The 59,119-nt window shown below is 43.5% G+C and overlaps 2 protein-coding genes across 2 annotated transcripts; one reads left to right on the top strand and one right to left on the bottom strand.

The window, feature by feature from the left end:
* The first annotated feature begins 9,985 nt into the window (after positions 1–9,985).
* On the top strand, positions 9,986–46,985 carry LOC119433946 (dysbindin protein homolog). The gene is made up of 9 exons (XM_037701236.2): positions 9,986–10,235; positions 10,580–10,618; positions 10,708–10,764; positions 10,868–10,928; positions 12,837–12,969; positions 13,778–13,933; positions 24,855–24,995; positions 28,773–28,886; positions 46,675–46,985. Exons 1-9 carry the CDS (start codon positions 10,177–10,179, stop codon positions 46,722–46,724), a joined length of 810 nt encoding a protein of 269 aa, XP_037557164.1. The 5' UTR covers positions 9,986–10,176; the 3' UTR covers positions 46,725–46,985.
* Positions 46,735–51,680, bottom strand: LOC119433934 (transmembrane protein 231-like). The gene is made up of 7 exons (XM_049671739.1): positions 51,532–51,680; positions 51,214–51,371; positions 50,828–50,956; positions 49,182–49,325; positions 48,983–49,064; positions 48,814–48,916; positions 46,735–47,495 (listed from the first exon to the last, which is right to left on the bottom strand). Exons 1-7 carry the CDS (start codon positions 51,668–51,670, stop codon positions 47,354–47,356), a joined length of 897 nt encoding a protein of 298 aa, XP_049527696.1. The 5' UTR covers positions 51,671–51,680; the 3' UTR covers positions 46,735–47,353.
* Positions 51,681–59,119: the final 7,439 nt, after the last annotated feature.

The raw sequence follows: 59,119 nt of genomic DNA, 5'->3' as shown, positions 1-59,119 counted from the left end.
TCCCAGTATTGATGACAAAATTTTCGCTTTACCGTATTGGGACCTGCTAAAATTTGCAATCATGGAAAATTCCGTATTTGTTCATAAACAGATGAAGTCATTTTTTGAAATGAAATAATCTCTGTTTCTCCCATTGAAAGAAATTTTCTGTAGTCAAAATAGAACTTTCCCGGTGTTTCTTTTTACATTTATTTTTTACAGCTTAGAGTGTACAGAATATTCTAGTACACTATAATTTCTATGCCTATGGTACGTCGAGCCGGAAAAAGCTGCTGAAGCTTTCTGACTTTTCTGACCAAAAATAGCACGAAAAAACAAGGGACGAGAAGGAGACACGATACTGCGCTCGTATCGTGTCTCCTTGTTTTTTCGCGCTATTCTTCATCAGTGATGGGCTTTGAGATTGCCGAGGCAATACACAATCTAACTGAAATAGGGCATGGAATAACTTTTCAGTGGCTTCCAAGTCACTGTGGAATTATCGGCAATGAACGGGCCGATCAAGCTGCCCGCACAGCTCATAAAGAAGATCACAAACGGCCCATACCACTTTCTAGGACTGGCGCTGCGCGGAAGCTCCGCGTGCTTGCTCGCCAACGCACAAGGTCACAATGGAATGAGTCGCACTTCAGGCATACTCGCTTATACTCTCTGGACCCAACACTAAGCCTTCGAGTACCGTCAAGGCTTCGCCGAGGAGACGCAACCATTTTGTGCCGATTATGGCTGGGCATTGCGTTTACCAATGCTCATAGGAATGGCCGACAGCGCAGCCTGTGACCACTGCGGCAATGAAGAATCGATTCAACATATTTTGTGCGACTTCCAGCAGTACAGTGCCCAAAGACAATCTCTCAACAACGCGTTCAACCAATTGGACGACCGGCCTCTGTTGGAAGAAAGAATTCTCCACCACAGACTGGACTTAACGTCACAGAAGGCCGTGCAGGCGCTTCTGCGCTTCTTGCGGCCTATCTGAACGACTGTGATTAGAACGCTCTTCCGGCATGTGCGGGTTTTTTTTTTTTTTATGTGTGTGTGCTTTTTTTTCTTTCTCACTCTCTCTCTCTATCCTTTTTCTAACCCCTATTTTCCCTACCCCAGTGCAGGGTAGCAAACCGGATTCTAACATCTGGTTAACCTCCCTGCCTTCCTCACCATCTGTCTCTCTCTCTTCGAGCATATTATTAGCTATTCGCTGCTCACATACCTAACCACCTGGAAGCGAATAATTTTTTGTTGATTTTCAGCATGGCTTTCGTAGAAAGTTTTCAACCTCAACACAGTTGTTGTCTGTTGTTCACGACTTTGCCAGTGCCATAGATGACCGCCTGCAGATTAACACAATATTTCTTGACTTATCAAAGGCATTGACTTATCAAAATCGTGTGCAATTTGTGGACATTGATGGTGTGAGATCTGATAGCTTGCGTGTTTTGTCCGGTGTGCCACAGGGTTCAGTGATGGGACCCCTGTTGTTTCTTATCTATGTAAATGATATTGCTAAAAATCAGGATCCTAATGTCAAGGTGACATTGTTTGCATATGATCATGTCATTTATTCTGTTTTCAGGAGTTCTTCATGCAAGGTTACACTTAACAGTAGAGCAATTGTAGAGCAATGCAACGGTAGAGCAATGCAAATAAACTTTTACAAAACAATGTCAATGACAATAACGATGAAACGAAAACCAATACTTTATACTTTCCACTTTGGCAATCGGAACCTTGAATCTGTTCCCTCTGTTAAATACTTAGACGTGTCGATTAACAGTAACCTCAAATGGGACACCCATATTAACAACATATACAACAAAGTATTAAAAACTTTGCTTTCTACGTAAAAAAGCTAAAGAAGTCGCCTTCATCTGTCAAGCTGCAGGCTTATCGCTCCCTCGTGCGCCCAGTCCTAGAGTATGCTTCCATAGTGTGGGACCCGTGCATTAACAAGTAAATTGCTAAACTTGAGCGAAATCAGCGCCTGGCTGCACGGTTTATTTGCTCAGATTACAAAACGTCATCAGCAGTTTCTGGTATGTTACGCAAACTCAGGCTGGATCCGTTCCACGTGCGTGGTAAAATTGTCAGGCTGATTTTTTTTTTTTTTTTTTTTTTTTTTTTTTTTTTTTTTTACTCGTTGGTTTATAACTAAACAGGATTAGCAGAAGACACATATATTACTCATGCTCCACACATGCCGTTGCGTAATTTTCATTCTAAGTAGTACAATTATAATTTGCCCGCACAAACATTTTTTTAGTAATCATTTTTTCCACTTACGAGCGAAGAATGAAATCATTTACCGGAAAGTGTTGCTGAATGCACATCTTATGTTTCCTTTGAAAAACCGTTGACAAACCATCCTTTTCCTGCTCCTGCTTGGATAGCATTGCTGCCTGCAGCATTGAGTAAATAAATAAATAAACTAAATACAACTACGTCACACGACTGTAGATATAGAAGCTACCGTTGCTTTGCCACACATTTGCTCCGAGTGAACTTCAACACAATCGCCGATTTTTCGCAGAACAACTACGCGCTTATATAAGTCTGCAACTTCTCGTAGAAGGCCGGGAAAAGAACAGTGGACAAACAAACAAAGCCATGTGCCATTGTACTGAACTGGCACAGGAAAATTATAATCGATTGCTTACGTCGTGCCACTGTTACGAGCGACTCAGCTCGGCCCCTTTACGCTAGTCGACTAGCGTTTGTGCCAGAAACACGGAATACAAGTTACTCCGTCGGCTCTTTACGCAGACATTTATCGCCTACCATTGGTAACGTGCACGGGCGAAGTTTGTTAATGATGGGAATAAACGCTATCGTTCCATTCTTCTTAAGCTTGATATAATTTTTTTAGCTTATAGCACAAATCTACTCCCTGAGCTAGCTAGATGACTAAAGGAGGTGAACATTATTTGCATGAAATATCACAGTAAATATTCATATAATTACCAAAATATTATTACTTAGCTTTGAAGAAGAAAGTACACTTTATTGAAAATAATGGGCCGGCAGTCTGATTTTGGTGGCCTCAGGTGGCGGCTTGAAGTCCTTGGACTCGGGCGGCATCTTCGGCTTGCCGGATGGACTAATCTTTTTAGGGCAGATATTGCAGTTCACGAATTGAAGCTGGTGAATTCTCAAATTTGGAACCACCACCAGTTTAGATAAGCGTTGTGAAACGTATGGCAGAATGCAATATTGTTCCGCTTACTTTCTTTAACAAAACGCCTATAAGCAGTGCAAGACAAATTTAACTGAAGTACCAATACATTATTGGCACCAGCCCCAGAATTCCTTGGAATTGGACATGCTTTAACGGTTACAACCTACAACTCACCGGTTAGTTAGTAGGTTATTCAGTAAATTTTCGTTAATTAGTGAATTATGCATTTTGATTTCACGTGCAAGGAATGCCTGCGTCTTCGAATAATCCAACTTATAGCGGAAAATTGTACTATCTGCCTCAGGCGATTTTTAAGAATTCTGGTAAGATGAAATAAAAGCGTCTGAGATTTTTCTGCAAGCACGCATCACATAAATTCTTAACCCAAGTCATTAAAAAGAAGTACACCCCAAATAAACGAGGCTTTTACCCATAACGTAGATTTTTTTTTAAATTCCCCCGCTGAGGATGTGGCGCTTTCCGACTTATTTTTCCAAAAGTGCATGAAACAGAAGCAATCGTTACATCACGCAAACCCAAATTAGCAATCATTTTCACAACGAAAAGTAAATATGAGCAACAATCAATTACTGTGTGAATCTCCCCGTAACAATATATATCTTTTTTGCGCCAGCGATAGCTTTATGTAGCACCAAGTAAGGGGAATTGTATATAATATGGTGTTTAACTATAACATGCCTTAGTCGATGCTCCACTTTTCGACTCACCCGTCGAGGTGACTAAGTGGCTATCGCGTTCCGCTGCTAAGCATGAGTTGAATGATCTAGCAAGAGGTCGCGCGCTCGAATGCCGGCAGTGGCGGCCGCATGTTCGATGGGGGCGAAATGCAAAAACGCTCGTGTACTTTAGGTGAACGTTATAGAACCCCAGGTGGTTCAAATTCATCCGGCGCTGTCCCCTACGGCGTCCCTCATTACCCGCTGTGCAGTTTCGACGCGTTAAACACCACAATTAAAAAAAGAAGTGCGACTTAGTTTAGAAGATTGTGGTTGCAATGCTTTTTGGCCGGGAAGACTGACAAAAAAATATGCCCTTCGTTCATCCAATAAGGCTGAAATTTATTAAATGAATACTTGAGAATATATATACAGTAGAATCTCGTTAAATGGAATCTCAAGGTACAGCAGAAATATATTCCGATAAACAGGAGTTCCTTTGGCGGAGAGCGATGTGCAGCATTGTACATCGTACAGTCTCTTGATACTGTTGTCCGAAACTTTGAGCGTTAAGAAGTGAATGCAGCAACTAGATAAAAAGAAATCAGAAATCGACGAAGTGCTTAGCGCGTAAAACTTTATTCTTGCACCACTACATTCGTCGACCGATAAGTTGGACTCATCAGGAACTGCGAACAAGTCCAAATAAATGGAAATCGAAAATAACGGATTCGCCGGAAATTAAGAGGAAGCTTTAGCTCGCGCCAACTCCGATGCCGCCTATTGAAATGAATGTAAAACCAGGGGATCCGGAAGTATACCAGATGTGTGGGGGCGACGTCTGGGGGCTCATGTCGCATCGTGTAATTCACCTCTCTCTCTCTCTCTTTATCTATCTATCTATCTATATATATATATATATATATATATATAGAGAGAGAGAGAGAGAGAGAGAGAGAATTGCCGCACGACTGGCCGCTCGAGGCACTTAGCGTGTATTCGCGGGCTTCTTTCATGCTCGGAAAAACACTTTTATGTAACACGTATTGAGCAGCGGAAAGCTGTATCGGAAGTTTTTCATATTGCTCTACAACTTTTTCATTGACACTTTGATAATTAGGACAGTACTTCTCGAGTTAGATAATTAATTACAATTAACTAATTAAATCTCAGTAACGAAAAGAATACTGGCGGCTACTCCACTGTACTGGAAACAATACTCACTAGGTTTGCTTCGCCTAACGCCGTTCCTCTTTTTTTAATCGTGCTGCGTGATAGCTGGGACACCCTGTGTGTATATATATATATATATATATATATATATATATATATATATATATATCATAAGAAGCCAACAAACATTGACACCAAGAGTAACATAGGGGAAATTACTTGCACACACCAGTTGAATTAAAGAAAATGATAAATTAATGGAAAATGAAAACGGATGAAAAAACAACCGTCCGCAGGTGGGGAACGAACCCACGTCTTCGCATTACGCGTGCGATGCTTTCTGGGGTATTTATGTTTTGCAACTAGAACTAACTCTGGGAGTGTTAGCCAGCGCCACAACTCACAAGCCTAGGCGCGGAACCTCGGGCCCCTCGGTTCCCTTTATTCTCGTTCATTACATAACGAGGGCTCGAATCCGGCAACATTGATGCCTTCAGGGAGCATATGTGGGTTTATTGACCAGTTGCCATCAACCAAAAAGATCACGTGCTCGTGGCGCCTGCGGCAGAAAGGATGTTCCACCTCCGCCCCTAGGCTTGTGAGTGGTGGCGCTGGCTAACACTCCCAGAGTGTTATGGCTAACGCTGGCTAACACTCCCATACAAGTGGTATGGGAAGGTAGAAAAGGAAATGAAATGGTGGGAATTCACCAAGGATTGAAGCAAGGATGCCCTCTGTCACCATTGTTGTTCACGCTTTATGTCAAGGGTATAGAAAGACGACTGGAAAACAGCGAATTAGGCTCTGATTTATCCTACATGCGTAATGGACAAATGGTGCAACAGAAGGTCCCTGGACTGATGTACGCAGACGACATTGTGCTACTAGCGGACAATAAAAAAGATTTACAGATACTTGCGAATATCTGTGGGAATGCAGCGACAAATCTAGGCCTTAAGTTTAGCACAGAGAAATCATGAATTATGATCTTTAATGAACACACGAGTAACTTCGTGGTGTCAATTCAACAGCAAGTAATACCCATAGTGAAGCAATATAAGTACCTCGGCGTACACATAAACGAAGGAAAGAATTACTCAAACAACCACCAAGATAATCTGAAAATAAAGGGGAAGCGGAATGCAGCAATAATGAAACACAGAGCACTGTGGGGCCACAATAAGTATGAGGTGGTGCGTGGTATCTGAAAAGGAGTAATGGTGCCAGCGCTAACATTCGCAAATGCCATTATTTGCGAATGCCCTGGACTGATGTACGCAGACGACATTGTGCTACTAGCGGACAATAAAAAAGATTTACAGATACTTGCGAATATCTGTGGGAACGCAGCGACAAATCTAGGCCTTAAGTTTAGCACAGAGAAATCAGGAATTATGATATTTAATGAACACACGAGTAACTTCGTGGTGTCAATTCAACAGCAAGTAATACCCATAGTGAAGCAATATAAGTACCTCGGCGTACACATAAACGAAGGAAAGAATTACTCAAACAACCACCAAGATAATCTGAAAATAAAGGGGAAGCGGAATGCAGCAATAATGAAACACAGAGCACTGTGGGGCCACAATAAGTATGAGGTGGTGCGTGGAATCTGGAAAGGAGTAATGGTGCCAGCGCTAACATTCGCAAATGCCATTATATGCTTAAAATCGGATATATTGGCGGGTTTGGAAGTTAACCAAAGATCAGTAGGCCGGTTGGCTTTGGGAGCCCACGGTAATACCACAAATGAGGCAGTGCAGGGTGACATGGGTTGGGCCTCTTTTGAAGTCAGAGAAGCACAGAGCAAAAGTAGTTTTGAAGAAAGGCTCAGGAACATGGATGAAAATAAATGGGCGGCTAAAGTGCACAAGTATCTCTACATGAAAAGCGTGGACACAGAATGGAGGAAGAGGTTAAGGAAGTTGGCAACCAAGTACAGGATAATCGAAACTGCAAATAGACAACCAGGAGTCATCAGAAAGAAAGTGAGAGAAATAGAGACCGTGAATTGGATGCAAAGAGTGGAAACAAAAAGGACAATGGAGATTTACAAGAATGAGAAGAAATAAATTAGAAGGGAAAATCTGTACGATAACGCAAAGGGCAGTGCCTTGCTATTTGAGGCTCGAGCCGGTTGCCTAAAGACGAAAACATATCGGAACAAATATTCGGAACTAGATGAGACATGTGCATGCTGCAGTAAAGATCCAGAAACCATGCACTCAGCACATCCTGATGGAATGCGACGGGATCCACCCAGCGAGAACCGTAGGTAACGTGCAACTCCCAGAAGCGCTTGGTTTCAAAGTGGAAGGAAACATAAACAGATCAGCCGTAGAGATCAGCAAGAGACGATTGGAGTACTGGTGGAAAAAAAGCAGGGAAAAAATGGATACGACCTGATCTCTTAAAATCATAGGCTTACAAGGTAAATTTTTGAAAAAGAAAATTAATAATGAGGAGGTATACAAAAATGCTAGATATATAAAGAACATGTATAGTATACCTGATTAAATCAAGCAGGCTAGGTGACTATTTGTCGCCGCCCCGTTTCAAAGGGGATGCCAATAAATCATCATCATCATCATCATCATCAGAGTTAGTTCTAGTTGCAAAACATAAATACCCCAGAAAGCGGTTTCGCGGTAGCTCAATGGTGAGAGCATCGCACGCGTAATGCGAAGACGTGGGTTCGTTTCCCACCTGCGGACGGTTGTTTTTTCATCTGTGTTCATTTTCCATTAATTTATCATTTTCTTTAATTCAACTAGTGTGTGCAAGTAATTTCCCCTATTTGGTTCTTGGTGTCAATATTTGTTGGCTTCTTATGATACGATTAAGAAAAATAGGGCCCCTCGGTTCCCTTTCTTCTCGTTCATATATATATATATGCTTTTCATGAAAGAAGACTGCATTAATAAAACACAAAAAGCGTGATTTATTTAATGTGCGGTTAATCCTGGTGTCCCGCACTGTTTGGACAATCTGAGGATGGTGGGTTAACTTGCGTACGATGTATCTAAGAAATTTCATACGTTCTTCCAATGATAACAAACTGTCACCTCATTCGAATTTTATGGAAGCCAGAACTGAGCATGCAGGTGAGATGTTCGTAAGGTCTGTTGATATCTCCGAATGCACGCCTACAGCTTTAGGAAAGCGCATCTTAAGGAAATCAAACTTGAGAACCACTTCAGGATGGAAGATGCATTGAACCAGACGAAAACAGGCAGCGCTCTCGACGCAGAAAAAGCACCGACAGCATTGAGTGTGGGGGCCTGCCCCCACTGGTTTAGAACTTGTGGGGGTGACTGCCCCACTGCCCCCCCCCCCCCCCCCCCCCCGGTTTCGGAGCCTCTCTGTGTAAAACGAAGAAAAGCTTTTCTGAGATAACTCCCTGACCGATTTTAAGGAAATCTGTTGCATTTGGGAGATAAAGTTACATTCTAGGGAAGGTTGCAAGCGGAATTTTCATTTGGGGCCTGAATTCTTTTTGAACAATTTTTTTTTAAATTGGTAAGCTTTACAAATATAGAAGCACGAAGTTTCGTAGCTCTGCACCAAGAACAGATATCGAAGTTCTGTAAACTGTATCAGTTAGAGCATCCAAAGCGGACAAATTTGATATCTCAATTTGTATCTTACCTGAATTTCTTACATTTACAAGGATTTTGCGAAAGTTCTACTCACATAATAGCGGTTTATTTGAGAGCTGCCATGTATAATATATCAATTCTGTCCGCTTTAGATGTACTGTTATGTGCAATTTACAGAATTGTGATATCGTTTTTCATTGCTGAGTTACAGAGTTGTAAACTTGATAATTTCGTTTTCAGAAAATTTGCAATTTCTGCAAAAAAAAATAAAAAATTCGCAACCAACAGTCACTATAGATGTTAACTGATTCTTTTAAATGCAACAAACCTCATCAAACTTGATGCACTGGTTACCAATCAAAACAATTTCTCTTTTCCCGTGTATTTAGATAGGATCCTCCGAGCTTACAAGTGGTAAAAAAAAGAACAGAACAAGAAAAAAATGTTGCCAAGCTTGTTGCTGCACGCACATATTCTTATTTAGATGCGACCAGGTCAGTCTACTAGTATTGTCGTATTGTCGTATTGTCGCGTTACAAAAATTCGTAGCAGCATCCGAAGAAGTCGCCCACAATTGAGTCGTAAAACAAGTAAAGGAAAACGCTGGAGGCTCGGCATATGCCGGGCGTCCAGCAAGAATTACGTCCTTCACGGAAGAGAGATTTGCGAACATTTTGGTTTCGATTAACGGAAGTTCATATACAAAAACAACCAATTGTAAGTCTGTTGTTTTTATTTGAGTGATTTCCGCTTACCGAGATTCTACTCGGTAAGAGGAAATTTGAGAGCACCATGCTACGCGTGCGCGCAAATGAGAGCGCAAACTGACTTGAGCAAACGATTGAAAATGCAGTGATTCTAGCCAGAGCGTAGCAGACGACAAAAGCGACAGTCAACGTTCTGACGTCACCAGAGCGCCGCTCGCAGCGCCACTATCGTTCGCTTACGAACCCATACGAACCAAACCATTATAGCATGGAGTTTTTTTCCTTCCTCCATGCATTGTAGGATCAACGCCTCCTAAATATTTATAGGAGGCATTGGTAGGATATGTAGGGCGGCTTGCCACACGGGGATGACCGAGTGAATCTCATGAAAAATCCTTGGGCCATTTAGGCACTACGCTGACTCTTTGCGACTCAGATTGTTGTTTTCAGCAGGTATCTTCATGTGTACCTCCATCTTATTTGCGACAGATTAAGGTTTGTCGCTTACTTTACTGTACCTGTTATTTTTATTGCTTTTTGTTACCTGCGTTTAACGCAAATCTAGTTAAACAACAATAAAAAAGTAGAAAGAAATAAAGACTCGCCAAACATACTGATCGACAACAACAACAATGAAAAGCGGCGCTAGTGTCGGTGTGCGCGTAGGACGCGCGGCCTGGCGCTGTGGCTGCCCAGCTGCAGTACGATTTGGTGGTCTTCGTGCGCTGCGACTGATTGCAGTGACTTTTTTTTTTTTAATCCTCTGAATGTGTGCCAGCGTATGTATTTATATGTCATCCTAAACAGTCACACATTCCAACATTCCTCTGGTTCTCCTATTTATAATGTTGGAGAACTTAAGGGACAAGTTACACAGCGTTCAGCAGCTGGATTTCAGTTTCAGGTTTGTTATGCTTTTTTTGGACGTGGCCTTCTTGTAGTCTCGGAACAGATTATTTGACGCAGAGGCGGTGCGCGATCGTAGGATTGATAACAGTTCTTTCATTTGAGTTATCTATGTTCTACTGCCACGCTCGCACGTTAAACATTTTACTTTAGATTGATGTCGAAGTCTCCATATTCACTCTTCCTGCATTAAAATTAATAAAAAGTTGACGTTGTTTGGTGCATAGATGACAGTACACACTGAAATGCTGTGTTAAAACGAAACATATACTTCTTCTTCACGTGTTTTAGAACTCGGGCGGACGCCTCTTGAAATTTAATTTATTGAATATTCTCTTGCAGTCTCCGAAACCTTAGCCTCGGTGATACCTCACTTCCAAAGTAAGCATTGAACAATATAGACGTTATTTGTCACCTAAGCGCCACGGGCTTGACATAATTTGCCTAAATGCACACATTTATTTGTGCAGATCTCAACAGGAATGCGAAAAACGGCTTCTAAGTGCTGGAGCTGATCTGTTACATTAGTGAGTATGCGCCTTCTGAAGAATGAGGCATCTTGTTCCGCTTTTCTTTGATTGGCAGATCAGAAGCTTAAATAATTTTTTTTTTTTTTTGCTTGCTTTTCAGCTACCAGTCAAAGTGGGAAGAGTTGCACAGCCAAAATGAAGGCAACGCCAAGAGAGCTGAAGTATATACTCATATTTCCGTAATTCTGGCATGCACATTTTGTTAGCTTTGACGTCAACATTACGATGGCACTAGTAACGTGACTAAGCAACAATATATTGCTCAGTGCTGCTGTCAGCACTGAGCAATATTGAAAGTTTCACATTTGAAACTGCACTAGCTTTTGCAGTTTGTTGTTATCATGACACATGAGGTTTTGTAATCGCAAAGTAACTGCTGTCAAAAAAAAAAATATATTAAGATTTTTTTTTATGAGCTGTAACTTATTCTATCAGTTTCTTATTTTCTTGTTTCCATACCAGGTGAAAGTGTTCATTTGGCTTAGCTGCTTTATTGTCCTATTCCCATCTGTTACGAGTTACCACCATCTAGGTCACAGAACTTTGAACCTTGAACTTTTTAGGTGTGTTTGCTAAATTTTTTGCATATTTATTGTTTACAATGGGTCAATGATAACGTCAAGATATTGTGACTGAAGAAATTGACTTTGCAAAGCATTAAATTACTGCTTCCTTTCCATTTATCGGCTCAAAGTTCATAATTTTGTTGTGCTGAAAATTAATGGGAAATGTGCACTACAATCCAAAGGAGCAAGAAGCCGAGTTAAGATAATGTAGAGGTTCTATTCGGATTATTTTTTTTTCTCTCTCTCTCTCTCTCTTCATCAGTGGTTCAAGCAGTGCTGCACCCGAGTTATCACCAGGATCATGAGTGGTGGATGATAGGAAAGGTATTGAATTGAATTGAGCAAAAGGAGTCGCTACACTATGCCAGCCCTAATTTGAATTCTGAATAACTTGCACTGCATTTAGAGATTTGGGGTAAAGCTTAGTTTCTGGATGAATGTATGTACATTTCCCTACTTAGATAGTGCTGAAAGTGTGTGTGTTATGTGCACGAAGGCAAAAAAATTGTAAGGTTTGAGGTGGACAAGTATTGCCTAGTGATATGCTGACCTAAGTAAATGTAATGCGTTTTAAATTATGGGATTTTACGTGCCAAAACCACCATTTAATTATGACACACGCCATAGTGGGGGACTCCGGATTAATTTCGACCACCTGGGGCTCTTTAACGTGCACCTAAATCTAAGTACACGGATGTTTTCTGCAGTTCGCCCCCATCGAAATGCGGCCGCCGTGGCCGATGTAATGTGTTTTATTCATTGCCAACACACTCAACCTAAAAGAAACACATCCAGTGGCTGCTTAATTCAGAAAGGTTGTTGAATAATTGTGGCAAGAATATATATATAGAGAAAGGTTAGGGTCATCCCGTGCCACTGTCTAGTGAAACTAAATGTAACTTAGATACAACATAATCAACTATTTCTAAACATTGAGTGGCATTGTGTTGTGGTGTGCAGCCATGCTTGGCACATTTGGGTCTTTTACTTTCAGGAACACATTAATTGCCATTGCAGCACTTAGCCACATTTGTATATACAGGCTTGCAGGCATTTGTGGCGACAAAGCATGTGCTGCCACCTGGCAGTGCCTATAGCAGTCAAAGTTTGTAGTCACAGCAACATTTTAATAGCTCTGGCAACATTCAAGTCCTGCTAACCCAGATGCTATTGACAGCTCAGCAAGGAGGGGCAAATGCATGTTTTCAGGCATAGGTCAAATGCACCTAGTTCATCTCTGTACTGGGGAGTTGTACACTGGTGGAACTGAAATCAGTTGAGGTGTGAGGCACCAATGCATGACAGCCAGTCTGGACCCAATGTCTTTAGTGGCACTTATATTGAAAATGTATACATAGACCCCTACATCGCAAGGGCCTGTGCCCACCTTTTTAGCATGTTGGGTGGTGAAGCTGGTGCGTTGGCAAGTGGCCTATCAATCACATAGTAGCATACAGTTGCCAAGTGCTGTGCTTTCACTCTTATACTATACGTCTTGTGCAGGAGGTAGATGTCCTGATCACAGGGCTGCAGTCCTACTGCCACCAGCAGTTGGTCAGCATGCAGCAGCTGAACTTACAGTTGACACAGCTGCCCAAGCTACAACAGGGCGTCCAGGACCTCATGAACACCATAGGTACTGTTGAAACTGACAGACACAGCACGCAGCCTTCCACAGTACCTGCTCAGCTCTTGCTCAATAGCAAATACCTGGACCATTTTTCCAAGTTATATTGGCTAGAATGAGCTAAAGGTAACTTGCAGTTGGTGTGCAGTCAGGAGCAGAAGACGGAAGGCTGTGAAGATGAAGACTAGCAGAGTGACTATGGATAGGCATTTGATAACTTTGCAAAGGCAGGCAGATGTGAAGGTGGCCTGACCCCAGTGTTAGATATCCAGCATAATCAAATTTGTAAGATGAATGTAACAACAATACTAGTATCCTCAAAAGTGGCGCATGAAAATATCTTCTTTTGCCAACCTGATGTTCAAGCCGACCAGTGCTCAGACTGTGAACTGAGATGGCCAGTGTATATCAGTGCAATGTGGGCTTAGCTTGCCGTGAAGCTTATTCCATCGTCTTCAACTATACTGCATTGCTCAATCCATGTTATCACAGTTATGCTCAGAAAATAGTCAGCACAGTGAATGCTTAACTGATTTGCACACTGGCACTTTATAATGCAGCTTACTTTGGGGTCTTCAAAGTAAGTGCTGTGAAAGGCAGCATGTAAAGGTGCCAAAATAATCTCACATCAAACTTGTAACATAAGGGATGTTTACCATGTAGATGTTCACCATGTAGATGTTCACCATGTAGTAATCAATAAGGTGATTCCATGAAAGCCAAGAGTAGACTACATCCTTGGAAATAAACTGTTGACCTTGAGATTAACATTGTGTATCATAGACTTCATTGCTCTTCATATTGACCTTCCATGCAGGAGAGTTGGAAGGTATGTTTGAGGAGGTTGAACTTCGCCTGGTAAGCCTGGAGGATGTCATCGAGACACAAGCTCTGCAGGAGAAGCAGCTAGACGAAAGGTTCAAGCTTGCATTGTATGGAGAAAAAAAGAAAGGACACTTTGAGAGCCTCAAAGGTATGGCTGAGCAAGATACTTATATGTATCACAGTTATTGTCTCCACTGTTTTTGACTATGGCAAAGCACAGTGTTGCCCTATTTTTATATTTTATGAGTGGGATGGAACCATGGTTGTCTCAGTGAATATGGAGGCTTACATAAACTATGTTTAATTTCTTTCTGATATATAGGAAGCACTGTTAGCTTGCGTATTGTTCACTCCATCCAACAGGCTTTAATGTGAAAATTGCAGAGGGCCTGTAACGTTGCTTGCTTACAGAAAGAGTCGCGCAAGCATTACGGTGTTCACACTTGTACAAATAATCGCAGGCCTTTCCACCATGTAGAAGCCACAGAAAGGCTGGATTTTCTCGTAGCTTATTCACACTGCCTATCATTCAGAGATGCAGCACTCAGTTCCCCACAGTCAAGTCCACACAGTGCACTGCTTATAGTACTCGCAGTGCTTAAGCTGCACAGAAACTAAGATTTTTTTTTTCCACAGACTTGTCTGATGAGAAGCCCTGAAAGATACTTCATTTTCTTTATCATCATTGACTATGAAACAATTTTCTTTTTCTGTTTTGTAATGTGTCGAGTACAACTTAGTTTTACAAGCGCATTACAGGATAAAAATACACCAACTAGCCCTAATTCTCGCTTTACTCAGTGTAATTTCTTTTTGCAGAAGAAGCGTTATGAAAGTAATTCAGTATGCTTCTGAACATTGCCTTACTATTCGTATCATGTGATACAGCCTAAACAGAGAATTGAAGGCATGGTCAGATTAAACATCTCATGGTGCGATGAAGTCGTTGTAGTCATTCCGGTTGAGACATCCCAGTTGAATGTGTGTTCAGACTCTCAAACGCGTCTCAAGTTGGTCAGAGAGAGTTCGGATGTACCGACACAGTTCCCGGAGCTGATATGCATCGGAGTTTACTCTCCTGCAGTGAAAGTAAGTGAGGTTCCATTCAAGCTCAGCGACACGACACCTGTTAAAAGAAAGCCCTATGGGATGTTACATAAAAAAAAAGAAATGGCTAAGAGTTGCAAGGCTTGCTAGATTCTGAAAGTATTCGACCATCATCTACCTTTGCATCTCCAATTACAATTGTGTCCAAAGATGATGAAACTTTCAGGATGTGCACTGATTATAGTTGTAAACTGTCAGACTGATTTATTCCCATACCCAATGCCAAGGATCGACAATATTATTGACGAGAAAGGTGGATGTACATAGTTTTCCCGCATCGACCTTTGAAAGGGTATTGGCAGATTCCGCTGCAAGAAGACTACAAGCTATTCACGGCGTTTGTTACTCCTTTCGACATTTTTTAATACAACCGACTCCCTTTCGGTTGGAAAAATTCTGGTGCATGGTTTCAGAAGATCATGAACAGCGTGCTTAGCGAATTTACCAGAATCTTCTGCAACATCTATGTGGATGACATCATTTATTCGAAGACTCACGATGACCACTGCTCGCATCTATCCCGGGTAGTAGAAGCACTTAGCAAAGCTGTGCTAACGATTAACATGAAGAGTGAATTCTTTAAGAACATTGTTGGTCTTCCTAGGAAGAATATTTGACAAACAAACAAAAAGCACTAAAGAAGAGTTTGTCAAGTGCATCTCCCAGCTGACAAAACCGTATGATTTGCATTCTGGAGTGTTCCTGGGTCTCGCTGGACATTTTAGGGTTTTTATAAAAGACTACGCCCTAAAGGCCAAATGCCAAACGTTGATGACACAAAAAGATACTCCATTTGTGTGGACTAATGAATGCGGAGAGACATATCAGCAGCTTGTAAAAATTATATCATCTGACCCAGTGCGAACAATACAGGATTTCTCGAAGCCATTCGGGCTAAACACTGATGCTTCCCATTATGGTATTGATGCTGTACTGTACCAGCGGGACGAGAGTAAGCATCCGAAGGGACAGCTCAAAGTGATCAGCTATGTCACCCATATGTTGTAGAACAGCACGGAAGAGATGATTCTCAAAAATGATAGGCTGCACATGCCTACAATGAGTATGGTAAATATTTTAAGACTGTATCATGATGCTCCGGAATCCGGTGGTCATGACAGTTTTTGGAGGACTTACTGGAAGATTAAACAGATATTTCCCTGGAATACGATGAAACAGGATATTTCAAAATATGTGAAGACGTGCCATCAATGCCAGCTCTGTAAAGCGAAGTTCAGGCCCCGTGGAAGCGAAATGGTTATCCCAAAACACTCGGAAAAGCCATTTGAGCCTATACACCTTGACTTCGCAGAGCTCAGAAAAAAAGGGGGAGGGAGTACAAACTACGCAAGCTCTTCTACTGGCCATTGTCATGAGTGCACACGCATGGTGGCGTGCACGCCTGGAAAAGAAGATTCCAACAGTGTTATCTCGCTGCTTAACCGAGATATGTTCAAACATGCCAAAGTAATGATCGCTGACAATGGTCCAGCTTTTAGAAGTGATCGCTTGAAACGTTGGGCTGATGAGAGAAACGTAGAGCTTCGTTTCGCTGCACCATACCATCCAGAAGCAAATGGACTCGCCGAGGGAGCTATATGAGATGTCAAACAGTTCATCACGCTCTATCCGGAATTTCCAGGCGGTTGGAATTGTGCCCTTGGAGCGGCTGTGAACCACTGCAACCACTCACACATGGTTGGCTTGGAGTGCACACCATACTTCGCGTACCATGGCAAATCGGAATGGCTTCCCGCAGACCACCTGTTCGGAATCGCTAACCTGTTGGTGGTGCAAGAACGAAAGAAGTCTGAAGATCATTCTGCTATATACGAGACCACCATGAAAATAAATTACGACCGCCGACATTCAGTCAAATCTCCGGACATACAAGTGGGAGATTACGTGTTTGTTCAGAGGGGTCTGCAAGGATCAAAGGCTCCTTTTACAGGACCCTACAAGGTTGTGGAGACCGCCCACCAGCTAGACATTTTAAAGACTCTGTGCTACAGTGGACCTCAAGATGTTATTGAGACGTCATCTGTGAACAACATGGTACCATATCAACCTGGCAGGGTTGATGACTGAGAGGAGGCCTGTGTAACACTCGTGAAAGAGAAGGAAGAAGCGCACAGGGGAAGGAACCAAGAGAAGAGGTAGAAGAGGCAGCCCAATTAATTATGTCTGATTAAACGGAATGTTACAAGTGTTAAAAGAAATAGTTCAAATATTGTATTGAATACCTTTTCATATAGAAAAATAAGGACAGAAGGGGCCATTTAGGAGACATTACGTGCAATAGTGGTTGTAAGCATATGTAAATCATAACTCATTAATAAGCAATGTGTCACAATTATCATAATAATGAAAATAATGGAATACAGTAACTACACACAACCAGATGCACCAATAAAGTTTGACTTGTCATAATGTTGTTATTTTCATTAGAAAATGAAATGCAGTAAACCCTCATAGGGAAAGCACTTCATTTGAAATATTGCTTCATTCAAAGTTTTTCTTGGTTTTGACTGCTGTGCATTTTAGACCAGAGTAGTATTTGAAGTGAAGCAATGCTGGACTCCACTTATGAAATGTGAAGCAGGAAATACACCAGGAACCACTCGGTGCAGCATATACAGTGGAATCCCGATGATACGATCACGGCTAATTCGAATTTCCGGATGATACGAATTTTTCTGTTGTCCCGGCCGAGCCCCATTACTTTGCGACGTGCTAGAGAACGGTGGTTACGAATCGATTTTCGACCCGCGTTGGTTGATACAAATAAACGCCGCCCCACCGACGGCCGCGAAAGAGAACAGCGCGCAGTCACGCGCTTTCTCCTTTTCTCTTTTGGTGCGGAGGCGCGGACACGGCGCCGGACAGCGCGGAGGCCGCGACGGGACGCGAAGAGTTTGACGCGGTGGCGCTTTTCTGCTTTTGCGCTTTTCCCCACGCAGGCTTAGGGAAGTGCGGTCTATCGCTACAACGGAAACTGAGCGGCGTAAGTGCAGCGCATACAAAGGTCAGAGCTGTGTGGAGATCGCTTTCAAGATACGGTGCGCGCGACAACCCCGACAGCCGGCACAGGCGCAAAGTACAAGAACGCATTTGTTGGCAGAGTAGAAGCCGGCCCCCCCCCCTCCCTCCTTCCCTCCCTCCTTCCCTCCCTCCTGCGCTGCCTTCCTGCTTTGCTCCTTTCGCGTGGGAGATTGCGTCGCCAGTTATCCTTGCGCCCGCTTGCAAGATACGCATTTGGTGCCCCAAAGCACAGCGTTGCCCCCCCCCCCCCCCCCCCCCGGCCTTTCGTGCGACGGAAGCAGGGCCGGACTCGACTGGCGCGCCCGGCCGTGACGGAAGTCGCGTTTGCTCTCCGCTGTGCGTTCGCGCTCCGTGCGTGAAGGCGCGCTTTCACTCGCACATACGGCGCGCGGCGACGATTTTATCGCCGTTGGACTCATGCTCCTCCTCCGCATCACCCTCGTTGATCTCCTCTCCCGTCGGTGGGCGCACCTCGTTGAGAAGCATGCTCACTACCGCCCTTGTCGGCGAGATTTCCAGCGGAAGCCGCATTATAACCGGTATTTCGTCTCGCGCGGCTGCACTGTAAGCGGTATGCGTATACATGGAGTTCTATGGGAAGGTAAACGGGAGTCGGAAAATGCCGCGTTGTAGCCTGTTCTGCACTATAAACAGTTACGTTATAAGTAATCTATACTGTAAATGCTTTTTACGTGCGTGTGCCTGAGTGAGTTCACCTCCGACTCTTTAATTTAGCTAGTTTTAATTGTGTTTCGATGATACTAATTTCGGCTAATACGATTATTTTTCGTGACCCCGTGAGATTCGTACCATCGAGATTCCACTGTATAGTGGTTCATTGCTCTTGTCTTCCTGTCAACCTGGAAATGCAAAGAGAGCTGTGAAGGGTCACTACGCTAAGTGGTGGTAGCCTCTTGACATCAGCAAAATTTGGCAAAAGGTGATTAACGGCTTTCCTCATTCTAGGTTGTGTTGCATATATGTCCTAGAGCGAGCAGGTGAAAGCTGTAGCTGTAGCACGCTGTACAAGCGTGTGTACCAGGTTGTTGACAAAGTGCCAGAGGATGATATCAAGTCATATGTGATTGTGGATGTGGACGTTGCTGTGTTGCTCCTGCCACAGACACAGAAATTGTCGATGTTGTGTCAGTAGTAAAGAAAAAGAGGGTACAAAGAATCATGCAAAACACCTTCAACATCAGAGACTAGAGCCATTCTTCATTTGCTTGGAAACCATGTGGAGCGCATTGGCAGCAGAGGAGGCCTTATTAATGCATAAAAGCTTTTTTGTAAGATGGACTGCAGGTTCCTGGAGGAAATGCTGCCTTGTTATTAATGTTGAGCAAGGCTTTGTTTCAGTATATGTTTTAAGCACGACACTCAACGAACTACTGCTCTGTTGGAAGGCATTTCCCATATCAGCACGGCTGTTTTAAGTTCATTGCACTTTTAGCAAAATACCATTTATAATATAGTCTGTTTCTCATTTCAACTTTGTCAGAACGAGGGTTTCCTAGACATTGCTGTCAATGCTTTAACCCTTTGCGGTCATAAGCCTTTACCCAATTTGCAGTAGTTCCAGTCAGAAGCCATTCTGCGCATTTTGAGCACCATGCATAAAGAATGCTCGTGTACACAAACACATCTTAGGGGATTTATTTGAGAAATATTTCTCGATACCCTTGGCTGTCAGCGGTACTTCACAGTATGGTAATGCTCGAAGCAGTCACCAGGGTGAAGGCCAGGGTTTGCAATGCATGTCTTGCATTAGAAAACAGTCTCCTTGCTGCTGCCTTTCTTCTTTCTATCACTGCACACAGCGCAGTCCTTGCTGTTGCCATTCACATTATTATACAGGGTGTTTCAGCGAACACTTTTAAAAATTTTTAAACATTGCCTGTCGCAAATAGAACAATTCTAGTTCATGAGCTGGTCTACTCGAAGAGGCGTACATTACTTGCACAAAAAATTGAAATGCATAATTGACTAATTAACAATAATTCACTTATTAAGCTTTTAACGAATTACCTTATGGTAATTCGTTATTGCAATTGCAAATTGCAATAACGATTGTAATTTGCAATTGCAATTTACAAATTTTAGCTGTGGAGTCATGCCACATGTGAAGTTCTCACTGAAACATCCGGTTTAGGAAGTGCGGCTTGCAAGGTGGACCGGACCCACTTGGAACGAATTCTCAATATGACACAAGTTTCGAGATATTAATTCCCGAACTTTGCGGAGAAATGCATTGGCATTCCAGTTACTTTTGTGCTTCAATGTCTAAAACGACGTTTTGTTAAGAAAGTAACTGGAACGCCAATGCATTTCTCCGCAAAGTTCGGGAATTAATATCTCGAAACTGGTGTCATCCTGAGAATTCGTTCCAAGTGGATCCACGTGGCGAACTCCACAGCTACAATTTGTAAATTGCAATATGGGCCATAACGTATTTTGTTAAAACTTAATTAGTGAATTTTTGTTAATTAGTCGATTATGCATTTCAATTTTTTGTGCAAGTAATGTCCGCCTCTTCGAGTAGACCAGCTCATGAACTAGAATTATGCTATCTGCCACAGGCAACCTTTAAAAGTTTTTGAAAGTTTTCACTGAAACATCCGGTTTAGGAAGTGTCGCTTGCCATTGCAACGCTCATCCCCTTGGGTATGTGCAGACAGGCACCTTTTCTTTGGTTTTGATCGCATGTCACCAATAAGCTTTCGTCGGTAAGAGAGGTGTCTCGGTTCCTTGATGCCTTCAGCAGCGAACTGCATTTTCATCAAAAGGTAGCTGTTTACAATAGAGCCTTCAATCAGCCAGAACAGCTTCCTCCACCATTTCACTGATTGTAGGAGATCACCACACGAACCATCGCCTCCTGGGTCATTGCAGTCAGTGTCTTCTGACATGCTGTCATCCAAGGACGTTTGATGACCATCTGAAGGCGGCACATAGTGCTCCTCGGCACTAAAATCATCATCGGGCTCGCTAAACTCACGCGAGTTTCGTCCATAAAATGCGTGGGTAGAAAACGTCACCATCAGGTCACCAGCAGGTCACCAGCACGAACCAGAAATTGCACGCAAAAATCCCTTTAAGTGCATTTGAAATAGTGCTGCCCTCATCTGGAGACAATAAAAACTGCAATTCATAGTTCAAAAACGCTGCCGAGAGATGGAGCAACGAACTCAAATAACCAGAGAATGTGAGCAAGCGTGCGTGTCGGGCACTTCCCGACACGTGACTGGAGCCGATATTTTCACATGGCGGCATGGCCCCGACACGTCCACAAAGGCTTAAGGATGCATATTCAACACGTCGCCCAAATACTTTTTCGCCATCTTGCCTGCTTGCCAAAAGTGAGCTTGTGTACAAGTTCTAGTGATATCCTTGCTGCTCACCAAGCTTCCCTGCCATCGTACTATGCCTGCAGTATGACAGCTGTCACCATTGTAGTACCTGCATTCCCCTCAAGTGTGTCCTCACATTCTAGGCATCAAGAAAAAAGTGCAAGTTTCATTGGCAGCACTGAAACGGGCACTATTATTTCTTTTACATGATGTCCACAGCAGCTGCCCTAACATTTCCAGTGATCGTTCACTCACTCTACATCAATGGTTGCAGCAATCATCCCAGCTAAATTCACCAAGATTACACTGAAAACATCACACTTGAAATCCACAATAGCCACCAAGCTTGCAGTCTGGCATGTGGAACTTCAGTTCATCTATCCGGAAGCTGGCTTGTCACTAACAGTCCATCTTCTGCGACTGCAATGCAGCCATCCAGAGCTTACTTTCAGCACTAAGCTTTGGATCCATTGAACCTGTAGCAACATACAGGAAATTCATTGTTGGGACCCATAATTTTTTAGTGACTGCCAAGTCACTGGAGTGTAATTGGAAATGACCAAAGAGAGATGCAGCCACCCAGATTGCTCATTATGTTGTCAACTGTGTTGCTATCCCATTTTCTAGAGTAGATGCAGCGGGTAAGCTTTGCATGGTTGAATGTGATCTTTCATGGCCCAATGGAATTCATTAGATTTCACGAACCAGTACCTTTGTTACCTGGTTCACCATTTGCAGCTTACTCCGCCTTCTATTCAGCTTACCACAGCAAGACTTGACTCTTCTATGCCGCCTATGGCTTGTAGTGGCATTCACAAATACGTACTTTCTCATTTGGAAGTTTGTGGGTGCAGAGAGATAATTGTGCTCCTTCTCTGAGTATTCCCTTTTTGATGCAGAAACAACAGTCATTGCACATGAAATACTTCACAACCATCGCTTCATGGAAAACTGATTTCTTAGACCCTGGTCCCAAACAACTTCAGCCTGAGCGGCAGCACCGCTGTATTTCGTTAAAAGCATTGAGACTGCCTGCCGCACTGTGGTCATCATTGTAGTGAATGGCAGAGCCAAGTGATGGTGCCACCATCAACTTCTAGATGAAAGGCAGCAAGCTGGAGCATTGGGGGCTCCAGCGGGTTCAACTGGCTGCCGTTATTTGGGGTGGGACAGTCGTCAGGTGCCTCACAGTGGACTTCGTATCTTCGTTCCCATTCTCTTCATCTTTTCTACCCTTTCCCCCAGAAAAGGGTCATCAACCAGGCATTTATTCTGGTTAACCACCCTGTCCTTTCTCTCCTATTCTTTCCGAGACCATCACTAGTTTTGAGTTGTCAGTCCCAAGAACGTGCTGCAAAATACATCAGCATTGGCATTTGAGTTAGTTTTGATCCTCACTGCACAAGAACTCGCCACTAGCAGCTTTGTTAATCCATTGGCTACCAAATATTATGCATGCTACGTGGCCCTTCGTTCCATTATTTTTGCCCCACCACATTCTTTTGGGAAACTGTTAACTGGAACACCAATGTAGTACATCATCTTGTAGTATATTTTGTAGGCAGGAATCTTGAAATTGGTGCTAATGTCAGGATTTCTGTGAAATGAATATGACTATTACTGTATGGCTTCAGCTCTGCAAAAGAAAAGCTACAAACAAACCTGCAAAACCTAAAGTGGGTCATAATGTGCCACTAGAGCTGCACTCAAGCATGTGAGAAAGCAGGAGCACCAGTGTTTAAATATGGCCATAGTGATATAAAAGCCTTGCAGCATTTTGAAAGGGTCAGCAGAGCACTGCAACAAATATCGCCATAAATCGATGCTAACCAAATAATTGCTAATGTCAAACGCACTCTTTAGAGGACTTTAATCTTGCTCTCTATGATCAGATGATCAATTAGCTTATTCTACTTGCTTGCAACTTACTCTAGTGGCTGTAGCATTTTGCTACTGAGTGTAAGGTTGTGGGTTTAGTTTCCAAGTGTGGCAACCACATTGTCATGGAGACAGAGTGTAAAAGCATTTGTGCAACGAGCAACAGGTGCACGTCAAAGAACCCCAGGTGGTCAAAATTAATCCTGAGCCTTAGACTATGGCTTTTCTCCCCTTTATTGCTTGGACAATAAACCTCATCAATCAGTCAATCATGCCAGTAGACATGGTCATAGGTGTATGCACGTGAGCCCCTTTGCTGTTTTGCTGCATCGTGCTTTAGCTTTCATAACACTGCATGGTACACTCTTTGCCAATATAAAAGGGAACACTTCATCTTTGTTGAAACTGCGACCCTTGCAAGCATGCAGGTCAGAACTCCCTCACTACTATTTGTTGTTGTTCTCCTGATGAAGAGTCCCACTTGTGGAAGTCTTCCTCATCACAAGCACACATAAAGAAAATTACCAGATTTGAACACAATGTGGTGTTCGCTTTCGTATTGGCAGAGAGTGTATATTCAGGTACTGGCTGTGAAAGCTAACAGCAAAGCAGCTCAAATAATGGCATATTGTACGCCATGCGAGAACTAACCAACATAAACATTGTAGCAAAGCAAAGTGCCACTGCTTGGAGTATTACGATCACTGGCGAGGCTTTGTAGTTTACAGCACGCAGGGAAATTGAAAAGAGATAAAAAGCTTCAAAGGTGATGTGTGTGTGTTTTTTGAACTCGAACTCGTACAAAGAACTTTTGGGACATCATTGGAGGAGGACATACCTGCAATAATGCCCCTTCATGCCCAAGACATTTTGCTGCTTCGTTAACCCATTGGCTACCAAATATTATGCATGCTACGTGGCCCTCCATTTCATTATTTTGCCCCCATATGCACGCTACACAAAGTTTTGCTGTCGCATTTGTTGCATAATGGGCTACAGTAATAAACTCTCCAAAAATGTGAACAAATAAGTTTCATCTACAACATGAGGCAGAACTTTTCAGTGCAGAATCCTAACTGCCACTCACAGGTCTAGTTTTGTGTGGCAAACCTTGAAACACTGAGGCATGTAAAGAGCAGCACTGCACTTTTCATATTCTCACCTGCTGACCTTTTTTGCACATTTTGCACTGCTGTGGCAAATGTTTGCCAGTGTTCGGTGGTATATGACATAGGTAATGCGGCCACTGTGCTTCTTCAGGCACATAGATGCATGCACAAACATTTTACAAATATCAGTGAATAAGTTTTTAAAATCATACCATCCCTGAAGTGGACATATTGCTGTATGTTTATCAATGAATAGCATTTTAAACCAATCCAGTGAATCACTGGCTTTGACAATATGGCCTAGGTTCATGCGCCCGGTGGTTAGCCAGCTTTGGCAGCCAATGGGTTAAAAAATGTTGTAGGGCACATTGAAAACATTAGAAATGAACTGTTGGCAGTCTGTGAGACTGCTGTATTTAGAGAAAGAAATTATACAAAATGTGTGACATTCAGAAAGATTTATTTGAAGTATATTGAAGAAAGCATGAACACCCACAATACCACTTGTTCACCCTTATTGCAAAACATTGGACTTACTAAAAAAATCGGCGTGAAAAATATAGCTCTTTGGTCTTTTGCGTAGATAAACTGGAAGAAGACCACCAAACGCTACTTCGACAGCTGGAAGAACAAGAGCAGGAAGTGCTGCGAGAACGGCAAGAGACCTTTGGGGAAGTCTTTCGCAGGGATCTTGAAGCATACAAAGAACAAGGGACGCTGCACCGTACGTATACATTTGCTTGCTTCATATATTCATGATGCAAGCGTCTTGGTATATTTGTACTGAGCTCTACCTGTTTTAATTAGCTTAAAAATATATTATGCAAGAACAGTCACTTTTTTTGGTGGTGGTGGTGTATGACACTGCTAACACTGAATACTGGTACTACTACTACTGCGTTCTGTTTTTTCCCCCCTCCCACCCTCCCGCTAAAAATGGTACCAAAGTGGCTAATTTATTTAATGACATGAAATGCTTTATAAACATGTTTAAAACACAAAAAGATCTCTGGAAACCTTGTATAGCAAAGAATAATATTGCTTATTTACTGTTGTGAACTGCCCACTTCAAAAATGAAATATTGTTCGGATTGTAGTGTTCCCCAGCTGATGCTATGCAAACTATTGAAGAATATGAGCAGTATGATAGCGCTCAAAACACAGCACTCCAAACTGCGCTTTCTCACACCACCTGCACCAGATCCTGATTTCCTTGCAAATGTTCTTCCCGTTGCTGTCCCATTTCAGGCAGCAGACGATGAAACAGTGCATTCATGTCGGGATCATTAGCTGACACCTAGTGCAAAAAAATCTTAATAAAAGCACAGACAATAAAACAACTACTGCCATCTATGTTGTGAAAGGAAAAGACCCTTTGATGGCCTCTTTTCATCACAAGCCACTCAGAAAGTGGCAAAATGCCCATGGTAAGGTGAACTCATCATAAGCCAAATAGTGACAATCACTTGTGACGAGCTGAAGTGGTCAAGAGCCCTTAAATCTCTTATTGAAAAAAATGTCCCTTTCTTGAAGGTTTTAGCAAGTATTTTTTATTGAATACACCCTAAGGGCATAAGGGATACAATAATATGTTATAAATCAGCATGAGGCTAAAGAAATGTATGTTTCAAAGATATAAAATTTAAAAAGTGCATGTTAGGGTTAGCAGCAGGAGCTTGATGTGGGCGAGTTGGTGCAACATACTTGAAGAAAAACCAGCGCAAAAGAGACGAGGACGTCTCTTTTGCACTCGTCTCTTTTGCGCTGTTTTTTCTTCAAGTATGTTAGGTTTAATATAATTTGTGAAAAGCAAACTTTACTGAAAAGTACCGGAAATGTTTACAATGTTGTGCTGGGGATAACACAAAATTCACAAAAGAATAAAATATTCTGAAATATACGAATTATTTTCACCTAATCTTCCAACAGCTCATGAAAGTTTCAATGCTCTAGCTTATAAGCAATGTGTGCTCCAAGATTTTTTTTTTTCCCCTTGCCTAATGGAAACTGCCTCTTACCGGTAGTTCCCAAAAATATTGGGCAAAAGGCATAATGTCACACTTTGGTTGGTGGCAGCAAATCTCCAACACATGCAGCAGAGACACCGTAAGTGGGACCTATATTCTGTATTGTGCCAACATCTCTACGGCATCTCAATTGGCACAAAAAGTTTAGTTAAAAGGCAGAAAACAAAATTCGCTGTGACAGAGCTGATGACTGTCGAGGCTGATTTTGCAGGTCTCCATCGTCCAAATTAAAATCTGATGACCTGATATCATCTTCAGACTCACTGCTACTTGTAGCAATCGAACAATCATTTGATGATGCAACAGAATCGCGAGGCCGACATCGTCCATGCACCCCGTCATGGTGGTTTAGCGGCAATGGCATTGCGCTGCTAAGCACGAGGTTGTGGGATCGAATCTCGGCCATGGCAGCCACGTTTTGATGGGAGCAAAATTCAGAAACACCGTGCACTCAATGCATGGTGTTAAAAACCCTAGAAACCTGAGGTGGTCAAAATTAATCCGGAGTTCCCCTCTATTGAGTGCCTCATAATTAGATCGTAGTTTTCTTATGTAAAACTCCAAAATGTAGTTCAAAATCTTTTTCACATTGTTCATGCAAGAGGCCAGCTACCAGAGCACCTGCAATCCATGATCACAAGGTGCACACCTTGGCACAGTTTTTAAGGGACCAACAACCAATTTTTATGGTACCTTTTTTTTGTGTGTGCAACGGAAAGCTTATCAGTCATAGTGTCCAGTACAACAGTGGTAACGTAAACAACGCAGGGGAAAATTTTTTATTAGAGCTTTTCTGTCTGCAGTCGAGATTATGAAGTCGTATGCTTGAAGCACTCGTAGACGACCGCGATAGCATCTATGCCGGCATTGGTGCGAAGCAGACAACAAATGCAGCCCTAGCTGTAGGAAAGTAATACTTTATCAAGTCTGTGTTTATGCGGTTCAGGTTTTCTGAAGTGGTGAATTATTTCTACTGTAATAGCTAAGTGCTTTCGTGGTTTCCTGTCCAACTACTTTGGTCACATACATATCAAGGCATTCTTTCTAACCAAGCCAAGCTAAGTTTTTGAAAGCGAAACGACACCTCTACATGAGTGGTGCTATTCATTTAGTGCCGGGACCCATTGACAGCACAGTTAGTTGATGTCATCTTGTATTTCACAAAAGTCACTCAGTATCTCACAGTCACTCAGTGATGAAACAAATGGTACCTAAATATCCTCATTGTAACAAATATACAAATATATGTCATTAAGAGCACAATTCCTCTAATAATGCAAACCTTTCTATGCCTACTTCGGATTTGGGGTTTGGCGCATTTGCTTGGTCGGTCTTTTGTCGAGTAAAGTGCAGTTTACTGTTGCAGTATCTCCAGGATCGGCCCGCTCTAGTCGGCGCGCCAAGCCTGGCTGCAGTGTCATAGCAAGGGAGGCCAATCACGGAGACAGTGTAATGCACAGTCTTTTGGGTCACGTGGTGGGGGTCTCCACATCTTGCTGTCTTTTCATTAGCAGGCAGGTAATTTGTATGGTGCAAAACACTGTGCAGAGTATAATCAATTGCATGGCATTTGTATTAACCGCTTCACGGACGCTTTGCTTCTCAGGTTTCAACATGCTGGTTGGATTGCCATAATTCTTTTTTAGCTCAGAATACTGTATTTGGGGGTATTGCAGGCAAGATAGATAACGATTATTGTTGTGAGGCAAATTAAGCCCCAAAAGGTGCAAACTTGTTTAAGAGTGTATAAGGACACTCTTAAGGACATAAATATAGGCTGATGATGATGATTATGAAGCAAACTTAAATGTTTCTTGCTTTCTAAATATGTTACTGTAATTTGTGTCTGTATAATGTTTCTTTCTTTCTTTCTAAACTTAATCTTTCTTGCATGTAACGAATACAGGCCTATAACGAACATTGGATGTAACAGAAGTATTTTTGGGTCAGGTGTAACTTCGTTATTACAAGGTTTCACTGTACTGCATAAATAATAGCACTTAAGTGTCAGGCACGCACTATTTATTGGCCCATGGCAGCGTTACGAACCTGTGAATATGAGGTGAGCTAAAGAGTCATGCCTACTTATTATCACTCTTCTGTGCACCATAGCTAGCCAAACCATAAAGCTTTAATGCCCATGTGAAAAATACACCAGACTTTACACAGCACAAGTGTTCCTGTAATCTGAATGAAACACTTGCATTTGCAGCTCATAATTGCCTTCTCTCTCTCTCTTTCTCATGTACACACAAACACACACTGCACCTAGATATAATAGCCTTGCATGAAAGAAACAGTTGGCTTTTTTAATATTAAAGGCACTGTGACCATCATAGCATGCAGAAAGCAAAGCATGGCACCATGTTATAATTAGAACAAGGTGATGCAGATGCTTCATCTTTGCCAAATTTTCCCCAGTGGTACATACATGACGTGTGCTAAAGGGGCAGGTGCATCACTGTCTCATGCAGGAATTGAAGCTGTGCATGATGCACAAGTTGACTTGGAAGACATTGACCTGGAAGGGAACGATGAAGAGCGCGAAGCGCTGGACGAGTTCTTGGCTGACGTAATCTCTACGACAGGTTCGTACCCCAGCCCCCTTTCTTACCATCAATAGAGGTTGTAGAATCATATTAGGTTGTTTCCTTTATTACTATAAATGACTCTTAAAGTGAGACTAAAGTGAGTTTCACTTTTGGTAATATACTTCAGACGATGTTGTATAGGTCGCTATAGCGCCATTCTGACATATTCCAGGGTTCCAACTCATTTACAAAGCACACAAATAGATGTATGATGGCCCAACAACGCAATCTGCACTTAGTGAACTGCTGTGCACCACAAGCTAATAAACACCACGTGATCGGCAGATGCCCAAATATTTTTACTGACTGCCTGAAACTCGCTGCAGTCGTGTTTCATTGCATTTCTATACAAAGCATTCGTATTTCAATATTTTTCCATGCAATTATTTGAAAACATTGCAAAAACAAGTCACAACACCAATCCTCCATAGCAGTGCCCTGATGAGCAGCTATGTATGAAACTCGGCCTGGGTTTCTTTGAGTCCCTATTTGATGTGCAATCCATACTCTAGATGGTGCTGTGGATCCACAGGCCACAGCGCGATTTCAAAACCATATGACAAGAACCCAGGCTATAGTGCAGAGGAACACATGTGATAGCATGCATTTCTATGCACTAAAATTTCCAGTGCTGGCTTCTTGTATTGACTGTGACAGCATTTGTAAGAGGGATGACTGATGCACTCAGTGCACAGCACCATCTAGTGCTTACTACAACTCAAGTATGAAAATGCCACTGTTAATTTACACATGTGTCTCTTCGTCCACTTTTTTGAAAGTGCCAGGTAGCCAAGCCTGTGCAACATAGCTGATCTAAGCAGAAGACATCACATGGCTCCAGTGGTGCCTACTGTCATATACATACCGCCAGTATACTCAGCTCATGATTGGCAGTTAATACACATAATCGGGAATTGGAAATATATACAAAATTCTTTCTTTTTCTGCCAGCATGCTTTCTTTAAAAAATATGCATTTTTATTATCCAACAACCCATGAAATGTGGTACAGAGACCCCAAATTCAAAATATTTCATGCAATTAGACAAAGTATGTAATAATCATTAGTGTTCCTTTAATTGAGTAAATCTTTTCTTCTTTATTTAAACAAACACGTCTGATTTTGCCAAAAAAAAAAATAGGTGTGCAGTACCATTGTGCATGCTGGAGTTTTTTAAAAGGGTTGCACGAGTGAGTGTACTGCTGAAAGGGGATGAAAGGGGAAAATGTCACCTACCTTAATGTAGCATGAAGCTACAAAGGAAACCCTTACAGGTTTCTCATAAAAATGCCTTGCAGTTGAAAAATTAGGTGTGGTCCTTTTTATTTTTATTTTTTTTTTCCGCTACTGGGAGGCATTATTTCTGAGAAATCTATGAGGGTTTCCTTTGTGGCTTCATGCTACATTCAGGTGGTTGACAATTTTTCCTTTTCATGATACTTCCTCCACCTTGCGCAATTCCGCAGACCTGATTTGCCATACTCAGTTCTCTGTGCTTGGAGTTGTCAAGTCATTCGCCCTTGCGCTGCGATCTGCTAACCTCCTGGTTAGCTCAGATGGTAGAGCGACCACCTTGGAAAAGCATTGGTCTTGGGTTTATATCCCGGAGCAGGGCGAATTTTTCAACTGCGAGGCGTTCCTTGTGAGAAACCCATAAGGGTTTCCTTTTTAGCTTCATGCTACATTCGGGTAGATGCCAATTTTTCTCTCTTATAATACTTCCTCCACCTTGCGGGATTCTGCAGAACTGATTTGCCATACTCAGTGTACTTCTATATGAAGTGTAATGCTGCAAACCCATCATTGTGCAAGCCTGCCATCTGTACCATTGCAAGTGGTGAAATAATGTCTGATATGTAGCAGTTGACGAGCCGGTGCTTGGCAGAACTGATGATCATTGCCTCTGCATTTTCAATTATATGGAACCAACACACCGTGAAGCCAAGGAAAGCATAGGGGAAACTTTTTTTTTTTTTAATTGAAGTAAAATGATAGGTCAATGTCAATTCTAATGTTGTTAGTATATTTTGTTTGCCCTTCTTATTCTATTCGGAGCATTCTTTTACTGATGCACTGCAATGCAAGGTAGATCTTAATGTACCTAATGTCAGCTATGGTTGGGGAGTGCATAGTTTATTTGTTTTTCTTTTATTATTATTACTACCCCCCCCCCGTGAGAAATCCGCTTAAAGGGACACTAAAGGCAAATATTAAGTCAACTTAAAGTGATAGATTAGTGCTCGATAATTGCCAGGCGTCAATAATATCGCGAACACAGCGTTAGTAATCAAGAAATTGAGGTAAATGCAGGACAGAAATAGAGACTCCCCCAGGACATTCAAGTACTAGCCCGATGACGAAGGCACTTTTCATTATGTTTTTATTTCACTACTACTCAACCACTCATAATAGAAATATCATTGTATTGCATTATAAGACGAAAGAAAATGTTACTTGTCCAGTTCTATTTGATATTGTGAAAAAAAGAACTCATTGACGTTACCTTTGATAATGACGCGGGCTGTGTTGGGTTTGGCATTGGCTGAAGGTTCGAGCCCACGGCTATCAAACACCAGCTGTTGCGACTCGTGTCCGAGCGGTCATTCAGAGTTTACGTAGCTGGTGATGTGCCAGGTGCCTGGCAATCAAGAGGTCCGGGGCGACGTTTAAGAGGAGCAAAACAGGGTTTATTTACAGCATTTATATTTACAGCATTTACAAGAGATTCAAAGTACGAGCACGAATGAGCACACCTCACAGCACTAAAGGTCCACTTTCCATCCCTTCCTTTTCCCCCTTTCTCTCGTAGGGGAATTCACTGTTGTTGATCTCGTCCAATCGCAATCGCCAAAACGTTCGCAAAATCCCGCCCTTGACGTTGCAACATTCCGCCGGATTACGCCTCCAATGTTGCGCAACCGCCCCCACATACGGGCAACCGCTTCGCGACTTGGGAACCTCAACTTTGATCAGTTCCCATGGAAAGTCTTGCCGTTGGCCCCTTGCAAGAATGATGGGGCTTTTCATGAAGATCAGCTTGACAGAGAGATGGGCCTTCACGCTAAATAGCGTTTCCACAAAGGGCGGCGTTGTCGTCGTCTCAAGTTCGCTCTTTTGTTTGACTATCACAGTCCATACCGTGACGGAAAAGAGCAACGATTTCGTTTAACGACGCACGAGACCGATGACTCAGAATTCGTCTCGCCCATCAGCTCTGAGCTGTTGGACAGCCGAAGGTACGACTCCCCGGCCTTGCAAGGCACCGAAGGGAATGAATGGCATTTCATCTCTGCAGGTCTGTCAGTGCAGCATTCTTTGTCGAAAACAGCCGCCGGGCACAACTGTGCTAAATGCCAGTTGTAACAGCATCTCCGGCAGGGGAGGAGGATCCCGATGCGTAGGGGCCAGCAGCCACTGGGCAAGGGATCGGCATTCAGCAGCGGGACTTCTTTCCAGTGTGACGAACCCTTTGTTCGTAGCACGTGGATTCCCTGGAGTTGTTCAGCAGGCCTCGTGGTGCTCTTGTGTCTTTTCTCCTTGGACTAGTCTGGTGAAGTTGGACTGGCAAACTGGTCTCGGAATCTTTTCGTCTCCTCGTCTCCTGTTTGATAAGCAGTCACTCTAGAACAGTGTCAGACCCACAACCACAAAGCAAGCGAGCACAAGGCCACCCTCCTCTGAGACACACCAGGCTTTACACAAAAAAAAAAAAGCTACTGCTTTCCCATCTCTTTCTCTCGTCCTCCCCCCTAAACACTAGAAAGAGCCACTTCCCGAAAGCTCCAAAAAGTGATTACCAAATCAGGTACAATCAACCTTGCGATAATAAAAAAACATATGGAAAAAAAAATACCAACGTAAAAATGACACGGAAACCAGAGTAGGCATGAGGCTTTCGCTACACTAGGGGCAACGACTCGGATCTGCATTTCCTCTGAGCTAACCTTTCCGGTAGCGAATGTCAAACATGTATTGCTAAAGTGCTAAGCTCCAGCACAAGAACATGACCCAAAGGAATAAACCAAGGGTCTGAATCAGAGCCAGCCCTGCCAATAAACTCAAAAAGCCTCAGCTGATGACATCCGTGCGTTCACTTCTCTACCCTGTTGTGGGGGAACTCCAAATTATGCTCGACTGGGCCACACTGTCGCAGTAAGCGACCACCTAAGACAGACTTCATAGCTGTCACAACGGGCAGTTATTTAAAATGCGTACCAGGCAAGTGGCAGGAAAGCTTATGAGTAGCCTACTTTAAGCACTGCACAGTTTCGCTCTCATATGCCAAAGGCATCCTCGCGTGCAGCAGGCTTTCAACTACACCAAGCACAGGCTGCTCTTAACCACCTTTGTTCTTCCCTCTCGAAACGGCTCCACTGTCGATCTAGGAGACAGACAGACTGGCAGCTGTCAATTGTGTCATACTGTACAGACAGGCCAAAGTTTTTAGAAAGAATCAGGATCCTCTCCCGGTAACGTGTCCCGCGTCCTCAAGCTCTGCCGTTCCAAACTAACAATTTGGCTACGTGGTGCGTGATTCTCAAGTCGCCACAGAAGAATAAAACAAAAGGCGCATTTTTGAATCACGGAACTCGTGACTGCGATCGAAAATGGTCAAAGGGACAAATGTCACGCATTGAGTTGCTCGTTCAGTCAATGCTACCAGCCAGTACCAGCGCCTCTAATGCAAAACATACTGGGCTCTGCTGACCGCTTCAACTCCTAATTAACTAATTCATAGAGTGGCATTTAAAACCTAAAGAACAAAAAGCTACACTGTATCTACGCACAAAAAGACTAAAAAAATGTTTCTCCAAACGCGCTTCACCGAAGAAATTATTTTTCTACAATGGTAACTGATACATGTTAAAATTAAATTATGGGGTTTTACGTGCCAAAACCACGATCTGATTATGAGACACGCCGTAGTGGGGACTCCGGAAATTTGGACCACCTGGGGTTCTTTAACGTGCACCTAAATCTAAGTACACGGGTGTTTTTGCATTTCGCCTTCATCGAAATGCGACCGTGCTCTACATCATAAGCATTAAACTATCAAACCTAAGTATGTCTCTGCAGGCCTCCAATCTCAATGCTCAATTACAAAATCAGCGCGACCACCAGCCACCACTGTTTCAAAACCGCTTCACACTTTCATTCGCGGAACTGGCTCGTACAACAAAACAATTCAAAGAAACTCCAAGCTTAACACAAAACCCTTGAATTTAAAAGCAAGAACTTAACAAAAAAAGCATCATGTTCTACGTCCAAACAAGAAACTGATGGGCGTGCCCAATTTACCGATTACTTTCTCTTAATGCGCACTCGATGGGGTCGCATTCTGAAACTCTTTGGGTCTCACCGAGGACGACAAAGGGCGCCACACTTACAATGCCCTCTGCAGACACCTGCCACTTTGTGTCCCCACAGCTCGCTTTCTCGTCTCTGAAGGGGAGGCCGTAAACGTGGGAAGAATAACCCTTCTCCCTTTGTCCTCGCTCTCGTGGCACATTCCACTTCAGTGACTGTTCGACTGGCCTGGTTCGTACGCACATTTCTCAACCAGGTTGAACATTTCGGCCATACCCTTGCTCGTGGAGATGCGCCCTGTTCTGTCGCAATCAGGCTTTGGCGACGTCTCCGTTTTTTGAACCACCACACTGAACCATGTGCCATTCTGCGCGATGGCCTGTTACGTTGTCTTACGCGCTGCGATGTGGCGTCTTTAGCGAGTGTTTTCTGCACCGAACACTTAGCTCTGTTTACCACACGGTGCTGTCTGAAAACCATTTTCCATGCCACGCGGTCACCTATAGTGCACCTGAAACCCCCGAGCGTTGGGTTCCCGTTCTGCTCGGCCGTCATGGCATTCTGCTCTGCTTCTGACATTTCTGGCATATCTCTGCAAGGAATGCCCGCCGGAATCGTCACTTGCTGTATTTCTGCGACGTCTTCGTCCTCTACCTTCGACACTGCCCGAGAGTGGCTCAAGTGCTGAGGCACAAGGGCCGTATCCTGCTCCACATTGACCCCATTGGGGTTGCAGGAACAAGCCTCGTCCCCGCAAGGAGCGCTCTCCGGGATGGCCGCTGACTCGGTTTCGGCAGACGCCTGCATTGCACAATCTCCGAAGCTCGAGCCCAGACAATCTCCAGTTCTCTGTATTTTTGGGCCAATTTACCTGTGCTAACGCTGAAAATTCCTTGCTTAGCCAGGCCCTCCCCGACCATACTGATGGAATCTAGAACCGTCGCGTCCTTACTTTGCTCGGCCGCCCCACTATCTGGGTCTACCTTAGACTCCAGCCTTTCGTCCTTATACAGAGGCACAAGGCAGGTCTCCAGCGCCTCCTTAACCTTCTCATGGCTGCTGGAACCAGCCTCGTCCTTGCAAGAAACGCTTTCCGGAATCGTACCTGTTTGTAGACAGGCGACGGCCTCGCTCTCTATGTGCTCTACCTCTGAGGGTTCTGCAACGTCGCACTTCCCGTGCTCTCCATTCACTGACGCGACCTCAACCGCGACTTGTCGCTCAGTTGCCTCAAGAGAAGGAACTCTCTGTCTGTCCCCTTGACAATTCCGATCGCTCTCAACCAGAACACCGAAATGCCACAATAAAGCTTTCTTAGCTGTATCATAATTCCGGTACTCGTCGTAAGAAAGGCAAGACAAGACGCAAGACACGTTAGCGGGAAACATGCCATACAGCTCAAAGGACCACAATTCACGGTCAAGTTCAACCTCCGTGCAAACCTTCTAAAAAAAAGCAAGAAAGCTTTCTATGTTTTTGCCCTCTTTGAAGGCGCGCAGGTACCGTGCATCTTGTACTGCAAGATGTTGAAATTCCTTTCACGTTTCTTCCGTCCGAGTTCCGTGTCCTTCCTTGGCCTCACGTGCTATACGCTCGCGCTCTTTTCCCTTAATGCTACTTAAGCATTCTTCTAGTTCCTCGTCGTCTGCCTCCACTGCCTCGATCGCCTCAATTATCTCTGGCTTTCTCTTTCGCTCTGAAATTTGAATGTTCAGCTCACTGGCCAACTCTAGCAATTCCGGCTTCTTTAACGCCTTCAGGTTGATGTCTGTCCCTAGTGCTTCTATTTCTTCACTGCTACACGACCGTGATGTACTCTAAGAACACTTGTCAACGGTTACTACTATCACGGCTTTGTACTTCCCAAAAAATATGTAGAGCTTGGTGATATCTCAGTGAAGAAAGGCCTTGCACTCACCAACTGCAATCATGAATCCTGTGACGATCATTCCGAAGCTGCTATCCAAAGACGTTAGTTCTTACCAGGACGAAGCGTGGTTGATCCAGTAGGCATCATCCAAAGTTCTCCGGCGTAGCGTATTTCACCACTGCCATCCACTTGTTGTGTTTGGCGTTGGCTGAAGGTTCAATCCCACTGCTATCAACCACCAGCTGTTGCGACTCGTGTCTGAGCGGTCATTCCGAGTTTATGTAGCTGGTGATGTGCCAGGTGCTGGGCGATCAAGTGGTCCGTGGCGACGTCCAAGAAGGGTTTATTTACAGCATTTACATTTTGAGAGATTCAATGTACGAGCACGAACGAGCACACCTCACAGCACTGAAGGTCCGTTTTTTAAGCCCTTCCTTTGCCCCCTTTCCCTCGTAGGGGAATTCACTGTTGTTGATCTCGTCCAATCAGAATCGCCGAAACGTTCGCAAAATCCCGCCCTTGACGTTGCAACATTCCGCCGGATTATGCCTCCAATGTTGCGCAACCGCCCCCACATACGGGCAACCGCTTCGCGACTTGGGAACCTCAACTTTGATCAGTTCCCACGGAAAGTCTTGCTGTTGGCCCCTTGCAAGAATGATGGGGCTTTTCATGAAGATCAGCTTGACAGAGCGATGGGCCTTCACGCTAAATAGCGTTTCCACAAAGGGCGGCGTTGTCGTCGTCTTGAGTGAGCTCTTTTGTTTGACTGTCACAGTCCATACCGCGACAAAAAAGAGCGATGATGTCGTTTAACGACGCACGAGACCGATGACTCAGAATTCGTCTCGCCCATCAGCTCTGAGCTGTCGGACAGCCGAAGGTACGAAACATAATGGCATGTCTATTAGTCTCAGGTGACGCTGGTCTAGTCGCCAGCTCCCCGGCCTTGCAACGCACCAAAGGGAATGAATGGTATTTCATCCCTGCAGGTCTGTCAGTGCAGCATTCTTTGTCGAAAACAGTCGCCGGGCACAACTGTGCTAAATGCCAGTTGTAACAGCAGTTGAAACGTTTCGTTTTCTCCACTCTGCACCGCCCGTGCTTTCAGGTTTTAGTAGTTTATCACATAGTGCTGCGCCGGTTTCGCTGGCTTGCAAAACACACAAACTCAATTAGCAGAGAATCCCACGTCTATGTGATGTCGCAGTATTCCCGAACGGCCCACACCACTTGACCAAGAACAGCTGCAGCGGCGAATCCAACGCTTTGTCTTAGCTCGATTTCTCCATGGTCGCGCATTTGCATTTTGCACAAAATACCGTAGCGCCGTCTGTCAGGCGCTGTTTTACTCACTGACAGCAGTAAAGGGCGGTCATGGCGTATGCAACGTCACCACTCCCCACTCAGGGACGGGAGATTTGAATTGCACTAAAGGTACGTGGACCCTTCAGATGCAATTATCTCGTAAACTAAGTCTTTTCTTGGCACGAAACAAGCGCTGTGAGCTTTCTGGAATGGTATTTTAACAATCCACATCGACTTAGAATTTGCCTTAGTGTCCCTTTAATCCTTGTGAATGGGCAGGTGGGTGAAGATCAGGAGGTTAGGAGAAAACAGAACTATGCATTAAGAGCAAAGTTGCAGAAATGCACCTGCACCAAAATATGTTCCCCCAACCAACTTCCCTCTGAGAAAATGTGAATAAATTCCGTAGCAGAACTTACAATGCAGCTGCCCTTGAAATTATGCTCAAGGTAGCCTTAAGTGCAAGTACAGTGGAAAAGCAGTTATGGGGATTGCCAGCATCATGGCTCCTGCTAGACAGCTGCATATGTACTCTGAGCCTGGTGAGATTGATCTATGCAAGGGTCATCAGTTATTTTTCCCAATGCATCACATGATGAACTGGGGCTTGGAAGTCCTAACCAATCAACTGACCCAATTTCTGCTCCACATCAATAACTTAATGGGTTTGACTCTTGCAACTAGTAAGAGTACGTTGTGATCAGACTCTGAAAATCTGGAACAGGCATATTGATAACACTGTTTCACTGGAAATTAAAATTTGATCAATGTTTAAGAAACAATTTTTTAAGTGTCTAAAAACAAATATTAAACTAAACTCATACAAAAATTTCACACGTGATATTAGTTTCTTATAGCACAACTCCCTCTTCTGTTTCCAGCAGTTCGTTGTTCATTGTTGTTCATTGTGCACAAACATGTGAACTGAATTTGTCACGTTGCATGTCTTAGCTGCATGTGTAAATGATAGCCAACAGGCCTTCATCAGTGAGACAAGATCCGAGTCTGGGATAGCTAGGTTCCAACTTTTCAATCTTAATCAAAAAACATCAGAAATTCTAAATAAAAAAGAAAGAGTGGAAAAACTTCGAAGTTGGTAAAAACCGGAAAACACTGATTTTGGGCCACCCTCAGCCTTATTCATCCAGATGGGTTTTATGCAATGCAGTCATCGTGGTAATTGTGCATTTAGCTCCAGGAAGCACCAGGCTCCCCCCTTCCATTTGTTAGAGTACAGTACCAAGATACACAAATCTACTGCAGCTATAAAAGACTGCATAACTAAAGATTCTTGTCTCCTAAAAAAGTCACCATAAAAATGCTGTTTAAAAAACTGCATATCATTTCATCTCATTTTCCAAATAGTACATCAAGGAGCACATCTTTGTACAAATTATTTTGCACAGCTGGACTAAAATGTAGATTTTAATTCGTTGAAGGTGATTTTAATGAGACAAAAAGACTTCTGTTCAATTTTTTTTAAACCCACTCAACGGTTTTCCATTTGTACTGAATGTGCCTGTGTTCATGGAAGGTCGTTGCTCTTGCTAAGCATTCTGTAGCGAGCCAAGATGCACAAGGAGAATGTCCAAAGCATTGTATAAGTATTTTTGGTAAGACGTCAAGTCTTACCAAAAATTTATAAGACTTTGTAAAACATTCGTAAAACGAGCCAAAATTCGTAGTAAACATTACGGAAAATTCAAGACAGTTGGCAGGTATGTCTTGTGTATTGTTTATGCATAGTGCTCTTGTGCGCTAACCAGTTCTTTAAGACACGGAGTTCACTAATCCGTATCATTCTCAAGACCTTTGGAACACTGAAAGTAGTACAGGGCCCTCTGTACACAGCCCAGCATCAGCTCGAGTCATATGAATACTAGTACCTTAAAAAAAAGATGGTGAAGCCTGTGCATCGAGAAAGCAGACTCTGTGGCATTGCCCCCTTTCTTGTGATTCTGCCCTACAATTTCGTGGTAAAAAGTAAACAAAGGTAATGTAATTCTGACACTTGTGCAACTATTGGTGTTCATGTGGTTACAAAGAATAATGGTACATGACAGAACCCGTTGTGGCTCGTAGCCCAGCTGTCATGCCCACATGCCATTGGGGTAAAACACAAAAAGTACTCTTATGCTTAGATTTAGATGGAAAAGAAAAAGAAACTGCGGTAGTTGAAACTAATCTAATCTGAAGCCTCCGACTGCACCATCACTCATAATTAGCAGTGCAGCTTTGGGATTTTTTAGTTATACCTATATTCATGATAAATTCAATGCCAGATCTATGTTAGAAGGGATAGGGGAGAAAATACCAGAAAAAGCTATGCTGTGGTGAGAACAGACTGCAATACTGACTGTCATTTGAAATTTGATAAGCAATTAGACATTCACACCTTGTCAAAACAAGTAGGACACTGCCCTTTTTTTAATACTGTAGTTATTCAAACCATTCTTTGAACGAGGTCACATTTTAAAATATTGTGCGCACCTCTTGAATTTCCAGCTCTCAAGTTTAACTTAAGTAAGGCCCACTGCATTCTCAAAAGGAAGTTTCCTCAAAAAAAGTTATACTTGGCTACTGAATACTCATTCTGGATTAAAGGCCAACTGCAATGAAATTTTGGACCACTCGAAAAGATTAGTTTAAGATAGTGAATCGACATTTCAAATACGAGCGAAAGCGTCATGAAAATCTCACAAAAATAGCTGTTTTTTTATGCAAAAACAGAAAAAAGTGCCACCGTTACCATTCGCCAGAAGTGGCGCATGACTTATGTGCACACGGCTCCTCAGCATGACTTCATCCAAGTTAAGGCGGCACGCCATAAAATCTCGGATGCAGCATGCTAAAATAGTGACAACCACCAGGCGCACGCATCAGCTGCTTAGGTGCTGTCTAAAGGCTGCTAACAAGATAATTATGCAATTACAAGCCCTGCAGCTTTGCCAAGATTGCTTTAGTGGTATATACTATACAGTTATAATAAGTTTAGCCAAAGTGAAATTTTGTTGCAGTTGGCCTTTAAGTGTACCAAAATAATTTGGCTGAAACAACAGGTCTTTTAATTGAAGTATTGTTGCCAAGAGAGCACTCAAAACTATTTAGGACTGCTGATGCGTTGTACTTACAAGCATAAAGATGAGCAGTTTTTGATAAATCCATGTTTTATGCAGTTCTACCGTGCCAGACTGGCAATATTATTTTAACGTGGGGAAGCGAGAATAGCACACCGCCTGTGAACAATACAAGGGGGAACACTGAATTCATTTTCAAGCAATTCTTTTGATACGCAGATTTTACCTGATGTGTGTGCATGTGCTAAGTAAATTTCGTGCTGAGAATCTTCGCTTGTTGAATACTTTTATGTTCAGCATAGATGTTAAGCCTCTATGGCCTCTTGTATGCAAATTTGTATGTATTCTTTCATATTGCTCATTAAACATAATGTGGCAGCCTGAGGCTATTGGTCCCCCAACTCTCCTTCTGTCATTACATTTCCATGAACCTTGGCTTCGGCAAGTCTTGTGACCTGCAAATTACATTTTTGCACATACAGGAACAGTCGAGTAGTACTACCATGGACAAAAGTCTACGAAGCGCGAGTATTAAAAAAAAAAAGAAACCATGCAGGTCCCACGCACTGGGGAATCGGTGTTACGTGAAGCATTTTGCAGGTAGTTAGCTATCCAGCATCGTTTGCTGTTCCGCAAAGTGTTACCATGTGGACCAACGTGTTTGTGCAAGGCAAGCAGTTGTGTGTGTGATGACAGCCGGGCCGGTATTTTGTAGTGATGCTTTTCCGGTGCTAATGCCTTTTCACGCTTATCGCACTTTGTCAGTGGTCAGAGCGACGGATGATAAGACTAGTATAGAATAAGTCCATAAGGCATCACTACAAAATACCGGCCCAGCAAGACGACGATCATATGATGGCATCAGCATCATTTGTACTTCGGCTGTTCGACACAAGTTTATGACATTCCAATTTTCGGGTTCTACATAGGTACTGTACAGGTGTAAGCGAGAGAAACACGGATTGTGACATCTGCAACTAAGTGTTATACAAGCGTACATGATTATGTCTATGCCATGTGGTCAGTTTTAAAACAAGGATGGCATTTGTCCTCTGGCTAAAAAATGTTAAAACCTGTTTGACCTCGGCCAATCATGAAGACAGTATAATGTCACACAGTTTCTATGTAGTGTTAGCTGCTATGAGGAAAGGACTGGGGATGTGGTCCGATCCTAAAGGCAGTGCAGTCTAATACCCATGCCACACGGGCAAAGTAAAGTGCACTTTGAGCGAGTGCACTTCGAAGCTAGTGTCATTTGCAGGCTGCCTCATGGGAACCCTTAGCGACACTCACTGCAGAGCGCACTCGCCGGCGAGTGTGTTTGGCGAACTCACTTCGCGGCGGCGAAGTGTGTAGCTTCGTTAGCAACGCTTAGAAGATACATAAAGTGATATTGGAAGAAGAGTCGGGAGTAATTTTTAATAACATTGTTTTAAATTGCTAACGTCACAAGATAATAAAATGTGCCACACCGCAAGAAAACAACAAGAACAGCAAAAACTACTCTCGCCCTTCAGGCTGTTCACGACCACGCCGGGTAATGGCTGCGCGGTTGTTTGGTGGATCTAGTTTTTATGACTGTTGCCGGCCAAGTTGCCGTCGTTGCTGGTGCTTGTAAAGGTGGATTGTAAATGTTGTTTCTAACAATAATGGACGGTTTTCGTGCACACATTTTTATATTAATAAATATATGCTTTCCCGTCTGACTCCCGGTCGCCATGGCCATCAATTTTAGAGAACACTTTTCTTTCTCGTGTAGCAGCGCACCGCCAAAGTGACACTCAGCGCGCCAAAGTGCACTCACTCAAAGTGCACTTTACTTTGCCCGTGTGGCACAGGTATAACACAGTGTCTCAAAGCTCTAGCTATCATGACAAAAGAATGCAAGAAATTGGCATGTGACACACGCGCCAAATGTCTCAAGAGAGCTAGTTAGCTTTGGCACGAGGGAAGCGTGCGTGCAATTGTGACCAACTGGTTAGAGCACTGAGCTGCTCTGCTGGAGGCAGGTTTGATCCCACCATTGCTCACACATTTATTTGTATTGAAGAGGCCCGAAATGAGGCATGGCAGGAGCCTACCTACCACAAAGTGCCTGGAACTAAAAGAATACTTTGCATTAAAAAGTAAATGTCCTTAGACACACAGCCGGTCCACGCAGATGCACTTGAAAATACAGGCTCCACTTTCACCTCCAGACTGTTAGCCTAGGTTGCGGCAGCATTTAGATTAATTTCAATACCGGTCATCTGTACATGTTCGTCTCCGGCACAATGGAAAGTAAATATTTTTGTTATGTGTACATTGTCTCTCTTCAGATAAACAATACAGACTGCAAAAGAGTGTAGTAAATACTTTTATTGTACATTTTTATTCTTGCTGGGAGGTGGTAGCAGCTTAACTGCTCAGTGCATTATGAATTTCAGGTGCTGCCTTTCATGCATAACTAGGTGTTTTAAGGGCAAGCAAAGCAAACCACAAAGGATAAAGGAGAGAGGAAACAAAATGCATGCTTGCCTTTATTTCGTTCCGCATGTGGCCACCTACCCAACTGGCCATTCTGCTATTTCATTGCTCCTTAATTGTTAAACACATTAGGGGAGCTTTATCACATGCAGCTGAAAATTCTCTTGAAACACTGAAAAGCTTGTTCACGGTGCCCTGGAACACTTTCTTTAGCAAAGTTGAATAATGCATTGGGTATGAAAGCATACTACCTCATAAACCTCCACAAAATTTTTTTTCAAAAGCACTGTCTATAACAAAAAAACGGAAAACCTAATTCCAGTGATGCAGAGTTTGACAAATAGACCACAGCACCCAGCTGGTGTGTGCTTTGCTGGCAAAGAGGCATTTCTGGTTCCTGTTGAACATTTTCACAGCATCAGGCCACAGCTGTTATGCTGCCAGCAGAAATGTTGAGTGTGCAACCTCAACACTTCTGTAAATGTGCATACTGTCAAGCTCTTCGCTTACAGCAACAGTTTAATTCACTGCTCAAAGGAGTATTCTAAATACTCTACAGTAAATTGAAAATGTCCTACAGCATCCCAATAGTATACATACAACCTTGAAATGTCTCCAGCCACATATAGTTGAATACACCATATAGCAAGCACCAAAGCACACAATTAACAAAACTCTATTTATTTGCCCACACATCACCCTTGACATGCCAAAAGTCTCCTCCAGATTTCATTGTGATACCACTGATCTTTTTCAGTGAATTTTAGTCGAAATTATCCACCTCGCCTAGTTACAATAAGAACTTCACTATGAAACCTAACATTGTCCTTTGTCACCTTCAAGGCCTTCAGCTTTTTTTTTTTATTCCTAGTACACTTGGAGCTACAAGTTCCCTGTGGTGGCAGTGCTGCACTTTCTTCTTCTAAAGTGCCTAAGCCAGTTCTAGGCACGCAGTTCTCTTAACTTTCTTTTCTTCTCAAGGATAACTGGTACTCATAGTTGTCAGTCTGCACTATGTAGCACAGCGCATGTCTCTATGAACACAACCATTACACAAGAGTATTCCGTGTAGTGGTTGTGGATCAGGGAAGGCTGTTAATGATATTTCCTAGTCATGGGGATTTTTTGCAGCTTTCAAACAAGTAGTCCCACTTCTTCAGGAAGAATTCCATGTGGCTACACTCCCTTAGCAGCAGAAGAGGCGAATCTCTCCATGTGAATGCTTCTATAAGCAAAACAGGAATTTTTAAGAATGCATATAGGAACATGTGCCCTCATGAACAAGATTGCAGGTTCTTCTTGTCTGTGCACAGAGGTGTTCATTTACCATGTTAAGAAGCGTTCCTTCCCCTCAAGGAATGAAATCCTCTTTAAGAGTGTTTGTTCAGTGCATTAAAGGGACTGTCAACTCGACCTCTAAGGGCTTAATGTTTTGGCTTCTCAAAACTGTGCCGTTGCTTTGTGCAAAAACATGGTGGCAATGAATGGGACAAACTGAATGGACCTAATGTCCTTGGATAAGTCGGACAATTACTATAGTTTGCATTTAAACTTTTTTTGCAGCAGTCACACAGATAACATTGACAGCAGCTGCTATATACTGATATTCCATATCGATGATGGTGAAACGAATGACAGGATGGGGCTTGTGAAGTAGTGAGAATATTTTTGTACCCTGTTGTCCTAAAGGCCAAATGTCCGGCTACTGTAACAACAAAATGGCAGATCGCAACATTGGACATTTAAGTGGACAGTATGAAAATTCGTGTGACTGCTAGCAACAAACAAAAGCTACTTTTTGTGATGAATTGTCTGAAAGTGGCACTACTTATTTACTATAACTTTTGCTCCCAAATCTTTCTGAACTACCTTGCCACTGAGGGAAATCTACATTGCAGTAGAGGTTTTTGTAGAAAACAACCCCACAGAATTACGATGCTGCTGGAATGTTACTACATGACAATTGAGATCATTCCAGCCATCTTGAAACAAGTCTGCCTTTTGCGTACTTGCATGTATAAAAGGTTTCTGAACCACCCCTCAGGCTTGGCGAAAAAACATAGTCCACAGATAGCATACACTGCTGTGAACATCTCAGCCAAATTTTGCAGTCGTGCATGGAGCTCGCAAGAGGAGCACGAAATCGCCTTTTTCTCAAGCACTCTTTCGAACAGAAGCCTTCTCCTCGCTGCTATATTTCATCATATAGCAGATTCCCATAAGCAGTTGCTATTGGCCTATAGCTGACATCAATCAAGAAGGGTGTTTGGATCAGTGCACTTCTTACTAATGTTACTCTGTATATTTATTGACGCAGTTTAATAAACAGGCTGAAGCAAGCGAAGCTCTGGTTTCGAATTTCGATAGGAATTATGTACTTCCCGAAGTATGACTATCATCTGCTAATGCTCGGCTGCACACACCCGCGTAAGAATGAAACTTTGTCCACACTGCTTATCAGTGTCATCGGGTGTCGCTAATTTCTAATAGTTTTGAACACTCAACTAACGTCGAACCACACAGAACTTCAGGTTAGACCAGACATACGCTTAGCAGCGCACTCTTGGCTAGACGTCTTAGCAGACTTCACTTCGTATTGAGCTATTGCACAAAATGTGCAATTTGGATGTGGCTACCATCCGTTGGTCAAGCTGGTGCAGGACAAAGCTGGTCCGCACCACATAGCATGGCCAGACTGCAGCACATGAGCGCATTCCAGCCCTGTCGTGCACATAGTGAATCACTACAGATGCATGTAGCTGCGCCTGCAGCGTAGCGTGGGTGCCACGACGAGCGTGCTCGCTGAGGACAACAGCGTGTTCTGATTGGTACCTGTGGATAAAATGGCTCAAGGCCCAAGCACCAACATCTGACGAAGTGGTTGTCTGCTTCCATAGATGCACACCCTTGACTAGTATCACCATCATGGTCGTAGCTCGTTACGTTAGGAATCCTTTTAACGTGAGTCTGGAGTGCAGCATCCATCACTTAACCAATGTGCGCACTGCTGACACATTCGCATGAGTGAACATGAAGATGAAGTTTGTTCGACCCTCGGATATTGCGCAATTGCCGTAGAGATGAGTGTGAAAGCAAATGTGCCACTGATGTCACTCGATGTGAGAATAGCCGCATGTAGCTATCTAGTACTAGTTCAGTACAACCTACTAGTACACCGTAGCACAGCAAAGCGATTAGACATTGTAAAACTCAACCAGTAAGCTGAGGGATAGCCTCAGAGTTTGGCACGTCGCAGGTGCCAAAATCGGAAGTAGTGGTGTCTGTGTGAGCATCCAAAATCAAACTTTAACTGCGCACTATGGTGACGTCACGTTCAGTAAGCAGAGCGTTGTGGGCACGACCCCGCTCCACAAAAGGGATGACAGGCGATCTTTGGTTTCCAATAACTCCGTTGTGCTGAACATACTTTTTGCTGCAAAGTATTCCTGAAATAGTCTGTTTTTAACATCACGGTATTTCTCGACTTCAAATAAAAGTGGTTCAGGACCCCTTTAACATAACCACTGGGTGAGTGGCAGCACATGATTGCAACAATCCAAAAAGTGTGTTCTTGGCCAAGCTGCCACATCTAATTCTGCCACTACTCTGCATTGCTGAATTCATAGTGCTTTCAGATTCCAAAGCAATGCACCACAATTCATAATGGTGACATAAATTGCTTTCCTGCTAAAATTAGAATCACTGCAATGTCTATGCTCGACCCCTTTTATAATGGTAGTCCTCTTATTCCTTACAGATGGTTCAGTAGCAGTGGAAGACAGCATTGAAGAAATAGCAGCACAGTAGCAGTGGTGGCCCCCCTTTTTTTATATGCTTATGACATCTGTTTGCATACAAAAGAGCCATGGATGCAGAACAAAAGATGGTGCAGCTTGTAATCATGATACCATGTTCACATGCTGGAACTTGGGACTTCAAATGCAGTTTCATTCCTCTAGTCCATGCACTAAGCCTACTTTGCTTGCATGCACTTAAAGAGATATATATGTAATATACTGACCACTATGCTTCAGTGCAAAAGAACAATAAAGAAATGAAATGTGTGCAGATGCTTATCCGTCTTTATTATACACTGAAGCAGACACGAAGCCCCTTCCCAGTATGTGAGTACCTTCATCTCTGTGCACCAGCTCAACTAACCTTCTGCAGATGAATACTCAAGCGCAGAATAAGATTCACAGTTTGAGTAAACTGCAGTGTCAGCAGATTCAAACTGTTTAAAGCACAGACAATTGCTTGAATGTTCCCAGGTTATGTGGCAAGCAAGGGCAATAGTAGCAAGAACAAAACAAAACTGATACTGACCTGTGCTGCAACAGCTGTGCAATTTACCGTATGGAGTGCAGAATCAGTGCCAAGTGTCCATGCAGCGTGTTGCTGGAAGCATCTGCACCTCATGCGCCTGTCACTCCCAGTTATAGTGACTGGTAAGTTTCAAGTATTTGATTACCAAACACAAACTCCTTGGTCCTTTCACCCAGTAAGATAAAAATAGCAAGAAATGCCAAATACTGGGTCCAGGCATGCTTCAGGACTTGCCACACTCCAGGACGATACCTGTTGAGTGATGTTAAGAAACTCCAACCAAAGTACAGTGCAATTTCGTTTAGCACAGCAGACAAGAGATAAATTACATTCTAGGGCTTTATGTGGCAAAACCACAATATGATTATGAGACAAGCCATAGAGAGGAACTCCATATAAATTTTGCCCACCTGGTATTCTTCAACAAGCACATAAATATAAGCACGCAAGTGTTTTTGCATTTCACCCCCATCAAAATGCAGCCGCCATGGCCAGAATCAAATCTGCGACCTTGAGCTCAGCAGTGCAATACCATAGCCACCAAGGTACCACAGTAGGCGAGATTTCAAGAAACAAGTACTAGTAATAATCCCTCATTCAATCATCTTTTAATCAATCATCTTCAATCATCTTTTGCCAACTCCTAAATTTAGATGTACAACACCCGTCATAGCTGTCTAAAGTGCAAAAATGGTGCAAATGAAGCTGGACAGGGCATTGGCACTCGTGGTCATAGACATATGCCTAGCACAGCTGCCCCTTTCTGACGATTCTTCCCTATCACAGAGGGAGCACAGTAGCCGCCGGGCTGTGAGGCTACCACAGCAGGACCTGTTAGCGCACACATCAACGCAACCGCTCATCGCTTACAAAAAAAAATATCTGTGCTCACGCATCCTGTCAGAAACCAGACTAATTAGAAAAGGGGAGCTGTGCAAGGCACATGGCTATGACCACGAGTGGCGACATCCTGTACACCTGGTAGCGCATGCTCAGTAGCAGCTACTATGTCATTCCAGCTGTCCTCGGTAGGCGGCACGAAGGGCCTCGAAAGTGCACTGCTTCCATGCTTTAGACTGCCATGACGGGGCTGTACTTGCAAAACTGATGCAATGCATCATCTGAATTCGCTGTAAATGTCAAGATGGCAGTTGGCGTTGAACTATCCATTTTTTCAAAAAGGAAAGCATATGCCAATGATCTCTCTGGTTAATGACGGTAACATGAAACAGCACCTCTTCACATTACACATTCTGCAACAGTGGCCTTTGAAAATGAGGTTACTTTATATTCTTGCTAATTCATATTTTAGTGCTAATGTATGTAAACCAATAATGTCATGAGCAACAACATGCTGATATAATAATACAGTCATTGTAGCAACATGAAAGGTTTTGTCTGAAGATGCATTTTTTCTTCACCTCACCGTGCACTCTAAGTCACACAAAAATTAATTTAAATGTTTGTTCATAGCCACTGTTTGGTGAAGTACAAGCAGCCAATACTAAGATAAGCTCAAAGACTACTATGCATAAATTAATATCTGTGATGTAGGCATACACAAGGATACCACAAAATCTCTACTGGGTACTTGATCCTCAGGTTGGCAAGGAAATGTGTAGTGCCTGAGGCAGCCCTCCATGTACTTTGAACATTGGACAGCTGTGTTGTCACTGCATGCAGTGAAAGAGAAGATCACATTAAAGAACAATGTCATACCTACGATATTAAGTACTCACCATTTCGTTTTGAGTACTCGTCTAGAATGAAGTTGAGACTGAATGAAGACACACTAGAACTGTCCTGTTTGATGATGGAATGCTGGAAACCAACAAATATATATATTTTTTTTCATCCACTAAAATTATGTCACATTGCTTCAGACCTAAGCGAGAGTTTCCAAATGGCATGCATACGGGCTGTAGAACATGCAAGTACCTCAAAGCGGCTGTCATGAGACCCACGTCGCAGCAGTTCTTTCTGGCGAAGTCTCAGTTCTCCTGTCAGCAGAAGTTCCGAGCCAGAAATGCTGGAGGAATGGTCAATAAACGCTAGCCCCTCATATGAGACCCTGGTGTACGTCTGCAAGTTCAGGAAATATTAAACAAGGCTGCACACAGAGATTTTGCTTTTGAAACAAACAAAAAGTTGTCGCAGTTTCACCTGAAAGGCGAAGCATCAATTGCGATAGCAAATTTGTAGAGAGCTATACGGAGTAATGATATTAGCTTTATCAGCTGTATAAACTTGGACATGCAGCAGCACCGGCAACACGCAGAACTATTGTCGACGCCGTCGGCGTTTTGCCCGCGTTCGCTCAAAATGCGTGCGGCGTTGGTGACTGTTGCCGGAGCCTCCGATATAAATAGGCACTTGGTGCAGCAGCTAAATGTCGCCTCCCTTCCCTCCCCCTCCCCCCCACGGCCTCTCGCGCGTCGGATGAAGGCGCGTTTGCTCTACATATATGGTGATTGTAAAGGAGGAAAGAGACGCTTACTTCTGCAGCCCTTAAGCGAGCACGGCGCAGAACGCGCGTTTGTTCGCCGTGCGTTCACTCCCCGTGAAAGCGCGCGCCTCTCACGCCCTTTCACTCGCACATACAGCATTCGGCGCGTGGCGACGATTTCAACTCCATTGACGTCATACGGAACCTCACGGCGACGGCAGAAATCTGCTTTTGAGTGTCCATATAATTGCTATCGCAATAAAAGCAACTAATTACATCATTCGTATTTTTTACTACATCCAGGTCTGCAGCCAAAACCACAAAATTTGGGCACTATTCTGTTCACTGATGCAAAAGGGCACAGCCATAGTTGCATACTGCCACATGTTTCTAAGGTGCACCCAGAATTTTAATTGGTATGTGCATCACAAACTGCAGCACGTCATTTTGGTGTCTCTTGGACGCTGTAGCAGAAAAATTACTGCTATTAATAAATGCTTATGCTGAGATCAAAAGTGATCACTTCTCTTAGTGTTCTAAAATGTTCAACTTCCTTTATGCATCCTCAATTATGCTGACTATAGCAGTGTATTCATAAGGTGACAAGCGAAGAGTTTATTGCTCATTATGCACAATGCACAGTATGCACACTTTTTTTTCTTTCTTTTTGTCATCCAATACTGCAATACGGCAAATGAGATGACTACATTGAAATGTGAGCACTGCAGTAAGTATGCTAGAGGCTTACCATTTTCCTTCTGTCCTACACAAGAACTATGGCTCGCATTGTTAAACATCAATGATAAACAATGAAAGTGATATAACCCGAAGTTTGTTGGGTTTTTAAACATGAACTCTCTTGCAAGGAACACCTCTATACAATTAGTGTCCCCTTCCACCACAACCCCACAAACTAACTACTTCAGTCACAAGCACTAAACAGAAGCACTCGTGTGTTTCACTGGATTGTTTTTCTTGATTTAAACGTACGGCTTTCTCGCTCTCTCTCTCTCATTTTTTTTTTTTTTTTTTGCAAGGAATTGTACACTTGCACAAAAGCAGCGGTAAAGATGTAATCTTCACGATTGCGTTGCAGCGAGTCTCTATCTAACACATCATCTCAGTCTAGAACACTTACCGCAATCATACAATCAAAAAGAAGAAGGATTTTCACACGAAGCACGTCGAACTTTTCTGGCAGCGGCATTTTAATGCTGAGATTCAGCTCATCCATTTTCCCATCAGAATCGAAGTCTTCTTCCAAATCCTAGTGGGGAAAAGCAATGTGAAATTACAGAATTATGAATGCTATGAGAAATTCTCCTTATTACAGTCTTCCAATGCTTCATGCATCCCTCTGGTGCCCAATTTCAAATGAACTTCGCTTGTGAATGTGTCTCACACAGCCAGTGCCCCAACTACCAGACGAGACAAGTAACGACCGTAACTAGTGAAACATTAGATCGGCTTCTTTTTTAATAACTCCTACTACATCTACTTTTAAGTTTAACAACAGGCACTTACCTCTACTGAGGGGACGCTTAATTCTGTAGCATGAGAGTTTAGGAAAGAGTAAGAGCTCCAAAATACGAGTCCCTCGCCACCTTCTAATATAAATATCAGTCGACGCTTGAAGCGCACTTCAGGTTGTTCTTGGTACTGATCTACCTTCTTCCAGAACCCTGAAAGTGATAACGTGTGTCATTAAACTGGAGTCCCAGGTGAATTCCCAATAGCGTTCACGAATAGGATGCTGATGGCCGAAAAAAAAATTAGAAAATACATCGGCATCACTGCAAACCATGAGCAACAATACAAAAGAAAAGCAATTAGAATACATGCCTAGGTCTTTGTAGGCGAAGATGAATGGAATAACGATTGTTGCGCAGCTTAGAACCACAACAAACACAGTTGCTTTTGAGCATAAGCTAGCTTTGTACTTGCGGTAGACGCCTTCGCAAAATAATGTGTAAACCGCCATAAGTACACAACAGTTGATGGCCGCAGCGATGCGACTTGCGTCGCTATGGTACCGGGTCAAGAGGTTACGGTCACAGCTGTGGTTACCATGGTTACAGCGCAGAATATTTACATTTACAGAATGGCAGCTGTAATGATAGCCTGCAGTACTTGTGGCCTGTGATACCATCGTGCGACTTATTGGAAACAAACTAAAATTCTTAAATATTGAAACGTACAGACTCGTTTAACTTTTATTAAAGGAGCACTTACACGATATTTTCGACTTGTCATTTGTTTGCGTTCAATGAAGGTAAATCTCTCTAAATCTTATAAAAGAAAAACTGATAAACGTCAGAGCTGCTTAAATGATTTACTATGACACTTCTCTCTACCAACTCGTTTCGCTTTCGGTACCCAAGAGGTGGATTTCTTGCGATTACTGCTGCTGCCGCATGTGAGCGTAGCCAGAAGACAGGCGCGCAGTATTCTTGATTATTTTTTTATCACCAATATCATCATACCCAGCTTTATTGCTACCCGACGACAGCAAATTTTTATCTGCGTCATGCCGTCACAATAATGTTGATGATTCCAGCCGGCATTTTATAAGCGTTTCTCAACCTCCATACTTGCTGATGTAGGAGGAGCGAGTGGTGGAGTTTCTACCACAGAAACTCGGCGCACTTTCGATCGTGATGGAGTCCGATCGGGATCGAAATTGTCGGTCGCGATTGGCTCCTCTGCGCAAGCTGCGGGCTGGAACCAATCGCGGTACAGAATTTCGATCCGGTTCGGGCTCGATCGAAATCGAAAGTGGCCGTATGGCACCGGTATAAATTATGTGTAAGTACTCCTTTAGAATGAGTTCCTTACGAAACACAAAACGTCTTGAAAACTTATCGGAACGGCTCCAAACGGCTATAGACGTCTTGGTCTATGCGAAGACGTTAAACAGAGGTTCTTGCAAACAGTATGTAGCAGGAAGTACGGTTAATCAAATGTACTATTGTGTTTCAGCTGTGGTAACAGCCCACCTCTGGCGTCAGCGGAGTATACTTTGGTGAACGTCTTGAGAGCGTCTAACTCAAGAACTTTTTAGATGTTTTTGTCGGAAAATGTGCGACATGCTTGGGCGTGCGCGTGAAAGTGAAAAAGATTTAAAACGCGCGTGCCCGACGCACAGCGTTACATTCCGTGCGACCTTAAGAAGCCATATGCAATCCGTTAACGTAGCATATCATATCCTTTGGCTGCTTCACCCTTTGGATGAACAAGCAGAAAAAGCCTGCGGGGTTACTTTATTTGATTATTTTCCGATCTTATCACTCGCCGCGTCGACAACGTGTTTGCCGCGCGGTCAGGAAAACTCACCCGTGCCATGGCGCGTTGCTTGATACGGGTCTGTCACGACAGTCAAAGTTTAGAAAAAAAAATGAAAACGGCCGGGCGCACACGTGCGCGCCCGTTCAGCGTGCTTATCAGAGCAGTGCTTTCCTTTCCCTTTGCGTGAACAAGCAGTGAAGAAGCCGGAATTGCGATATCAGCTATCGTCACCGACAGGGGCCGTATTCTGAAACGTTCGCCTAGGCGGAATCAGCGTGCGCGCTGATTGGCTGGTTGAGGAAAATTGAATGACGTCGGGCTCAACCACCCAATCAGCTCATCCAATTTTGCTAAAACAGCCAATCGGCGCACGCCTGAAAGCGAAAAAGAAATTTCGCCTAGGCGAACGTTTCAGAATACGGCCCCTGATCTGGCGGCGCGTGGTCGCAAACGTGCACTCCGTTTGAGCGAACTGCTATCTGCTCTTGGACCACACCAGGGGGCGCGCTGAAGTTACCGCGAGTAGAGTCACTGGAAAAATTTTAGAGTATCGCATTTGTTTTCCGCGCGCCGCCGCCTGCCGCGGCCACCGGTGATTGGGGCGCTCGTGTCACGTGACCTTTTGCCGCCATATTTCTTCCAAGCCCTTTCAGTTGGCACGTCGAACCCGTAGCGTACGCACCGCGCACGGCGAGCACTTGGCCGTTTCGTTCAACGCTTGCGTTGCGCTTGCGAACACAGGCGTCAGAAATAACCCATCATCATGCCTGGTTGCTGCGCCTTCCGGTGTAGCAACCGAACGGAGTCCGGGAAGGCATTTTTCTCTATTCCGTGCAGGAAGGACGACGGTGAACGACGTTCTGCGTGGCTCCACACAATTGGCCGCAAAAACTTCGCGCCCTCGAAGAACACCCGCTTGTGCGAGGTAAGTTTCTTGAATAACTAGTTTGCTGGACAGTTATTGCTTTCAAGTGACTGTACTTGCGTGTGACCGCTAAACTTTACCTGTCCAGTTCACGCTCATCGCTCTGGGTGCGGCTATTGAACACTATGTAGCTAGCACACGTGGTTTTGAGTGAGCTGTTCTGTTCGCGTGACTCGCTTTGTTTCACGCTATTGAAAATCGCCCAGTACCTATCTTTCAAGTAAGCTCTCTCCGGTTCGCCCGGCCCGCTCTGCTTTGCGCTATTGTTTTCCAGTAAACTGTTTGGTTCGCGCGGCACGCTTTGTTTTGCGCTATTGAAAATCGCCCAGTAACTATGTTTCAAGTAAGCTCCTCTACTTAGTGCTGTTGAAAACATCGCAGTACGAACTTTCTAGCAAGCTCTCCACTGTTTCATTCGGTTTGCGTGCCGCGTTTGAAGAAAACGTACATACATGTCAAGCAAGCTGCAGTGCTTGATTCGCGCGGCTCGATGGAAACAACATGCATTTCAAGTGAGCGTGTTGTGCTACAGAGTAAAAGGAGGCGGTTCCCACGAAAAACGTGTTTTGAACAAGCACCAGGTCTATACAGAAAATGTTGCTTCAAAAATGCCTTCTATAGATTTCCTGACTGTTTTTTTTGCGACTACTTACACTTTAGATATTTTAAGCACTGTCACAGGGTAGGGTTATTAACATTCCTATTTTTCTTTGTTTGCTCCATGGACAAACTATAGGACCATTTCATTCCTGGTGATTTTGAGAAACCAAGAGTCGAATCGGAAGACCGGTATGCTGTTGTCATGCTTGACGAAATAAATTGTTGTTGTGACTATTGTGAAATAAATATGTTGCTTGCCTCCACATCTTACTTTGTGACTGCATGCTGTTCTGAAAACACGAATTTTGCTGACAGCATGAAGCAATTCGGGGACAAATGGTATGGTGTCCCTTATACAGGGAGGCTGTAAAATAGTAATTTTTATTGCAAACCTGCTACAGCATGATTACGAATGCATGTCAACTGGCACAGCACCTCTATAAACAGCCTCATACATATTTTTATGCCGTGAGTGCAGTGACAAGAACATCATTTAGAATATAGAAGTGCTCAATGTTACAATTCCGTTTCAGAAACAGTTTTTACCGTGTCTTCGCAACTTTTTTTTTCGAAAATGTCTTTTTGTGTTCTCCAGAACACAGTAACAGATTGGAAATAAGTGCACTGAAAGGTTGACGTTATCAAAGGTACAAAAAAAAAAAAAAAAACATTCGTACGCATTCTTTATAGCCGTATGCGGATACCTGCTTGAGTTTCGCGTGAATTAAAAGCTGTTAACCAGTCGTTTACAACGTTACCTTCAGAGAGCTTATTTCACAAATCGACGAGAACATTACAAGCACGCATTCGCAAACACGCCAGTAGCCGCAAGACGCGAAGTTTGCTTGCAGAGGCTGCTGGCGTTTTATCACTGACATGTGACAGGCAACTTTATAAATCTACATAAAAATTACTGCTTACACTTCGCTACGATTATACAGATAAACAAGCGCAGCAGTAAGCTGTGTACATTTGCTTGCTTTTGTACTTCTAAAGGACGCGAACTAGCACTATGAAGGCAACCTGAACACCCACTGCAGATTCCATCGGCTGTCAAGCTGCGTTTTTAGCGCAAACACAACCTCAAGGCACAGTTTTCATGTAAAATACGTTTCAAGCGAATTCACTGGGCACATACAAGTATGTATGCAGCAGCTCTGCACATAGCACTTGACGCAAGACGAAGTCCAAAAGCGACACGTAGAGCATCGGAACCATCGCCGCACATTTTATACGTTCCGTCGCTTACCGCGCAGTACGTTAATTTCCGTCGATATCTTGACACTTGTGGCATCCACTTGAAGAAAAACACAAAAATAATCCAGTTTCGCGAAACGGGACTCGAAATCTAGGGGGGGAAATCCGTCAGTTAAGTCAACGCTACTCAATGCACGCTGGCACCGCTACAGCGCGTCGGCGGTCTGGAAGGAACATGGCCGCCGCCACCCAATGTTGCCGGCATGCCGCGTACCTTTGCGGTACTCTGTTTTTCCAGTGACTCTAACCGCGAGTAGGGTGCCTCGATGCCCAGCGCCGCCGTCCAGAGTGGAGACAACCCCGCTGGCGCCGCCATATTGAGTCACACGAGCTGAGACTCAGCTACGCTTGCGTTCATAAATAGTGTTACTCGCGGCGCACTTCCAAGTGCTTTGCCTTGATGAAGATTTTTTTATCGGTATCGCATCTGCACATCTTTATAACCAATAGCCGTTAACTCGTGGAAGGTCCAAGACGTAAATGTATGGCGCCGGGAACATGCCCCAAGTTGCCTAATTCAATTTACATTTAATATGCCGTGTGTATGTTTGAAATACGCACGATTTTTTTTTTTGCGCTTCGATGCTTGGTATATAAGGTTTGCGACCCCCTGTGTGTGGAAGTTTTTCTTTTTCGCTGTTGTATTTTAGTTTACACGTCATGCCTCCTTTACTGTAGCCAGCCACTCGCGCACGGCGGTTAGTTTCCCTTGCGTTGCGCGTGCTCTTCGCGTTCGTTGCAATTATTTGACGATATCTACGCGCAGTTTTGCAATTTTTTTTTGCCCACAAAACTGTGTGCTGACAGGATTAAGCTGGTGTAAAAATAACTGCGATGTGAAAATAAGGTTTAGTTAGTGCTGTAGAGAAACATGTAACGTAACTTGTCTGTGTCAATCTTGCGTAGTACACACAAGAAACCAAACGATGCACAAAATACATTTACTTATAGTGTCTAGTACAATCAATCATGAAAGAGATATGTACATGAAAAATTATATGTACTGTGTGGCACCTGAAGGTTATGCTGAAAGACGAGATAAAAAAAAAATTCGCAAGGTAGGCTCGACACACAATTCGGGATAGTGAGAGTTTTTTTTTAAATTTATTCATTACATGTGGGGGGGGGGGGTTCAAGTGAGTACATCAACCTTATTACACACAATATAAATCGAAAACAAGAATGTAAACAAGAAAAAGCAACCGCGGGTAATATTAATCAAGATATCCAGCCAGAACACATCAGCTACCATCGAATACGTCGCATCAGCCAAACACATCGATGGCGAGTACAGAACATTTCATAAATAACCATTAGAACACTGATAACTACATTGAAAAAATAAACAACACTGCATACATATCGCGTACAAAAACCGTAAATGAAACTATGACAGTCAAATACAGATTAGCAATGTTTTTCACTTCGAAAATATAGTCCATGATGATGTAGGGCTGTTGACTTTAACAGACGGCGCCCATCCTGTCGATTTCCCTCGTACTGGTCCTCTTCAAAGTGTTTCTAAGTACAAGTAAAACAACAAAAGTGATTATTGATATGAAAAGTTGCCTTGTAAATACAGAGAACCCATTACAGTGCTTAAAAATAAATTTTCGCAGAAGTAATGCTGTATTACCTCGCTTCACACGTTTCGAAGAAATGCACAGGCTACAACAGACACCATGCCAGAAAGCGCCGAAACATTTTGGTCCCATGATGCCCCTTAACTCTACTACACCTGGGCATACCGTGCACAGGCATTTAAAGACCGTCACAGTACCCACTACGATCGGGAATGAGCACGAATGACCATCGGCTTACGAGCACCACGCTACAAATATATTCCGTCTAAAAAATAAGCTATATAACGTAACAAACCTGAGATCCGCAAGATATCTGCTGAGAATAGAGAAAATCACAGTGCTTCGCTTGCCACGTACACAACAGCCGCTCTCCACAGAAGAAGCACTGCGTTCTTTAGTCCCAAATAACCAGTAGCGAAAAAAGAAACTGAGGTAAAAAAAAAAGAAGCAAGAGACACACGATGTGTGCTTCCCGTGAAAAAGTAAAATAGGTGGTTTACATGACGATTTGTAGCTAATGTAAGGCTATTTCGCGGCGAAGCACTTTCGTCAGTTCTTAAAATACGGGTACTACTCGCATAGACTGCGCTGATCAAAACGGCAAAAGCCTATGCGACGCGCGCTCGCAAACCATAGGCTACTCAGCATCGGTGCAGTGCTTAGTTCGTGAGCGAGGATCAGAGAATACTTTCTTATTTATGAAAAATACGATGCGATAGTCTAAACTTTCTTGACACTTACCTCGCAAATGTAGGAGCTATCCGTTGCCTTCCAGTGATACCGCTTTACTTGGGCTTCCTATCTCTTCCTTCGCTCTGGGTCCCGGGGGAAGCGTAAACAACGAAGCCCTTTACGCGTCGATCCGGTGCACTTGGGAACACAACAGCCCGTCATGTCGACTCGATGCACTTGACAAGTTTGTCATTCATGCGGCTGAACACTGTCCAGCAAGTAGAAGCGTCAGCGAAGCATCCGCGCGCACTGTGTCTCGAACTAAGCACCGGCACCAAGCACTCGCAACCGCTCGCTGTGACTCAAGATGGCGTCGCAGCGAGAAAGCGGCGGCGCGGGTGCGCTCAAAGGATGGCACCACCCTGAACGGCGGCGCTGGCATCGAGGAACCCTAACCGCGAGTAAAACCCCTCTATTGACCCTTTTCGCGGAGCAGTTTGTTCTAGAGAAACGAGATGGCGCTTGCGGCGGCGAGCCATACGTTGCCTCAGCGACAGCGCACGAATACGAAACCACTCCCGCTTCTACCTTGCTTCTGTGCGATCAGCTGTCGGAAATACAACTGAGTTTTCGCTAACGTACTGTGCTCCATTCATGCTGGTTGAATCATGTGGATTGAAGACGCGTGCAGTAGTTGGCTGCAAAAATAGTGACTGGCATATTCAGGAATGTAACGAATATATGAGGCCAAGTTCGCGGATCGCTGCTACAACTGTCCGTACATGTTTCCGGCACTTCGAGATGTACGGCTTTCCTCGAGGATACACAAATTTTCTCATCCTCCAGCGTTGTATCGCTAACCTTCAAAGAAAGGGCTTCAGCCCTGGTACATCGGCAAGAGTGAGTACCGCTCGTTAAACAATGATAAAGGGAGTAGCGCCGCTTCCTGTCATAGTAGGTTTCGCGCACAGTATCTACAGCCATCTACCCCAACCGGCACGGAAACTTACGCCCACTCTTTCGCCAATATGTTAAGAATAAGTGAATGTGCGCACACTTGAATATATGTGCATTTTATACGCACAATAAATGACGGACTACACCGATA

The sequence above is a fragment of the Dermacentor silvarum genome, chromosome 1 (assembly GCF_013339745.2).
Source record: "Dermacentor silvarum isolate Dsil-2018 chromosome 1, BIME_Dsil_1.4, whole genome shotgun sequence".
Classification (NCBI taxonomy): domain Eukaryota; kingdom Metazoa; phylum Arthropoda; class Arachnida; order Ixodida; family Ixodidae; genus Dermacentor; species Dermacentor silvarum.
This window is presented reverse-complemented; position numbering and strand designations above follow the sequence as displayed.

Coding starts and splice junctions, on each gene's coding strand:
- LOC119433934 (XM_049671739.1), bottom strand. CDS start 51,670: ATGGCGGTTTACACATTATTTTGCGAAGGCGTCTACCGCAAGTACAAA. Junction 51,372..51,531: donor CTTCGCCTACAAAGACCTAG/GCATGTATTCTA, acceptor TATCACTTTCAG/GGTTCTGGAAGAAGGTAGAT. Junction 49,065..49,181: donor CTCATGACAGCCGCTTTGAG/GTACTTGCATGT, acceptor GTTGGTTTCCAG/CATTCCATCATCAAACAGGA.
- LOC119433946 (XM_037701236.2), top strand. CDS start 10,177: ATGTTGGAGAACTTAAGGGACAAGTTACACAGCGTTCAGCAGCTGGAT. Junction 10,236..10,579: donor CAGCTGGATTTCAGTTTCAG/GTTTGTTATGCT, acceptor ATTCTCTTGCAG/TCTCCGAAACCTTAGCCTCG. Junction 12,970..13,777: donor GGACCTCATGAACACCATAG/GTACTGTTGAAA, acceptor CCTTCCATGCAG/GAGAGTTGGAAGGTATGTTT.